The sequence below is a fragment of the Lepidochelys kempii genome, chromosome 5, assembly GCF_965140285.1.
Source record: "Lepidochelys kempii isolate rLepKem1 chromosome 5, rLepKem1.hap1, whole genome shotgun sequence".
Taxonomy (NCBI): Eukaryota; Metazoa; Chordata; order Testudines; family Cheloniidae; genus Lepidochelys; species Lepidochelys kempii.
The window spans coordinates 125530973-125602119 of NC_136384.1; the positions used below are offsets into that span (position 1 = coordinate 125530973).

Here is a 71147-nt window from a genome sequence, read left to right on the forward strand (position 1 = left end):
ATCAAATTCCCCCTCATTCTTCTCTTCCACAGCCTAAACATCCCCAGTTCCCTCAGCCTCTCCTCATAAGTCATGTGTTCCAGTCCCCTAATCATTTTTGTTGCCCTCCGCTGGACTCTTTCCAATTTTTCCACATCCTTCTTGTAGTGTGGGGCCCAAAACTGGACACAGTACTCCAGATGAGGCCTCACCAATGTCGAATAGAGGGGAACGATCACGTCCCTCGATCTGCTGGCAATGCCCCTACTTATACATCCCAAAATGCCATTGGCCTTCTTGGCAACAAGGGCACACTGTTGACTCATATCCAACTTCTCGTCCACTGTAACCCCTAGGTCCTTTTCTGAAGGACTACTGCCGAGCCATTCGGTCCCTAGTCTGTAGCGGTGCATTGGATTCTTCCATCCTAAGTGCAGGCCTCTGCACTTGTCCTTGTTGAACCTCATCAGATTTCTTTTGGCCCAATCCTCCAATTTGTCTAGGGCCCTCTGTATTCTATCCCTATCCTCCAGCGTATCTACCACTCCTCCTAGTTTAGTGTCATCTGCAAACTTGCTGAGGGTGCAATCCACACCATCCTCCAGGTCATTTATGAAGATATTGAACAAAACCAGCCCCAGGACCGACCCCTGGGGCACACCACTTGATACCGACTGACAACTAGACATGGAGCCATTGATCACTACTCGCTGAGCCTGACAATCTGGCCAGCTTTCTATCCACCTTATAGTCCATTCATCCAGCCCATACTTCTTTAACTTGCTGGCAAGAATACTGTGGGAGACCGTGTCAAAAGCTTTGCTAAAGTCAAGGAACAACACGTCCACTGCTTTCCCTTCATCCACAGAGCCAGTTATCTCATCATAGAAGGCAATTAGAATAGTCAGGCATGACTTGCCCTTGGTGAATCCATGCTGACTGTTCCTGATCACTTTCCTCTCCTCTAAGTGCTTCAGAATTGATTCCTTGAGGACCTGCTCCATGATTTTTCCAGGGACTGAGGTGAGGCTGACTGGCCTGTAGTTGCCAGGATCTTCCTCCTTCCCTTTTTTAAAGATGGGCACTACATTAGCTTTTTTCTATCTGGGACCTCCCCCGATCGCCATGAGTTTTCAAAGATAATGGCCAATGGCTCTGCAATCACATCTGTCAACTCCTTTAGCACTCTCGGATGCAATGCATCCGGCCCCATGGACTTGTGCTTGTCCAGCTTTTCTAAATAGTCCCGAACCACTTCTTTCTCCACAGAGGGCTGGTCACCTTCTCCCCATTCTGTGCTGCCCAGTGCAGTAGTCTGGGAGCTGACCTTGTTTGTGAAGACAGAGGCAAAAAAAGCATTGAGTACATTAGCTTTTTCCACATCCTCTGTCACTAGGTTGCCTCCCTCATTCAGTAAGGGGCCCACACTTTCCTTGAGTTTCTTCTTGTTGCTAACATACCTGAAGAAACCCTTCTCGTTACTCTTAACATCTCTTGCTTGCTGCATCTCCAGGTGTGATTTGGCCTTCCTGATTTCACTCCTGCAAGCCCGAGCAATATTTTTATACTCATCCCTGGTCATTTGTCCAATCTTCCACTTCTTGTAAGCTTCTTTTTTGTATTTAAGAGCAGCAAGGATTTCACTGTTAAGCCAAGCTGGTTGCCTGCCATATTTACTATTCTTTCTACTCATCGGGATGGTTTGTCCCTATAAGCTCAATAAGGATTCTTTAAAATACAGCCAGCTCTCCTGGACTCCTTTCCCCTCATGTTGTTCTCCCAGGGGATCTTGCCTATCAGTTCCCTGAGGGAGTCAAAGTCTGCTTTTCTGAAGTCCAGGATCTGTATTCCGCTGCTCTCCTTTCTTCCTTGTGTTAGGATCCTGAACTCGACCATTTCATGGTCACTACCTCCCAGGTTCCCATCCACTTTTGCTTCCCCTACTAATTCTTCCTGGTTTGTGAGCAGCAGGTCAAGAAGAGCTCTGCCCCTAGTTGGTTCCTCCAGCACTTGCACCAGGAAATTGTCCCCTACATTTTCCAAAAACTTCCTGGATTGCCTGTATGTGCAGATGCCATAGCACTGCTAGCCGTCCTCATCAATGGAGTTTTGCTTGCTCCACCGCTTCCGCTGCAACTCTGCTATCCTGATCTCCTGCGAGCTGGAGGCTTCTGCCTCAGGCTGCTCTCCCAGCTGGCAGCACCTACCCCTCGCTTCGATGGCTCATGAAGCCTGGACAGTAGTAAGGAGCAGTTCAGCTATAGGCTGAGCAAGTGCAGAATGGTGGTAGAATGTGCCTTTGGACATTTAAAAGCTCGCTGGCGCTGTTGGTCAGACCTCAGTGCAACCAACATTCCGATTGTTATTGCTGCTTGCTGTGTGCTACATAATATCTGTGAGAGTAAGGGGGAAGATGTTTATGGGAGGGTGGGAGGTTGAGGCAAATTGCCTGGCATCCAATTTTGAGCAGCCAGACAGCGATTTGAAGCGCACAGCGAGGCACGCTGCGCATCACAGACTTTAAAAACCAGTTTCATGACTGGCCAGGCTACAGCATGACAGTTGTGTGTGTTTCTTTCTCCTTGATGCAAACCCACCCCTTTGTTGATTTTAACTCCCTGTAAACCAATCACCCTCCCCTCTTCAAAATAAAGTAACTATTGTTTTGAAACTATGCATTCTTTCTTTCTTAATTAGAAAAAATTGAGGTAACGGACAAGGTAGCTGCTGGTGGTTTTGGGTACATGTCATCAGTGACCACTCCCTCCATCCATGAGAGCAACGGCAGACAATCATTCCTCGCCCTTTTTCCTAGATTGCCCACGCATATGCCATAGCACTGCAAGCGGGAGCCCATTCAGATCACCGCTGCGGTTGTGAGCATTGTAAACACCTCGCATTTGCCCTTGGAGATCTTGGCATATATACTGGCATTACGTCTTTTGGAACGGAGTTCTGATAGCACGGATTCATCTGCCCCTACAGCGATCAGATCCAGTTCCTCCTGTTTGGTCCATGCTGGAGCTCTTTTGTGATTCTGGGACTGCATGGTCACCTGCACTGATGAGCTCGCCCTGCTGGCCAAACAGGAAATGAAATTCAAAAGCTCTCAGGGCTTTTCCTGTGTACCTGACCAGTGCATCTGAGTTGAAAGTGGAGCACTCTGGGATAGCTTCCAGAGGCCAATACCATCAAATTGCATCCACACTACCCCAAATTCGACCCAGCAATGTCAATTTTAGCTCTAACACCCTTGTCGGGGGGAGTACAAAAATCGATTTTAAGAGCCCTTTAAGTCAACCAAAATGGCTTCATCATGTGGACAGGTGCAGGGTTAAATAGACCTAACGCTGCTAAATTCGACCTAAACTCGAAGTGTAGACCAGGGTTATGATCTAATTAAGCAGTGAGATTTGCCAACTGCTGAATATGTTTCAACCAGGAGCTGAGGCTAGCAGAGCATAAAAATATCAGATTCCCTTAGAGTTAATACTCTACTCCATGGCTCTACTTATCCCGCACCACTGATTCCTTGATATGTAGCAATTTTAAGTGTGCTTATAGATTACTGTTTGAGGTTCCAAACCCTTTCTGATGGACTCAATTTCTCAGACTTGCTCCTGTTTGCTAGGCAACAAGAGATGGAGGGACTATTCCACTTCCTTTTCCATTTTCAGGGGGAGAGAAAGCCCCACGCACAAAAGGCTGCAAAAAAAGAGCAGGAAGACAAAGATCAAGAAAGGACTCTGTAGCTTCTCATTCCTGGGAAGGACAATTTTCTAAATCTGAGCTAAAGCCCCCAGAGGAGGAACCTCAAAACAAGTTGTTTCAAGAGGAGTGTTTTGTTTCCATCCTGGCAAGTACTGTCAGGCACTGAACCACCACTGGAAGAACCTCAAAAGGAGGAGGCATCAAAAGATGAGATGAATACATAGAATAGATCTAGACAGAAAAGGGAGTGAAACCACTCAAATACTTTCTCTCAGTTCAACATCTCAAACCTATCTCCCTCTACATGCAACACTGGAAGATGTAATTAGGGCTGAATGCAAAACCCAGCAAGAGCTCAGAGGCTGGCCAAGATGCAGTATCACGTTCATAGATCCAATCCAGATCTAGTTACTCTACCAAATGTGGATACAGCCCTGTCATCCCTTGTCAAAGACAGGATGATCCCAGTTAAGGGTGATTTCTTCCTCAAGACCAGACAGAGAGGAAGACAGATTGCTTAAGGAGGAATTCTGAAGCTTCCTCTGACACCCTCTAGGTATCCACAGCCTCCATCTCTTCTACTTGAGCCATCCTGGCATGGACTGATTCTCTTTCAAGATCAGAAAATACTTCTGTGTGGGAGCCATTCTGAGAGAGCTTGCATAGCAGCAGCCTCTGTAGCAGGCACCTGTGTGACAGCCTCAGATTCACTGTGAGGACAACGGGCTGTGACCCTGCTTCATGTAATCACTTATGGCTAAGGTCACGGAAAAGGCTGATGCTCATGGCAGACAGATGCTGGCCAAGGCTATTCAGTGAGCCTCTTGACAAATCCACAGCAGGATCCTCTAAATAAATCAATGACGACTTTCCTGACATCCAGGTCCTCAAAAAGAGAATGTAGGCCTTATTTATTACAGATCACATTACTCCTTTTGTTCCTGCTCTGCTAAGCATCTGTGGAGGGACACCCAACCAGCCCTTGGCAGATGGAACAGGTCCAGGGGCACAAGGGGCAGTCATGATCATTCTGGAAAAACCCAATTTTTAATCAAGCATGACCTGGGGCTGACCCCATTACATGGTCACTCAGACAGGGAGCAGGCAACCAGAATCTGCAGCTGGTTGCATCCACACCATGTCAGACAAATGAGTCCTGGATGGAGTCTGCCTGGGTTATGCATTAGAGTCACAGGCGAGTCCCAAACCTAGGTTCTTGATCTCCTGAGCTTCCCCCAACTAGATGAAACACAGCTGCGTGAAGATGGCTATAGATTACCTTGGAACCACCCCCAGACTATTTACCCACATGCTAGTTATCCCAGCCTCTCAGAGAGGAGGGTGCATGCATATCGTTTCCTGTATGGTCTTCTGATCAGGTCCCACTCCTTGGAATGAGTGCAAGAGACAATTTTCTGCAGAGCCGAAGTTCTTGAGCAGCCTGGCTTCATTATCCACCATACAGACAGCCAATTGAGTCCAGTACAGCCCAAATTACACTTGGAAGTCATGAGAGATATTGAGCTACACTAAGTTTTTCTAACAACAGACAGGATATGCAGGATGATAGATACTATCTCCCAAGTCAGCAATCACTGAACTTTATTAGAAGGTTAATATCATCCCTCGATATGATGGTATCCTCCACAGATGTCCAGCAATAGTTCCTGATTTCTCTGGATGCAGAGGACCCATCAACTCTATCTACCTGAATCTCATTGCCCAAAGCAGTATTCAAATCTCTATCCTGGTGGCTGCAAATCAGCTACGCGGCAGACCACACGGTGGCAGAGCCGGAGAGAACTGTGGTGACAACCAATGCCAGTCTCAAAGCATGGGGAGCCCATTCAGGGAACAAATCCATCTAAGGATCATGAATAGACAAGGAGCTTCAACACAGTATCAAATGGCCTCAAACAATCAGGAATGCCTTTAAATAGTGCTAACCACAGAGCTGAACAACTGAGATGTTCTAGTGATGTCTGACACCACAGCGGCAGAAGCTTCTGTCAGCAAACGAGGATGCACCAGATCCACAGACATCCTACAGGAATCCAACTTCCTACATTAATGGGCAGAAAACAACCTTCTGTCCCTTTAAGCTCCCTATATTAATGTGGAGTTGAACATCCAGGCAGATTGGTTGGGCAGACAGAAGATAGAGACGGGGGAATGGAATCTTCACCCAGTCCTTTGACTCAATAGTCAGAGCCCTGGGTCACCCATCATGAGACCTAGTTCCAGTTTCTTCTCTAGAAGGGATCTCTGAGCCATAGCCAGGGATGCACTTTCCCCCGCAGTGATCAGGACCTGCCTTTCCACTTTTTGCAACACTCTCCAAGGTAAATCAGAGCATCAGAGTCTAAATACTCAGTTATATAAAGTTAATTATATTATACCCTCCCTGACTACACGCTTCTATTTGACATCCCACTCTAAGGGATATGCAGACCTTCTCTGGCCAGAAGAATAAAAAAACCCCCATATCTTACCAAAAACCTGCAGATCCCATCCCATGTGCTGAAAGTCATTCCTGGGAGACTAATTTTCCCTCTCACAACTATTCTGCCGACATGAGTTAAGGCAGAATTCATAGTTGCTGCATAGTAGGAAATGTTCGTAGAGTGAAATTCAGAATTTCCAATGTTCAGCCACCTGTTAGCTAATCCAGAGATCTGAGTATCTGAGTAGCCCCCCATGGAGGCATTTGACATACGCTGATGTGACACCTGCCCTCTGGGCTGACAACCTGGAGACTGAACTGGGGACCCTCACTGCTAAAATCGTGAGTTGCTACAATTTGAGCTACAGAGCTTTGCTCTCAAGTTAAGAGCGAAAACAGACCCATATCCTCTGCAGAACAGGCATGGAGGGGGTCACGTAACATGCCGGCCATTGGGTCACATCTGACATTAAGTATGTTTAAATCTTTTGCTTTATCAGAGCCATAAAGAATAAAGCCACCCATCTGATTAGGATTGTTGCCTTCTTGTGAAAATAGGACCAACTGATGCAAGAAAGGCAGTGATTTTCTTTGATCTCTGAGTTTCCATCCACATACAGTTATGTGCTCTCCAGAGTCCCACAAGCATTCAGTTTTTCCCTTGAAATAGCACAATATACATACTGCTTCCACAAAACCACCACACAGCTGTGTGTTACTCAAGCCTGGTTTAATCAGTTCTACCTGCAGAACGAGAGAGGCACATACACCAACTTTACAGCAGGAACAAGTCAGGATCTGTGCTGCTTCTCTGGGCTAAGAGACAACGGTCATTTCTAAGGTATGACCTGGCCTAGCCAGCGATGTTCTTGGGATTCTCTTCACAGCTGGAGTTCACTTGGCATACTTTCCTCTTTCAAGCCAGCCAGAAGGTTGTTAGCAGCCAGCACAGACATGGCGCTTCTGGTGGCATAGGTAGCACTTCCAATGTGAGGCAAAATCACTATACAGGGGAGAGAAGACGTATTTCAGAGACTGGTCTGCGCACCAAAGCAGTGTGCTTTACTCTAGCACGTACACTTTCCTTTTGTGGTGGCACTCTTGTGCCACGTCTCTGTAACAAGTACTTGTAACAAGTAACAAGCCAGGATTTCACCCCAGGTTTCCAGAATTACATCATCTCCCCAAACCATAGTCTATTAGCAGCGCTGGCTGTAGCTTCACCCGTGAACAGAAGAGCAAGGTGTTTCTGGTCAAGAGAGCGAGTGAAAAGCCAACTCCAGAATGTCCTTGCTTTTGTTGGGGTCACAGCTACATGCCAGATGGGTTTGGTATCTGAGCAGCTCTGTCAATTAAATTAGTAATACATTTTAAGCTTAATACTTTTATAGGGGAGAGGAAAAGCATTTGTGATCTTGTACCCTTTATGTAGTATAAAAGCTACCTCTTTAAAACTAAATATTAGAAAGCATAAAGTCATGACCTCTTGTTCCCAACACAGAATCACAGAACTGGAAGGGACCTCGACAGGTTATCTAGTCCAGTCCCCTACACTCAAGGCAGGACTAAGTATTATCTAGACCATCCCTGACAGGCGTTTGTCAAGCCTGCTCTTAAAAATCCCCAGTGATGGAGATTCCACCACCTCCCTAGGCAATTTATTCCAGTACTTAACCACCCTGACAGTTAGGAAGTTTTTCCTACCATCCAACCTAAACCACCCTTGCTGCAATTTAAGCCCATTGCTTCTTCTCCTTTCCTTAGAGGTTAAGGAGAACAGTTTTTGTCCCTCCTCCTTGTAACAACCTTTTATGTACTTGAAAACTTATGTTCCCTCTCAGTTTTCTCTTCTCCAGACTAAACAAACCCAATCTAACATCTCACAGTTTGACAAGAACATAGGACTGGAAGGGTCTTCCTGGCTCACTAACTCAAGTCCCCTGCTATCCCATTCCTGAATTTAGGAAGGGTTGTTTTTATATAACATAAAGGAACAAATTATAACCATAAATTGTTTTAATTAGGGTTGTCAAGCGATTAAAAAAATTAAAAAACTGTAACAATAATAGAATACAATTAAATATTTTTGGATGTTTTCTACATTTTCAAATATATTGATTTTGAATTACAACACAGAATACAAAGTGTACAGTGCTCGCTTTACATTTAGTTTTGATTACAAGAACTTGCACCGTAAAAAAACCAAAAGAAATAGTATTTTTCAATTCTTCTAATACAAGTACTGTAGGGCAATCTCTTTATCATGAAAGTTGAACTTACAAATGTAGAATTATGTACAAAAAAAATAACTGCATTCAAAAATAAAACAATGTGAAGCTTTAGAGCCTGCAAGTCCACTCAGACCTACTTCAGCCAATCGATCAGACAAAGAAGTTTGGTTACAATGTGCAGGAGATAATGCTGCCCGCTTCTTGTTTACAATGTCACCATCTGAAAGTGAGAGCAGGCGTTCTCATGGCACTGTTGTAGTTGGCGTCACAAGGTATTTACATGCCAGAGGCACTAAAGATTCTTATGTCCCTTCATGCTTCAACCACCATTCCATGCGTCCATGCTGATGATGGGTTCTGCTCGATAATGATCCAAAGCAGAGCGGACCGACCCATGTTCATTTTCATCATCTGAGTCAGATGCCACCAGCAGAAGATTGATTTTCTTTTTTGGTGGTTCGGGTTCTGTAGTTGCTCTTTTAAGACTTCTGAAAGCATGCTCCACACCTCGTCCCTCTCAGATTTTGGACAGAATTTTTTCAGATTCTTACACCTTGAGTCAAGAGCTGTAGCTATTTTTAGAAATCTCACATTGGTACCTTCTTTGTCAAATCTGCAGTGACAGGGTTTGTAAATCAAACAACGTGTGCTGAGTCAGCATCCGAGACTGCTATAACATGAAATATATGGCAGAATGCGGGTAAAACAGAACAGGAGACATACAATTCTCCCCAAAGGAGTTCAGTCACAAATTTAATTAACGCATTATTTTTTTTAACGAGCATCACCAGCACGGAAGCCTGTCCTCTGGAATGGTGGCCGAAGCATGAAGGGACATATGAACATTTAGCATAATTGGCACGTAAGTACCTTGCAATGCTGGTTACAAAAGTGGCATGTGAATGCCTGTTCTCACTTTCAGGTGACATTGTAAATAAGCAGGCAGCAGTATCTCCTGTCAATGTAAACAAACTTGTGTGTCTTAGCAATTGGCTGAACAAGAAGTAGGCCTGAGTGGACTTGTAGGCTCTAAAGTTATAAAGTTTTGTTTCAGTGCAGTTATGTAACAAAAACAAACAAAAAATGTATCTTTGTAAGTTACACTTTCATGATAAAGAGATTGCACTACAGTACTTGTATTAGGTGAATTGAAAAATACTATTTATTTTTTTTTACAGTGCAAATATTTGTAATAAATAAATATAAAGTGAGCACTTTACACTTTGTATTCTGTGTTGTAACTAGAAAAGGAATACTTTTGGCACCTTAGAGACTAACAAATTTATTTGAGCATAAGCTTTCGTGAGCTACAGCTCACCTCATCGGATGCATTCAATGGTTTTTCCACTGAATGCATCCGATGAAGTGAGCTGTAGCTCACGAAAGCTTATGCTCAAATAAATTTGTTAGTCTCTAAGGTGCCACAAGTCCTCCTTTTCTTTTAGCGAATACAGACTAACACGGCTGCTACTCTGAAACCTGTGTTGTAACTGAAATCAGTATATTTGAAAATGTAGAAAACATCCAAAAATATTTAAATAAATGGTATTCTATTATTGTTTAATAGCGCAATTAATTTTTTTAATCACGCGATTAATTTTTTTATTGGCTTGACAGCCCTACTTATAACACGCTCATCACCTCGGTATCTGAGCACTAAGGTCCCAATCCATTGATGTTAATGAGACTACTCATGCTCAAAGCTAGACAATGTGCTTAAGTCCCTTGCTGAAATGGGATCTAAGTTCTCTGATGGAATACTGAGATCAGTCAGTGAGATGTTTGCAAATGAGCAAATACATTTTAATTAACACACACACAGCTGACAAGGTTTTCCCTCCTCAATGCCCCTCATATCACACTGCCTTGCTACGGCTCAATGCTATGAGCAGCTTGCTTAAGGACACATGGTTTGACTTTCCCTTGCCTGTGACTAATTAGCCCCTCATATTAAACCCTTGCTAGACATGAACCATGCCAAGCTCACCAGGACTGAAATTCCTTGTCAGGTCAGTGTGGCAAACAGAATAGCAAGAACTACATGAGCCCCCACCTCTAGCCACTAGAAGCCACTGCCTCCCCATTAGAAGTGCAGGAAGTGGAATGTAAGAGAAGGTGCAAACAGCTGCTATTTGCAAAGACGGTGGCTTACCACAATTCTTCAGGGAAAGGAGAGGGTGGTCAGTAGGCAGCGGCTCCGGGGTTGTGACATCCAGACCAGCAGCTGCAATCTGGCCACTAACCAAAGCCTGGTACAGATCTTCCTGGTTCACCACCGCTCCCCTAAGAAACACAGTTTAAGCTATACAAGAGCTAGATATTGTTACTAGTAAGCCAGACAAGCATGGGATACAAACACTGCCACATGCTTAACTTTACACACTCGAGTCATCCCACCAGCTTCAGTGGAATGAGTCACCTGCCTGAGCGTTTGCCCCATCAGGGCCTTAGGCATGAATACTCAGCTCTGTATGTCACTCTGTGCCCGCTGTTCCATACCACTAACCATCAGGTTCTGCTTAACTGTTTTCTCCATGTTCTGTACCGGGTTATTGTAACAGTCACTGTACTCAGGTACAAACCTGGCTGTAGTCCAGGGGTTCTCAAACTGGGGCTCAGGACCCCTCGGGGGGGGTGTCACAAAGTTATTATATGGGGGGGGTCGTGAGCTGTCAGCCTCCACCCCAAACCCCGCTCCGCCTCCAGCATTTATAATGGTGTTAAATATATAAAAAAGTGTTAATATATAAGGGGGGTCGCACTCAGAGATTTGCTTTGTGAAAGGGGTCACCAGTACAAAAGTTTGAGAACCACTGCCGTAGTCGCCCATTGCATTCTAATCCCATTTGGACACACATAATTTGAAGTGTGTTTAAGCACCGTTTTAACCCTCAGCTGTAACATCCATGTAGATGGGACCGTAGCATCTGGCCAAACCCAGGCGGCTCCTATCTTCCCTGGTGACAGCCCGCACACCCATTCCTGGGAGAAAGGCGTTTGAGCGTCACCGCCAACACACACAAAGCTTTTCCACCCTGGAGAACAGCCGCAGCCACTTCCTCCCAGGAAGGAGAGACTCTAAAATGGCACCCACTTTGCAGCGTTTAGAGCGGCAATAATCCCATGATGTTCGCTGAACTCCACCCGAATGGGGAGAAAAGTTACTTTCTTGTGTACATTAATATAGAATATCCATTTAAAAGATAGTCGCAGCAGGCCAAGCTACAAGGCTAGCAAGCACAAGCTCAGAGCTGGTGCCACAAGCCAATACTGGCCCCCCATGGCTATGGCAATTTCAGCATAATCCCTTGACCTCCATAACACCGTGTATCAGGTACCTGAATATCACCCGCTTTTCCTTTTGCACCCACAATCTAGTCTTGTTTAAGATGACAGTGAAGACTTTCACCTGCTTGTGTTGATAAACACAGACGTTTTCTTCATTCGGCTGAAGAAATCCTTGTTGCACACTCCTTTAGTGTCAGGAGTTAAGGAACAGGTAACAACCACAAAGTCTGACTCCTCTGCTAGCTTGGCGAGTGGGACTGGGGGGAAAAAACCCAAAAAAACCCCACATGTAATGAGTTTCCTGGGGGGAGGGAGGGTCTTGTTTATTTTCACTAGTTTGGGAACTACCCAATGTCCATTAAATAGTCATTAGTGAGGGACTATTGCTTCAGGAAGACCTTGCTAACCTCACCCCATGACTGGGTTGCCAAACCCAAACAAAAACAACATATAAACAAGGTGCCATATTTTAAAGGACCTTTAAAAAGAATAGACCAGGTTTCATCAACCAAAAGAGGAAATTTACCTATGCTTAGCAAGTCCGTCTTCTACCCCAGAGGTGGCTGCATTGTGCATTTCAGGGGTGGTACAGATTAGTTAGCAAAATATTACCATAATATTTTAAACGAACATTTAGAAGTTTAGGGATCTGGGGCAAAAATTGGGGATTGGTCCTGCTTTGAGCAGGGGGTTGGACTAGATGACCTCCTGAGGTCCCTTCCAACCCTGATATTCTATGATTCTAAATTCTGTAAGGCCTGAAGACAGATTTGACAACTCTTTCAGCTTTCACCCAAGGAAGGGAGGAGAGAAATAGGTAGAGTTCCCTGGATTTACAAACCAAAAGATTGACCCCAACAGAAATTGATTTTTTTGGAACCGTTTATTTTTCAAACACAAGTCACAGCTGGGCAACAGCTTGGGACTTTGCAGGAAAAAGTCTATCAGTGAGTTTGAACATGCAGAAAGGCACAGTACAGAGAATGTGCATTATTATAGGTAGGAAAACAAATACTTGATATAAACGAGACTATATCTGAAGAGAGTCTCATTTGGGAATTGCCAGTTATTTCTAAGAGGTCTGGGATGAAATCTTGGCCCCACTGAAGTCAGTGGGGTCCAGATTTCACTCATGATATTGTCACCACTTTCAATCAACAACATATGAAATGTGGTCGTGCTCTACACTCAAACACCAGCCACTCTTTGGGGCCTTAATAATAATTCAGCACTGCTACACTGCGCTTGAGGAATCCTTCAAGTTTCCAATCACCACACCCAAGGACAAGATCTTCCCTGCATCAACTCATTTGTATGCTTTGTTATTCTGCACTTACGAAGAAAGTTTTGTTTCCAGAGCTGTGTTTCCAGCTTCATTTAGATCTCTTACCAAACTCGGCTTGAAACTCCACGGCGTTCTCCGGTTTTGGGCGACTTCCCGTATACAAAAATTTCTTGACCCCGAATGGCTTTAGACGGCGCGCCACTGCCTGTCCTAAAAACAAGACAAGATCACGTCTCTGCACACTGAGATCATGCACTGCAGGAGGTATATCACTAACCCTGCAATCTGACAGCCCAAAACCGAGTGTATTGCTTCTGCATCTTTCGGCAAGGCCGCAGAATGCATCCACTATTCACTCAACTGCAATGAAACCTGCCACTTTCATTAAGAGATTACTGTAACTTCCCCAGCTAGGATTGTCACTGAGGTTTCCCATTCATTATGGAGGGAACATGCTCTCATTCACTCCGTGGGAAGTGAAGGAATTTTTGATTGGTAGGGCGGCTGCAGCAAAGGGAATGATGGGACATTAAATCTGAAGTGACATTTTGGAGAGAAAATTTAAGGGAGATTAAAAACAAAAACAAACAAAAAAAACCGAACATTGACCAACTCAACAAGCTAATAGACAAGCCAGCACTCCCGTACATCATGGACTTTGTCTGGGATATTTGTTTAACTGAAATAAAGCAAGAGAAAGTCCAGTTTGCTTTAGGAGTCTGATAAGGTGGAAATATGTGCATGTTTTACAAATTAAGGTCTAAGCCTGATTGCAATCGCACGCTAACTGGTAGGATGGAGAGATGCATTCCTGCTTAGTCAGCCTCGGGCTCCTGGCGGGGGGGCAGGTGAATGGGGGAGTGTCCCATCAGCCACTGGTTTGAATGTCCTCAGAATCTTTTGTCCTTTACAGTTCTCTTTATTTATTTTGCAGTTTCTGTGAATGTGCTCAGCACCGCTACCACGGGGCAAAGTTAAACACAAAATTGTTACCATAACCAAAGAATGAAGTAACTTGTGAACTCCCCACCTAATGGGTGAGAGCATAAATGTCTGCTCAGCAAAAGCCTGTGTGAACACAGGGGCTGAAAGCTACACCCAGGATTCATCGAATTCTATGAATAACAAGAAAGAGAACACTTGAGTCATGGGTTGTTCCCTGCAGGAAAGGGGGCTGGACACAAGTTCACATGCACACAGAAAACAGAGGCAGAGAGAAGAAAGTTTCTGGCGGTGATAAAATTGAGTAAAATATTAAAGCTACAGACAGTACACACTGGAGATCTAAACATCAGCTTACTGATCACTGAGTTCGTTATTTTAATCAATCATTCTATTCTATACAGGTAGTTGTACTGTGCTCATCACCACAGTAACTGAGCGCCTTCCATGAGTGCATTAAGTAACGACAGCTGGTCTGTATCTGTTGTCTCATCCTCTCCCCAGAGGGAGAAGTGTGTGCAATGAAGTGTCTTCTTTTGGAAAATTATATCTTACACACACACGCGCGTTGCTATGTCAGTCAACAGTGCTCACATTATTGGGAGATAAATACTAGTATATATCTACACAAAAGAATACACTCACCTATTCTTCCCAGCCCTATGATTCCTACAGTGCTACCGGACAGCCCGTATCCACACATCCACAGAGGCTTCCATGTTGTCCAACCACCACTACAAAAGGAAGTGAAATACAAACAGATGTTAGACCGATTCCATTTTCCAGGTTGGCTTGGAGTCTGGATATGGACCCAACAAATTACAAATGGCACAAATACTTCACAACCCATGTGTCACATACTGGTAGAAATGATTTAGCACCCTAGAAACAGGTATGAATGGTGCGAACATGCAGCGACAGGGTCTATAATGTTCCTGCTTTAAGTCACCTTAGCATTAATTAGAGCAGCCTCAAGACTGATCTAACTTTTGTTTAACTCTCCACAACCCCTGGGTACAGCCTTTGTGCAGTGAACTCTGGCCATACCCACAACGTCCTTCCCACACTGGGAGCAGGTCCAGTGCAGGGCGCTTCTAGCTGCTCTCTTCTGGCCGGGGAGGCCCCATGCACAATCTAGGGGGCTCTTCAGGGGGCCATTTTCACCTCCTTTAAGGCCCCTTTATACTGCTACACACGCTCTAGCTGGATCACTGCTCAAGCACACAGAGTTATGCCTTAGATTTCGGACTTAAAACCGCCTCTTTGTTAAGGTGCAAGATAATTGCATTTAACTCACTGGGCTCATAGAACGATGTTGATCTCAGCTAGTCCAGTGCAAATCCAGAGTAACTGTAACTGCATCCATTTAAACTTCTCAAGGCAGGGACTGCCTTTACTTTGGTGTATTTGGGTCCAGGATTGATCAAGCACACAGTCTATGGAGTTACTCCAGACTCACACTGACATCACACAGCTCAGAAGCCAGTCCTAAATTGTAAATACTCACTTCTTCACTTCCTCCACTGACTCCGGCAGCCTGCGACACGTAGCTAAGAGCAAAGCTACCGAGAGCTCAGCCGTGGCATCGGTCAGGATGTCCGGGGTGTATCCCACACGGATTCCACTGCAATTTAAACACAGCATTTCAGTCCTCAAGTGTTAACACATGAAATGCTCGTTTGTTTACATTTGGATGAAATCCTGTTTGTTTTACACTGCATTCTGCTGGGCATTTTTTCTACACGTGTTCTTATATCACCATCTTTTCGGAGCATCAACCAAACCATAATTAATCAATCACTGACCCTCACAACCCCGCTGGGAGCTCAGGCAGTACAGATGGGGAACTGAGGCCCAGAGAGACTGAGGGTCACGTTTTAAAAGCTATCTAGGTGCGTAAAGATGTAGACAGGTGCCAAATGGGATCCTTTAAAAATCTGGTCCTTATGCTCAGATCCTCAAAGGTATTTAGGTTCCACTGAAATCAATGGGAGTTAGGAACAGACATACCTTCAAGGATTTGGCCCTAAGTGGCTTTCCCAAAGCTGGGAGCTGAACCAACATTTCCCGAGTCCCAGTGCAATGCCTTACCCCCAAGCCGACCCATCCTCTGTTCCAATTGGTTTCTCTCAATTAACAGTTCGCCATTTCTTTCACCCAAGAGAACGGCAGGGGACATAGAAAATAGCAGAAGAAAATGCATTCCATGGTTACGAGTGAGCACACAAAGGAGCAAACAATACCGCTTTTTAATTTCTTCTAGAGCCAGATGGTCAACACCCACAGACAGCGTGCTGATTGTTTTAAGGTTGGACCCTGCAAAACATGAAGACAGAACCCTCAAAACCTACAGAGCTTAAAAAGACCGAAACACAACAACAGAACAAGGGAAAAATTAAAGGATAAAAATGTCTTACAATTACTGGTTTGTAATTGTCTGAATCTTCGGAATCTACTCTAAGGACCAGAAACACCTAACAGGGCTGAAACTGAAGGAGGTCAATACTACTTTCTCAGGCAGCTGACTCTGGACATTTGACAGTGCTTTGTGTCTAGTCAGTTTCATGGTTTCCCCCTCACAGCTGGTCAGTTTCCTCCTTCACTGAGATTCACAGAGTTAGGCCAGAGTGACCTTTATGGCCATTTGATCTGATCTCCTGTTAACACAGGCCAGGGAACGTCACCCAGTTATTTCTGCATCAAGCTCATAACTTCTGTTGGATGAGAACAGATTTTTTTACAAGACACCTTGTAAACATTAACTGGGAAGGGAAGCAGAAAATCCCTTTAAAGAATTGAAACCAAAATCAGGAGGATTTGCCAGAAATAGGATTTTTTTTAAATGCCAAAAACATCAAAGAAAGTTGACAGTGTTCCGTTAGCTAAGGAAAAGTCTCTTTAAAGATGCTGTGTCTATATTCCTAGCTTCTTCTCCTTGGCTGGGATGGGAACAAGTCATTCTTTAGTGGTCATTTTCTGGGGAACTCTACCCTAAGCAGAGAAGTTTCTTTTTGCAGGGAAAAAACACACACCCAAAAGGGACTGACAGTGAATTCTGGCTAGTGAGGTTCACTGGACCCTGAATTTCTGGCCAGCGGACATCAGGGAGCTAGACACATCTCTTCATGTCTTACAACTCTGTGCCGCCGTGATGGAGGGACACAGTGTGAGGTGGAATTGAAGTGGAAGATTCATATTAATGCATGGCAGCAAAGGAAGGCTCAGCCAATCCGCTTCTCAGGGCTGTGAGGGCGAGACACCGGGACTGAGATCCAGGCAGCACGGACACAATTCTGTATGTCCTCTCTTTCTTCAATGACAAAGGATCAGCTAGAGCCATTCACAAGAGAGCCGCCGCCCATACCCACCTGCTGCATCCAGGACCTCTTTGTCTATCTGGTCAGACAAGACACAGAGCAGTCCATGCTTCCCAGCCACCCCCGCCAGCAATTCTGACCGCGGGATAGGTTCGTCCGAATCCCATTGCTGGATGCTGCAGCTACAAGGATACAGGAAAGTCACAATCACATTAAAGCAAGAGAAAGAGGCCCCCTTCAAGCCAGCACTCCGTACTGCCCCAGGTATCCGTACTGTTTTGCCAAGGGAAAGCAACAAAATGGAGTGAGGAACACACTCTTATTTTAGGCAGGGAGATTAGGATTCCCTCTTTTCCTCCCTTGTGGATTGCCCTTTCACATCCAGGATGGTGGCACACAGTTGCTAAAATACAGCCACATGGTGTCCTGTGTAGCGCACGCAAGCCACCTGTGAACCGGCACATGAAAGGTCCGGCACCTTCTTTCAATAACTGCAGCGGCGGAAGGAGGAAGAATAGTGGCGGGATCTCTTCAGACATAGAGCAAAAAACATTAGTCTTGCAATGACCTGACAACACATGCACGCTGCTCGCTTGGAACACCTTCTGAGCTCTGGCATCACTTTCAGCTTGGTCAAACCTTGCCTCAAGCCCGCATCAGCTGGGATCACTGCATACTGGTCTGGTGTTCTTTACACAGGCTGTCTAACGTGGAAACCTTGGTTTTTAAAGCTCCAAATGGTACAGACATTAGGGCAGGTCAAGAACTTCCCCTTGAGCCTCAGCCTGGACGGTATCTGTGCTCAGAAGTGACCCATCTTTCAGGGATCCCCCCAGCTGGACTGCATCAGCAGCCCTTACTGTGGAGAGTCCTGGGATGCAGAACTGGCTTTCCCTTAACCTTTGCCCCACTTCATCCTTCCAGTTTTAAATAGCAAATGAAACTTTCCCTGGATGGCACTTGCCTCTCTAGGTTCTTATATGGCTCTCCCATCACTGGAATATCCGAGCACCTCCTAATCAACAATGAATTTATCTCCACAGCACCCCCATGAGGCAGGGAAGTATTGTCATTGCCATTTTACAGATGGGAAAACTGAGGCACAGACAGACTAAATGATTTTTCCAAGGTCACATAGGGCAGTCTGCATCCCTAGCCAACCCCTTAATCACACAAACCTAACTGCCCACTCCTTTCTGAAGGCCTTGTTTTGGATGCTGGTCGATTTGCTCTTTTCATTTTACTGCCCTCGGTGCCCCAACAGTGCTCTGCGAACACACTTCTGCAAATCAGCGTGGGGGCCTACAATTTTACAGAAGGCCTAGAATGCTGCAGGCAATTTAAACGAAGACACCACACAACCACTTACTGCCCAGGCACTAGCGGGGGGGGGGGCGCCCCAGGGGTCACTGCATTTCCGTAGCCCCAGTAACTGATATTTTGTCATATGTGAAAGTTGCTTGTTTTCTTAAAGAACAAAAACAGGCACAAAACACAACGTAACTCATTTTAGCACATTCAATGCACGAAACGACGCTGAGCTGTCGGAACCTATGCGCCAGGAGAAGCGTAATCCAATGGCAGCCACAGCAGAGCTGGGGGCGGCGGAGGTTAATTCTTTTAAGGCACCGTTTGCTCTTTGGCTTTGCATAGACAAAATAATGAAGGGGGAGGGGGGTCAGCTGTAGTTAGGAAAACAACTTTCAATACAAGACGCAGGTTTTGTTTCTGAATGTTTTGTCTGGGAAGTACTGGAAAGTCAGAGATAGTTAAACTGGTGATCTGAGGATAACGTACAATGTCAAACTAAGGTTAAAACATTCAGGTAACCCATAGCCAGAGAGAGGGAGGGAGGACACATAACAGGCCTCCTTCTGCTCCCATTGAAGTCAGTGGCAAAACTCCCATTGATTTCCCTGCTGCAAAACATAGGCCCTGATCCTACCAACACCTAGGCATGGCCTTAATTTTATACACGAGTAATTCCACTGATGTCAACTGGATTAACCAGGTGCATAAAATTAAGGATATACACAAGTGTTTACACAATTGGAATTGGGACCTTAGCTAGCTATATTCTATGCACAGCATAGTTATTGTTATTTCAACTTTTTGCTTCCTGGAATCAAAGGCACCGACCAGCATCAGAAATCAATTGTTTACAAAATAGTTTGGCATTTTTAATTTTTTTTTTTTTTAAAGCAAAGTCTTTTCAAGTCACAGGAAGGGGGAAAAAAGGATTCTGGGCACATTTTTCAAAAGTGCCATATATCCCAAAATCAAGGGGAGTTAGACCCCCCAGATCCACAGAGATAGTTATACACCTAAGTGATTTAGGAGCCCAAATCTTATCGAAAGTCAGTGGGACTCAGAGGCTTCAAAGGACATTTTCAGAAGTGCCTAACACAAGAAGGGCACAGCAGTTTGTTTCTTTCCTTGTAAATAAACACTAGCTCTCTGTCCCCCAGGCCTCAGCCTCTGACGGGTCATTTACAAGAAAAAAGGAAATTACCACCCTTCTATAAACGCCTCTGATCATCCAAGTTGGCCATGGAAAGGGTCAGAAAGGGACGGAACTGCCACCACAACAATCCGCATTGTAAACACCTGCCCTCGCCCTCTGGGACACGGAACACACCGGCGCCCACCCTAGATAATCACACTGTGTATCTCGCTGTCTGAAACAGGCTGTGAACTCTTCAGGGCTGGGTCTCTTGTCTTTTTACTAGGGCTCCAGGTCCACTTACAGAGTGACAAGTGACGAACTCAGCGACTACATCTGGACCCAAAAACCTTAATTTCCCTTCTGGGTCCTTCTCTCTAGAGCAGCAGCTGAAGGTTCTTATTCTCAGGCTGGCAGCTCCTGGGGGCAGGGGCGTCTCTGTTCGGTGTTTGTACAGCGCCCAGCGCAAGGGGCCATGGCGGGCGCTGCGGGGCACCATGGCCACACGCAGAGCGGATAACACCGCAACAAGGACCATTTGACAAGGCCCCTGGCTGTCGGTGGCAGCAATCGGAAGAGGACCCCAGCGCATTTCAGGGGGGCTGTGCGCCCGTCACAGGCGCTGGTGACGGACTCCTCAGCCCCCGGGACGCGGACATGGGGCCTGCCTTTCCAGAAGCAGCGGCTAATCCTGGGTGCCCAGGCTGCCACCCCTCCGAGGCGCTGCCCGGGCCTCCCAGCAGGGCCGGGGCTGCTCAGCACCGCTCAGGATCGAGCCCCGAGTCGGGCAGCCCCCGCCCCCCGCCGAGCCCCACTGGCCACGGCACCCGCCTGCCGCGACGGGCCCAGCGGCCCCCGGGGCCGCCGCGCCCGCCGCCGCCGGCAGACCCCGCCCGGGGGGCCCCGGCCCCGGCCCCGCCGCCGCCGGCAGACCCCGCCCGGGGGGCCCCGGCCCCGGCCCCGCCGCCGCCGGCAGACCCCGCCCGGGGGGCCCCGGCCCCGCCGCCGCCGGCAGACCCCGCCCGGGGGGCCCCGGCCCCGCCGCCGCCGGCAGACCCCGCCCGGGGGGCCCCGGCCCCGCCGCCGCCGGCAGACCCCGCCCGGGGGGCCCCGGCCCCGCCGCCGCCGGCAGACCCCGCCCGGGGGGCCCCGGCCCCGCCGCCGCCGGCAGACCCCGCCCGGGGGGCCCCGGCCCCGGCCCCGCCGCCGCCGGCAGACCCCGGCCCCGGCCCCGCCGCCGCCGGCAGACCCCGGCCCCGGCCCCGCCGCCGCCGGCAGACCCCGCCCGGGGGGCCCCGGCCCCGGCCCCGCCGCCGCCGGCAGACCCCGCCCGGGGGGCCCCGGCCCCGGCCCCGCCGCCGCCGGCAGACCCCGCCCGGGGGGCCCCGGCCCCGGCCCCGCCGCCGCCGGCAGACCCCGCCCGGGGGGCCCCGGCCCCGGCCCCGCCGCCGCCGGCAGACCCCGCCCGGGGGGCCCCGGCCCCGGCCCCGCCGCCGGCAGACCCCGCGCCCCGTCTTACACGCCGGCCTGGCTCAGGGCCGCCAGCCCCTCGCGGGGGATCCGCCGGGTGACAAACGCCTGCATCAGCCCCGCAGCCGGCCGAGCGGAACGCGGGGGCCGCCCCGACTCCCCTGAACCCTCGCCTGGCTGCCCCAGCGGCCGCCCGCGTCCTCTCTCCGCCTGGGCTGCCGGCCTCCTTCCCCGCCTGCGCGCGGCTCGCTCCGGCCTGTCTGCCCGGCGGAGCCCGGGAGCAGCCGGCGGGTGCTTTGCGTGGCCGGGAGCGGCGGGGCCTTTGCCTCTGTCTGGATCGTTGGCTGCACGCTCCGATCACGGGCTCCTCCCCCGGGGCAGGGCAGGGGCGGGCGTGGCTAGACGGGAGCAGCCTCCCCCGGCAGGTAGTTAACCTGGAAGAGCCATTTTGGGGCGCTTCACGGAGTGGCAAAGCACACGTGGGACCTTCCATCCAACTTCTCTTTTCTCTTGTCAGAGGTTCCCTCCCGAGCAGCAGCGAGAGGGAAAGCTCCTGAAGGTGCATCCCTGGTTCATACTAAATTAAAGCGATTCGCCCGCCAAAGGGGTGGCTGGAAGGGCGTGACACCCGGCTCCAGAAGGATCAATGGAAGTGCTGTTGGACACTGCAGTTTCATCAACCTGAGAATTGCACCCTGGCCAGCACTCCATGGAGCGACTGGTCTAGCCTGTTTTAGGAAAGGATCAGCTGTTTATCTCCAAGAATAACATTGTCAGATGCAGAAACTAAGTCATAAAGTTACACGGGATCCCAGTTCGATCGCTTCAGAGTCCGGAGCATGCACTGATCAGCCGGGGGGTTCAAAAGGAATTTCCCACCACTACAAAGGATTGTACAGTCCAGTAGGTACATTATGGGTTAGTTGTTTGTTCCTTCCTCTGAAATATCAGGGATAGGCCTGTTGGGGACACTGGGGCATGGCCACTAGGTAACTCGAGGGGATGGAAGACCACGAGTGTCGATGAAGCCCCCTCGCACTAGGCCCAGGTGTCCTTGGCCCCCCCTCCCGCCCAGAGGCACTTGCAGCAGCTCTGTGTACTAGGCCCAAGTGTCCTTGGCCCCCCCGCCTGGAGGCACACACAGCAGTTATGCTGAGGATCTGCAACAATATGTTGCAGAGTCAGACTGCCTGAAACTAAGCAAGGCCAAACAGGGCGGATATGGAAGAAAAATACTGAATAAAGCAGCTTTATGTATAGTTTAACAAATGATACAAAAAACAAGGGAACTAGCTGGTAACTGGATTGGCTGGCTGTATGGATACTTAGGGCAGCTTGCTATTGGATAAGTATGCTGAAGAAAGGATGTATAAAAGCCTGTGTAACTTCCTGCTTTGTGTGCAGGATTTGAGATTCTATTCTCCCTGTACCTTTTTGAAGCTTCAAATAAACTTTTCAGCTTCTCCACCCCATTGTGATTACTGGGTGAAGCACACCGGGTAGCGAACCAACCCCCTGCTGTTGTTTTGCCTCTCGGCACTGGGTGCCGGCAACAGGCCTGAGACAGGTTATCAGACCACTTCAGTGTTTCACACATTAAAGCTGACTTCCCTTGGGCGCTGCAAATAAGTCAAGAGGGAATGGGGAAAAATGTATTTCTTTATGGCATCCTCATTTTCAGTAGCACGCTGTGAAAGCTGGCCCAGCTTTCCTAACGCAACAACGATGGGTCAGCAGTTGGTACCTTGGCAGAACGCAGCAGGGATTTCTGAACCCTGTTTCCGGGGCAGTCCCGGGCAATGGCTCTGCGTGTGCGTTAACTTGCATTTATGGCGTCTCTGCTGATATGTGAGCAGAATGTGCTTCTTCAGCCGGAGTTTGACCCAGAACAGTCCCCTGGAACTCCAAATGATAGGAACTAACTGACTAACTTCTGCCCTGAGCAACCCCACTGTTTACAGAGCAGGAGCCAGGGGTACAAGGCAGGGTAGAATTTGCTTCTCCACAACTAGGTAATGAATTAATTCTGCTCTTAGCAGCAGCAACCTAATTCCAGAGGTGTCTTCAATGGCTTCCATGGAGTTACTCTGGATTCACACGGTTGTCAGCGAGGTCAGACTCGGTCCCTAACAAACCTATCTAACTAACCAGCAAACAAACAAGCAACAGTATGTTTTGCAGGCAGCCATTCCCCCAGGATGTAGGCCCTTAGTGAGAGAGGTCTGATTGGATCGCTGAGCTGCCGACTTACATCCTACACAACATGGCCCAGTGCAGAGCTGGCTATTTCACAGAGCATGTTGGCGCTGTCCTATTGATCTGCTGGCACCTCCAGAATCGCAGTCGGGAGCAGCATTTCAGTTGCCCTTAGTGAAAGCAGAACTCTGCTTGCCATCAATAAAGGGCAAAACAGCTGAAAGAAAATACATCTGGTTTGGGGAAGGGAGGGGGTGAAACCCCCCCAGCCTGCTTTCAGCCCAGAGCGGTTTGAAGACACCAAAATAGCATGCCTTGAAAGTCAGTGAGAAGAGGATGCTGCTGAGAGAAGAAGGAGCTCCCTGGGGATTTCTCAGCTAACAGGGCCAGCCCTAGGTAGATACCCTAATTGCGCAGCCATACTGTTGCAGGCCTTTGTTTTGTCAGCATTCGTCCCAGCATGCAGTGTAGATCATCCCCCTCTCGATGGCCTGACTCCCCCTACTTTGAACTGTGCAGTCCCAACCCCCTCCCAGGGGTTGAAATCTTCCCTCTCCTGTCTGCTCCCTGCTTGTGACACTATCACAGACATGACAAGGGCCGAGCCCTGCCCCTAGGGTGACCAGATGGCAAGTGTGAAAAATCAGGATGGGGGCGGGGGGGGGTAATAGGAGCCTGTATAAGAAAAAGACACAAAAATCGGGACTGTCCCTATAAAATCGGGACATCTGGTCACCCTGCCTGCCCCCCACCCCTTCCTTCCCATCTCCCTAATGAGCATCCTCCTCTTGCCAAGCAGTCCCAATCTGCCCGAGGCTCATTCACGCTTTCCTTTGCACAGGGCTCTGCAAAGCCCAGGCCTGGCATGTGAATGTCATTGCTCCTCAGTGCCTGGGAGTTGCAATGTGCTCAGCTCTGATAGCTGATATGGCGGGGCATGGAGACGTGGTATTCAGGGATGGAGACCTTCACAAATTCCAAGGGTTTGGTTTGACATATAAGAATGGCCATACTGGGTCAGACCAAAGGTGCCCCAGAGGGAATGAACAGAACAGGTAATCATCAAGTGATCCATCCCCTGTCGCTCATTCCCAGCTTCTGGCAAACAGAGGCTAGGGACACCATTCCTGCCCATCCTGGCTAATAGCCATCGATGGACCTATCTTCCATGAACTTATCGAGTTCTTTTTTTGAACCCTGTTATAATCTTGGCCTTCACAACATCCTCTGGCAAGGAGTTCCACAGATTGACTATGTGTTGTGTGAAAAAATACTTCCTTTTGTTTGTTTTAAACCTGCTGCCTATTAATTTCATTTGGTGACCCCCTAGTTCTTGTATTATGAGAAGGAGTAAATGATACTTCCTTATTTACTTTCTCCACAGCAGTCATGATTTTATAGACCTCTGTCATATCCCTCCCTTAACCGTCTCTTTTCCAAGCTGAAAAGTCCCAGTCTTATTAATCTCTCCTCATATGGAAGCTGTTCCGTATCCCTAATAGTTTTTGTTGCCCTTTTCTGAACCTTTTCCAATTCCAATATATCTTTTTTGAGATGGGGTGACCACATCTGCACGCAGTATTCAAGATGTGGGAGTACTATGGATTTATATAGAAGCAATATGATATTTTCTGTCTTATTTATCTATCTATCCCTTTCTTAATGATACCCAACATTCTGTTCGTTTTTTTGACTGCCACTGCACATTGAGTGGATGTTTTCAGAGAACTGTCCACAATGACTCCAGGGTCTCTTTCTTGAGTGGTAACAGCTAATTTAGACCCCATCATTTCATATGTATAGCTGGGATTATGTTTTCCAATGTTTGTTACTTTGCATTTATCAACATTGAATTTCCTCTGCCATTTTGCTGCCCAGTCACCCAGTTTGAGAGATCCTTTTGTAGCTCTTCACAGTCTCCTTGCGACTTAACTATCTTAAATAGTTTTGTATCATCTGCAAATTTTGCCACCTCACCTTTTACCCGTTTTTCCAGATTGTTTATGAATATGTTGAATAGAACTGGTACCAGTACAGACCCCTGGGGAACACCACTGTTTATCTCTCTCCATTTTGAAAACTGACCATTTATTCCTACCCTTTGTTTCCTATCTTTTAACCAGTTGCCAGTCCATGAGAGGACTTTCCCTCTTATCCCATGACTGCTTACTTTGCTTAAGAGCCTTTGGTGAGGGACCTTGTCAAAGGCTTTCTGAAAATCTAAGTACAATATATCCACTGGATCCCCCTTGTCCACATGCTTGTTGACCCCCTCAAAGAATTCTAATAGATTGTCGAGGCATGATTTACCATTCCAAAAAAACATGTTAACTCTTCCCCAACAAATTATGTTCATCTATGTGTCTGACAATATTGTTCTTTACTATAGTTTCAACCAGTTTGCCCATTACTGAAGTCAGGCTTACCGGCCTGTAATTGTCGGGATCACCTCTGGAGCCCTTTTAAAAATTGGCGTCACATTAGCTATCCTCCAGTCACTTGGTAAAGAAACTGATTTAAATGATAGGTTACAAACTACAGTTAGTAGTTCTGCAATTTCACATTTGAGTTCCTTTAGAACTCTTGGGTGAATGTCATCTGGCCCTGGTGACTTATTACTGTTTAGTTTATCAGTTTGTTCTAAAACCTCCCCATATGACCCCTCAATCTGGGACAGTTCCTCAGATTTGTCACCTAAAAAGAATGGCTCAGGTTTGGGAATCTCCCTCACATCCTCAGCCGTGAAAACCGATGCAAAGAATTAATTTAGTTTCTCCGCAATGGCCTTATCATCCTTGAGTGCTCCTTTAGCCTCTCAATCGTCCAGTGGCCCAACTGATTGTTTAGCAGACTTCCTGCTTCTGAGGTACTTAAACATTTTTTTGCTATTACTTTGCGAGTCTTTGGCTAGCTGTTCTTCAAATTTTTTTCTGGCCTTCCTAATTATATTTTTATACTTCATCTTCCAGCATTTATGCTCCTTTCTGTTTTCCTCACTAGGATTTAACTTCTACTTTTTAAAGGATGCCTTTTTGCCTTTCACTGCTTCTTTTACTTTGTTGTTTAGCCACGGTGGCACTTCTTTGGTTCTCTTACTGTGTTTTTAAATTTGCTCATATATAAGTATCCCCAGAATGAGATGTGTCTCTGAAGCTTAGCCAGCCTTATCCCACCCCTGAGCCATGTCCCCGGCAAACTTTCTGGCTCCCTTTGCTCCATCCCCCAGCACAGTTCAGACTCCCTCCTGTGTTGACCTGTCTTTCTGCTGCTAGTTCCTCCCTCTCTCTAGCCTCAACAAGCTCCTGACAGACACCTGGCCTTCCCACCATGACACGTCCTCATTGGGGCCCAGACAGTGGAAGAACTCAGTGAAGGTGCACCAAGACTAAGCTGTTGAGCATTTAATAAATCCACTGGACTTCTAGCTTTAGGCCAAGTGCGGTAGAAAGATGCATGTTGCTCTTCATCTGATAATGTTCTGGCTACCACAAACGAACAATAGGCTACCAAAAATGCTGGGAGGTTGGGTGAAACTTCACTGAAGCTGGTGGAAGTAACCGAGGCCCTTCGTTGAGAGTAAATGTAAGAAACAATGAAGCTACTTTATGGAACCAGGTTTCTGAAACAATAGGAGCCACCACCTAAACTAAAGCACAGGCACGTGGCAAGGCTTAAATAGAAGCTGAGCCATGTGGCCCAAGGGGTTTCCCCTAGAGACTGACATAGTGAATGCAGGGGTTGGGGCATTGGTTGGTGCAGGGGTGTGTGTGTGTGTGAGAGAGAGAGAGAGAGAGAGAGAGAAACAACCAACAGAAACGTACAGAAGGATCAAAGAAGCTCCAGACACAACCAGAGAAGCCCTGGTAGCAAGACCAAGAGAAAAAGCTAAGGGAGAGCTTTTGGGCTGAGTGCTGACTGAAAGAGACTCGTAACTGTGTCCTGCTGTTTGATTCTTGCTGTGTTCAGGGAAATGGGACGTTGTACATAAACAGGATTGCATCAAAAAAGCACCTGACTCCATCAGCAGTTTCTCCTCCTAATGGAAATAACCAACTAGACCCTGAAAACTAGCTAACCGGGGCTACTCAAATAAGTTGAGTTGAAAAGAGGTAACACCATACATGCACCAATTTACTACTAGATGTCTCCATTGCACCCATCCCAGCCACTCTTTGTGATGTGTCTACTGGAACTTGATGGAACGTTTTTGACAAAATGTAGCTGTTTCCATAAAGCTTTTGTCAGAGGCAGTGGGTGAGACTTATGCTTTACAGCTGTGGTTTTCAAACTTTTTTCTTTTGTGGACTCCTACAAAATTTCATATGGAGGTTTCAACCAGAAAATGGACACTTTGGCACCATTCCAAGTGGAGACCAACTTTCAAACCTCGAAAGTTGCTGCAAAAGAGAATTGTCATCCTCCTGCTATCTCTCGTGTCTAAATTTTTGGAATTAACATTTGATGTACTGATGGTGCGCAGACTGTGATGGATGCAAACCAGGCAGGTGAATAATACATTACGTTGTCAGCAGGCATGAAAACACAGGCGAATCAAAATCAGCCTGCCTTTGCCCAGAAAGAACCTACGAAGAGGGAATGCACCAATGAGTAATGAGCCAAATTCTGTGCTGATTTATACGCAGCTGAAGTTAACAGGAAGTCAGCAACTGTAAATCTGCACAGAATTAGCATTAGGTCACCTCAGACATGGCTGGACGTTTTAAATAATGAGCCACAAACTGGGACGCGAAGATAAAAAAATCCATCTTCTTTAGAAACTTTTCACTGTTTCAGGCTGATCTGGGGTTAGGTTGCTGGCCTAGAAGCTGGAAGACCTAGGAGCAAGTCTCTGCTGTGGGGAGGCTTTGGATCAGGCACTTAGGATCTCCGGGTCTCAATTCTCTATTTGTTCAATGGGGATAACGGCACTGCCCTGCCCCGCAGGGGTGCTGTGTGGTTAAATCATTACAGATTGCGAGGTGCTCAGAGACTACAATGATAGGAGCTGGATAAGTCCCTTAAACAGATAGTATTTCTCGCTCCAAATATTCCAGGAGCTCCTTTTGGGTCAGGCTTTTCAATGACCGCTTTCCTTGAATGAGCAGTTCTGTTGACGTCCAGGGAGATTCCTCTGGGTTAGCAAAACAGGCAAGAGCTTGGGATTTCCAATAGAACCTAAGGAAGTGAGGCAGCCAATCGGGTTTGGGCACTTAACTGCTTTGAACGTTCCAAGCTATACCTCTTAAGGTAGGTCTCCATTTATGGTGGTGTGTAGAGGACACACACTGCATGCCCAGCTAGCACGGGTATAAACAGCAGTGTAGATGGTGAAGCACTGTGTAGGTGAGTACAGATACGCCAGAAGAACCCTAGGGTTTTGGCCAAAAGAGTTAGGGGACTTGTAAGGAACCTGAATCTCCCCACATGAGTGGTAGATTATTGAGATAACAGCCCATCAAAGGGTTTATCCTACTTGTGGACTGGTCAACAGTGGAACACATCCCGTTCCCTTACTCAGGTGAGTAGCCCCAGTGAAGACAGAGTGATCACTTGCACAAGGAAGGAGAAGCAGGAGTTGGCCACCGTGCTATGCTTGCAAGCACATGTCTTAGGAATCGAGTGCGTTGAAAAATTGATTTGCCTTGACTTAGTTGGTCGAGATGGGCTCTAGGTTCTCCTGTAGGGTTCAGTAAAACTACAACTTGTCCAGTCCACCCTCAGATTTCACAGTGCGTTTGTGATCTCGTTGGAGAACCTCACCTTAAAACTCCAGTGGAGGCATAGCCTGGATGTGCACGAGACATTCATTTTGCACACACACTGAATGCCAGACTGGCCCGTGGCTGCACTTTACATTTCCACCACTTTACTCCTTACACTTATTTTCCAGTACACTTAAATCATGCATGGTAAGTTACACCACTGTTTAAAGTCCTTGATTAATTTGCTCCTCCCTCTCCCCCGCCCGTATGTGTGCCTCTTCCTCAGACAACAGCTTCATTTTAGTCCTTTTTACACGCTGTGACTGGAAAAAAAAAAGACAATAATAATTTCCAGTCAGAATACGATGAATCACATCTACTGTCAGTAAAATAAATATGCAGCAACCGAGAAAATACACATGGTGACTGGGGACAAATGAAGCACCCAGTATGAAAAATAAAACCCTTGAGAATCTTACTCTTAATGCAGCAGATGTAAAGTACTGCACTGAAATAAGACACTAAGATATGAGGAACAGAATACAAGAGGTGGATATAAAGATTTCATTTTGGTTAATTAGGAACATCAAAACTTTTGTAGTTTGGCAACTATCTTTTTTACCGCAGTGGAAGCGGAAAGGTCTTTTCACGTCGTTAATGGACAGTAGCTTTCAGAGGTTCCAGCATAACGAGGAGAACATAATCTGAATTCACAAAGAAAATTAAACTAAAAAAAAAAAGTGCCAAGGTTGATAACAATGTTATACATTTTATTTCTGGGAATGTGCCCATTCTAAAAATGCAAATTTACTGGAGATCTTCCCCGCTGATTGGCTAATGCACAATAAGACTACAGACAGTTTTAATGAACCCTCTCCCCCTTAGAAAATGTCAAGTTAGCTTTGAGAAAAAAGGTCACATTTGAAAGCGATTGCTTATCTCTTGGTGACATTCATGTCCAGCAACGAGCAGAACACACTCGCTATAACGAGCTGCTAATGTCGGGGGGGGGGGTGGGTCCGTAGATGAGCGCTGTGGGGAGACATGGTGCAATATGTAATACATACGCTGAGCTGCAGCACATTGGTAATGGGAGGGGAGGGAGGTGGACACAGTACATCTGAAACAGCAGTAGAACTGGCCTATTCTTTCTCTTGGTGAAGAAAACAGTGGTGCTCCCACCCTCCGACAGCTTGTCATGGGACCTCCGCCGCTCAAACAGCACCCAGCGATGGCAGGCTGCATTCATCCAGGCCAGAGTGGTTTGCAGGAGGGCTTGAGCACAAGGAGAGTGTGTGCTTTGCGTCCCCCTCAGAGTGGCACCTCCTTGCCCATGGCTTTTCCCTGCAGACCTGCCAGTAAATTGCTGGCAGCTAAGGCGGCCATGGCGTTCCGGGTAGCGACCGTAGCGCTGGCGATGTGGGGGAGAATAACTGCAAAGAGAAAGGGAACAAAGTCCTGAGAGATCATTTCTTGGTTCTGGAACCTGCAATAGCAATCAAAGGGCCCCGGCCCACTGTGAATTTCACCCTTTCATCAGCGTTCATCACCCACTGTGCAGATATCCCCTGACAACGTTTGCCCTGGCCATGGGAGACAATCGGTTCCTGGGACAGACCGCACTCAGCTCTGAGCCATAGTCCAATGAAGACACTAGGATTGTATTGACTCTGGATCTTGTTAGGGCCCTCACCTGCACCTCTGCACTTTGGGTGGGAATACAACAGGCAGGGATGCTGCCTAACTAAAATGATCCCAGGAGGACATTTAAGGACAGGAGGGGGGGAAGTACAGATTGTTTGACAGAGGTGGGGAATGGGACTCTTCACAGAGGTCTTTTCACCCCTTGTAATTTAGCCAGATTTGCTAGGGGGACTGCAAGCCCGGAGGATTGAAAGGGCACTGCCAGGAATGGCCGGCTTAAGACTAAACCTATGAGCTGCATTTTGTCTGCATGCGAGTCACATCGACTCTCCGCTCTGCCTGCCTGCTCCATCCGTGTGAGCTGGCAGGGGATTGAAATTTACACGAATTCTGCAGAGGTTTAAAGGGATTTTTAAAGTTAAGATGATGTTTTAGTCAAATCCTGCCGGATTCTTATAAATGTCACTCCTCTGGTGGCTCATAAGACCAGAACAGGCAAAGCGACCAGACGGATAAGAACATAAGAATGGCCCTACTGGATCAGACCAAAGGTCCATCTAGCCCAGTATCCTGTCTTCCAATGGTGGCCAGTGCCAGGTGCCCCAGAGGGAATGAACAGAACAGGTAATCATCAAGTGATCTATCCCCTGTCGCCCATTCCCAGCTTCTGGCAAACAGAGGCTAGGGACACCATCCCTGCCCATCCTGGGTAATAGCCATCAATGGATGTATCCTTCATGAACTTATCTAGTTCTTTTATTGAATCCTGTTATGGTCTTGGCCTTCACAACATCCTCTGGCAAGGAGTTCCACAGGTTGACCTTGTGTTGTGTGAAGAAATACTTCCTTTTATTTGTTTTAAACCTGCTGCCTATTAATTTCATTTGGTGACCCCCTAGTTCTTGTGTTATGAGAAGTAGTAAACAACACTTCCTTATCTACTTTCTCTACACCAGTCATGATTTTATAGACCTCAATCATAACTCCCCTTAGCCGTCTCTCTTCCAAGCTGAAAAGTCCCAGTCTTATTAATCTCTCCTCATACAGAAGCCGTTCCATACCGCTAATCATTTTTGTTGCCCTTTTCTGAATCTTTTCCAATTCCAGTATATCTTTTTTGAGATGGAGTGACCACATCTGCACACAGTATTCAATATGTGGGTGTACCATGGATTTATACAGAGGCAACATGATATTTTCTGTCTTATTATCTCTCCCTTTCTCAATTATTCCCAGCATTCTGTTCACTTTTTTGACTGATGCTGCACATTGAGTGGATGTTTTCAGAGAACTGTCCACAATGACTCCAAGGTCTCTTTCTTGTGTGGTAACAGCTAATTTAGACCCCATTGTTTTATATGTATAGTTGGGATTATGCTTTCCAATGTGCATTACTTTGCATTTATCAACATTAAATTTCCTCTGCCATTTTGTTGCCCAGTCACCCAATTTTTCGAGATCCTTTTGTAGCTCTTCACAGTCTGCGTGGGTCTTAACTTTAGTAATTTAGTAATCTTTAGTAATTTTGTATCATCTGCAAATTTTGCCATCTCACGGTATACCCCTTTTTCCAGATCATTTATGAATACGTTGAATAGGACTGGTCCCAGACCAGGCCCCTGAGGGACACCACTATTTACTTCTCTGCATTCTGAAAACTGATCATTTATACATACCCTTTGTTTCCTATCTTTTAACCAGTTACCAATCCATGAGAGCACCTTCCCTCTTATCCCATGGCAGCTTACTTTGCATAAGAGCCTTTGGTGAGGGACCTTGTCAAAAGCTTTCTGAAAATCTAAGTACACTATATCCACTGGATCCCCTTGGTCCACCTGCTTGTTGACCCCCTCAAAGAATTCTAGTAGATTGGTGGGGCATGATTTCCCTTTACTAAAACCATGTTGATTCTTCCTCAACAAATTATGTTCATCTATATGTCTGACAATATTGTTCTTTATTATAGTTTCAGCCAGTTTGTCCGATTCTGAAGTCAGGCTTACCGGCCTGTAATTGCCAGGATCACCTCTGGGGCCCCTTTTTAAAAATTGGCATCACATTAGCTATCCTCCAGTCATCTGGTACAGAAGCTGATTTGAATGATAGGTTACAGACTACAGTTAGTAGTTCTGCAATTTCACATTTGAGTTCCTTCAGAACTCTTGGGTGAGTGCCATCTGGCCCTGGTGACTTATACTGTTTAGTTTATCAATTTGTTCCAAAACCTCCCCTAATGATATCTCAATCTGAGACAGTTCCTCAGATCTGTCACCTAAAAAGAATGGCTCAGTTTCGGGAATCTCCCTCACATCCTCAGCCGTGAAGACTGATGCAAAGAAGTCATTTAGTTTCTCCACAATGGCCTTATCGTCCTTGAGTGCTCCTTTGGCACCTTGATCATCCAGTGGCCCCTCTGGTTGTTTAGCAGGCTTCCTGCTTCTGAGGTACTTAACATTTTTTTTGCTATGGGTGGCATAACATGCACAGGGATGTCCCTGGGCCGCAGGCAGGTACATGCGCCGGTCGGTCTGCACATGAGCCTGGCTCCTGGGGGTGCGCAGGGGAAGTTGACGGCGTGTGTGTTTATTTGTAATGCTCTTGGAAAGTTGCAGCCTAGGAAAGTTGCAGCATGTCTCTCTTTAGCTACTGTCATGCCAGCAAAGGGCCCCTTTTAAGCTGGGGAGAGCTTTGAGTGAGTTCCGTGGCCCAGCCACTCCTTGGGCTCACTTCTGGAACGATCAGTGAAGGTGCAAACTACTGCTAATTGTTGTTATTAGTTGTATTACTGTAGAGCCTAGGAGCCTAGCCGCAGACCAGGGCCCCATGGTGCTAGGCGCTGTACAAAGACAGGACAAAAAGACAGCCTCTGCCCCAAGGAGTTGACACCTGGCGGTTTGGTATGACGTGAAGCTCCATCCCCTGGACAGGGCAAAACTATTGCGCTTCTTCTGCACAGGCCATCTGACTGTCACCATGTGGTAGTGACTACAGAGCTGGGCTGGTTGAAAATTGGCAGCCAAGGCCCTGCCCTTTTAGACATGAATTTACGCCTCCTGTAGACACAGTTCAACACCTTTAAAGGTGGGTTGACGACGGCCAGTTAATGCTATTTGTCACCCGGGATCTACAGACCTGCCTGGCACAGGTCCTGGGGCTCTGTATCCCACTGCCAGTCCAGCCCTCAGTCCCCTGAATGTTAGCAGACGGGGCGGTAGCTGCCATCGCTGTAGGTAAGTTCATATTCCCTGCTAACACGGCATTTCCAGTCTCGTGTATCTCACTCAGAACTTACTGAAGCTTCTGGCTTTGGGGCTACAATGTTTTAGGGTTAGTCTCTTCTTGCATGGGATTTTTTTGTTTTGGTCGTTTGAGCAAACACAGTTCAGCCATTTAAGAGGGGAGTAAAGCGCACTCAGGGGAGGAGGCAGGGCCAGGGCGAGGATTTAGGGAAGGGGGTCCAATGGGGCAGGGAGGGGGCGGAGTTGGAGCAGGGACTTTGGGGAAGGTGTTGGAATGGGGGTGGAGTTGGGGTGGGGTTGGGGGGGGCGCGAGCAAATACTGCCCCCTCCCCGTGGAGTGTCCTCTTTTTTGAATGTTCAAATATGGTAACCCTAAATAAATTCACTGACGCTACTGTGGGGATGGCATGGGAGAGCTATATCACAGATAGTTAAGTCAGCCTCCTTGTGTGGATGCATTAACAATGTGCTATGCGAGTTGTCAAATAAATTGTAACAGCCTAGAGCTTTAGATATACATTTTGTAGTGTTATGTATTACTCTGAGTATGCCAGACAAGTGAGGCCCATGGAAATACACAGCAAGCCATATTTACACATCCAGTATCTGTCTTAGAGTAAGGGTGAAAATGTATTGGCACATCTAAGCCACCAAATTTGTAGTTAACTGCTTCCTTCCCTGATTTGCCCCTAAAGGACTTTCACTTCTGCTGATTGAAAAGAAAATACACAGTACACTGGTACTGACCAAATTACTAAATTAGAGGGAAGGTACCACATCAAGTCAAAGGATCAAATCCTCATGTGATGTAATTACCTGAGGATCTGACCCTAAGTCAGTACTGATTTACTGGCCCTTTATGACAATGAAATTAGTGGTCATAGAAAAATAATGGGGGAAATGATAAGATTTTCAAGGGTGTATATAGCACAGAAATTTTGTATGCCGTTGTACTACTTAAGAAATAAGGTGATCATGTAAGTCAAGGCTGGTTTAATGCATACACTCCGAGGTGGAGTTAAGGTTGTGTCTTTATCCAGGCACCTTAGTGTAAACTGGTGTAACCTTTACCCAGGCACCTTGGTGTAAACTTTATCCAGACACCTTGGTGTAAACTGGTGTAACCTTTACCCAGGCACCTTGTGACAACAGTGGAGTTATACTAATTTACACCAGCAGAGGGTCTGACCAATTATTTTTTATTCCAGGACACACGTCTTTCAAAGGAGGTTCATTGATATGCAGAATCCCCAGGATTGTAAAGACCATTGGAAAAACAAACACACAGAAATGAACCCCTGAGCTGGCTGGAAACTGGAATTTCTATTTCGTGGGAACTTTTGACATGTTGACATTTGATTTCATTCTGAATTCGTCAAAATTTAGAAATTCTGCCACAGAACAGAAATTTTAAAAAAAAACATGTTAATTTGGAAACATCCAAACATTTTGTTTTGATAGGTTTCAGAGTAGGAGCCGTGTTAGTTTGTATCCACAAAAAGAAAAGGAGGACTTGTGGTGCCTTAGAGACAAATTTATTTGAGCATAAGCTTTTGTGAGCTACAGCTCACTTCATCGGATGCTGTAGCTCCCGAAAGCTTATGCTCAAATAAATTGGTTAGTCTCTAAGGTGCCACAAGTCCTCCTTTTCTTTTTGTTTTGATAGTGTCAAACCATTATACTATAACACAAAATATTAATTAGTGTGTATAGTAGTAATTATGAGCTACGAATCCAATATAATATTATAATTGTTATTTTAATATAATATAAAAGTTTCACTGAAATGGATCAAAATGATAAGGTCAAAATGAAACATTTTGACCGTGTTGGAATGAAACATTTCGACCATACTGAAATGAAATGAAAAAAGTCTGAGTGATTACTGTCAACTTCCTCCTGTCAAACATGTTGTCAAAATTCACACGCTCCCCCGAAACATTTTCATATCCATGCAGCTGCCTTTTCCGAAGGAATACTGCTCCATCGGAACAGCTACACACCAGCGCAAGTAGAGGCTGCCTGGTCTAGAAATCAGGCCACAGGTTTAAATTCCCAAATCACCATTTTCCGCCCTGCTCTTCAGGTGACAGGGGCAGCTTCCAACACAGACTCACCACACGTTTTAAGTTTAAAAAGAGGATGATCCGTGGGCAGAGGCTCAGGCTCCGTGACATCCAGACCAGCAGCTGCAATCTGACCATTGACCAATGCCTGGTACAGGTCTTCCTGGTTCACTACACCGCCCCTTTTGGGAAAAGAAAAACAAAGTATCCATCAACTTCTGGACATCTCTGTGTAGCTGTTCTCGCAGCTAAGAGCCTTAGTTATCTGGTGAAAGCTTTAACACCGGGGTTGGATAAAGTTGGAGTGCACAGCAGTCTGATCTTAAAGGCTGCTTTATAATAAACTCTGAGGCCAGGGGCTTACAGTTCTGTCCTCCGGCACGATTCATACGGTATTGTGTGTGGGATCAGCTTATCTAATGAGACCGAATCCGCTGGATGGGATTTGCCTGTGTCATGATACATCTCCCACAATCAGCGTGTTGTCGGATTACACCAACGGAAGCCTTTTATTTTTAATAATTGCTTGAAAGTTGATTTTATTTTATTGAGCTGGGATGCTGTTAGAGTTGGGAATATAAATCTTGTCTCCCTCTGTGCCCACAGAAGGATTTGTGTCAGAAGTTTATGTTCTCCAGTGTGACATCTGTGTGTTTATCTTGCTGAGCCTTGGCTCTAAGACGTTTCTTTCCCTCCTGTCCTACCTCACCTGCTGGTGTTGATAAAGATGGCAGTATCCTTCATTCGGGAGAAAAGACTGTTGCCACAGATGCCCTTTGTTTCAGGAGTCAAGGCACAGCACACAACGATGAAGTCCGAATGCCGAGCCAATTCATCCAGTGGTACTATTCAGAACAAAGCAGAAAGGCTGCAGAGATTTTTTAAAAAGGCACATACTATTGGAAATAGCTTGGATTTATCTTTGCACTGAGTTGACCAGAGTCCACAGATAACAGACTGACCTAGGAAGAGGTTTCTGACCAGAGGAGCGAGGCTCTGGAACAGCCTTCCAATGGGAGCAGTGGGGGCAGACAACCAAACTAGTTTTAAGCTGGAGCTTGATACGTTTGTAAACGGGATGATATACGGGGTTGCCAGTGATAGCAGGGACTGGACTTGATGTCCCAGTAGGTCCCTTCTAGTCCTATGACCCTAGTCTGAATATTCTTGGGGGCCCAAAATATTTTATGTTTACTGTAAATTCATGTAAACAATTTCCGCCAAGTGGAACTGGTTAGTCCAGTTTAAGATAGCTATTGACATCCTCTGAGTTCCATAGGCCTGCAGCTGTCTGACGAGCCCTCCCCATCTGCATTCAGCGCACGTAGAGGCAGATTAGGGGTTTGTTGGGCCCTGGGCCAGAGCACGTGGGGGCTCCTCCCCACCCCTTCGGCCTGCAGTCTCCCCCGCTCCTCCCCCGGTGGAGGCAGCTGATCAGAGTTCAAAATGCCCAGCTGAGAATGGGCATGATGGCTACTCTGGGAGACGTACCTCGAGGCACAGAGCAAGGTACACCAATGAAACGCATTAAAAGTACATTTGTAGAAAGAGCCATTTTAGATTCTGCAGTCACGGCTGTTGGGGGCAAACTCTTTCTGTGTGTATTGTCTGGATAATACGGCATGGGGGTGATTGATCACATTTAATTACATCTGTGCTCAGTGACTTCCCTGGGCTTTGAATCAACCATGTCATTTGCAATATGCTGATGTGACGGGCTACCCCTTGGAAATGATACAAAAAGGCTTGTGGCTAAACAAGTAGAAAGGAAAAGCTTTTTAACAAAACTGCTTAACCAATCTGTTTCTCTGGACTTAAGGGATGTCACCAGCTCTCCTGGTTTGATTTTGAGTCTCACAAAATTGAGTATTTTCTTAAAGCCCCAGCTCCTGGAGTCATGTGTTTCCATGAAAATCTCAGCTTTCACTTAAAAATTTTACAAAAAGCATATTTCTGGGTCTCACGATTGTGGAAAAACATGAAAAGGTGAGACCCTTACAGGCTCAGAAACCACAACGCAAATAAAAAGAATCCATTACTTATGATTTTTAAAATCTCACCATTTCTATGCCAATCTCATATTTTCTGGGGGGGAGGCCTGGCCTTTAAATGGGGGTGTTCTGCAAGGATGGCTGGGGGAACCTCAGTCTGCCTCTATTTTTAATCTAAACTAAAGCCTCCACAGCCCATACACAGGCAAGGCAGGAAGCTCCCTAGCTGGGTAGTTAGGAAAACAGGCTTTCCGGCAGTTCAGCCTTTGCTGAGGTGGGATTCCAGATGGATTTCTCCACAGTCTGAAAAACGCTCTGTTCCATCTTACCAAACTTGGCCGGGATTTTGGTGGCCATGTCAGGTCTCGGGCCAGTGTCGGCATATAGGAATCTCTTGACTCCAAATGGCTTTAACCGGGCCATGACAGCTGCTCCTATAAAATGGGAATTACACCCATGAGTTCCACCTTATTGCTGCTCATCTGCTGTGCAAATCCTCCCCCTCTGCAGGAGAAACAGTGTGTAGGGGGCTAAGGTGAGTTTCCTTTACATCTTCACATTGTGGAGAGGGACTTTCCAGCCACATGGGATAAGGTGTCCACCTCCCTACACCTGTGAGGGGTCCCCAAAATCTGCATGGATCTCAGGACATCCATGACAGGTTTCAGAGTAGCGGCCATATTTGTATTCGCAAAAAGAAAAGGAGGACTTGTGGCACCTTGGAGACTAACCAATTTATTTGAGCATAAGCTTTCGTGAGCTACAGCTCACTTCATCGGATGCATTCAGTGGAAAATAGAGTGGGGAGATTTATATACACAGAGAACATGAAACAATGGGTGTTACCATACACACTGTAAGGAGAGTGATCACTTAAGATGAGCTAATACCAGCAGGAGAGCGGGGGGATGGGGGGAAGAAAACCTTTTGTAGTGATAATCAAGGTGGGCCATTCCATGGAGGCCCATGGCAGCAGTCCCCATGAAACACCACCCCTCAGCCCACTCTCTAGGGAAGAGGGACTTGCTGAGTGGAGAGGCCACTGTAGAACGACCGGGTCAGAGTTACGGAGTACAGGGGAATAATCTGTTCAGTGTTGAGATGGGATGATGCCCTTAAGAACAGGCATCCACATCCCAGTCTGGGACCTCTTCTTGCCCAAGTGTTTCAGCCATGGGGTTTCTGTGGGACTGGTGGGAGATGAGAGCCTGCTGCTGAGCCCCTACCATAACTTCCAGCCCAAGCGCACCTGGTCTAGGTTGCTTCTGTTTGCCAAGAACACCTCCTGTGTCTTGTTTAGTAACCAAATGGATTTGGTTACTGCAGTTATTAAATAGTCTAGCAAGTAACCATGCCCCAGAAAGTGCATCCATTGTCCTTCTTTGTTGTGGTGACGGTAAAGAAACCTAATATCAATAGGCTTTCTTCCTCCAAGCACTTTACAAACACCAACTCATTCTCATGCTAACCTAATGGGGTGCATAAACAAACAGGATTAGGTCTGCTCTCCACAGTCCAGATGGGGAAACTGAGGCAAAAGGCTACATTTTTAAACCTAGGGACAGAACTCCATATTTAGGTACCTAAAAAGTGGCCCAATTTCAGAGGTGCTGATCCCCTGCTAATCCAGTTGATGGCAATGTGCAAATACAGCAAATATTTTTATTGTAATCCTAACCTGCTCTACACTGTGCCGTGAGGGCAAAATTCTCCCCTGTGGATTTAATAGGGCTTAAGTGGAAAGTAGTGGTTTTTGAAAGGATTGTAGCAGACCAAGAGATGAAATAGCCACAGAAGGCTAAAAGGCTTTCCACGGCCCAACACTTTATGTTGTCACTTAGATGCAGAGCTGAGTGAATAATTGACGTTTTGCTTGGGGGACAGGAGAGCTGAAAAAAAAATTGGCTTGTTTCAAACCACAACTGAATTTTTTCAGTTTTTCTCATTGTGGGAGAAAAAAAAACCCTGAAAAAATTAGTTTGGGGGGTCACCAAAACATTTTATTTGACCTGAAACAATTTTTTACCAGTTTTTCATTTCATTTTGGGTCATTTTCAGGTGCTTTGAATCTTCCTTTTTCGTTGTTTTTAATTAGCTAAGTTTCCAAATGAAACATTGCTTCAAACGAAAAGTCTAAATGTTTAGTTTCAAAATGGCCAAAATGGACCATTTCAATTTTTTCAGGGAAAAAAAATAATCAATTTTTGGTTAAAACTATTTGCCAAATTTGACCAGAATTCTCAAGTAGTTTCAGGGCCTCGCAAAAATGCATTTTCTGTGGCAAATTTATTATTTGCCAAGCAAATGTTGCCCAGCTGTAATGACAAATGTGCAAAGTGTAGAATGCTACGGAAGAATTCTTTGTTTGTTTACACCAGCGGTAGGGACATTGCACAGGTATAAACGAGGTCTTACGGTGCAAGGTAGTAGACTATCAGACCTATGCAAAATCAGTGCTTGAAATCTAGATCTGTCCACCATTGTAGCATTAGAACAAGCAACAAAATGGAAGCACTTAATGGTGTTTTTATTAGAACTGAGCCAAAAAGGAAAATTATTCATGAAACGTTTTTTCAACGTGTTTCCTCCTTTCTCAAACTCCAAAAAATTTTGCCCAGCTCTGTAGACAGCCAAAACATTGGAGGAGAGGAATTTTGCAAAATTGGTCAACTTTTTAAAAACTGGCAAATTCTAAAATGGTGGCCAGATCTACTCTTTTAAATCTTAACTGATATAAAAACAGAAATGTAAAAAAAAGCAACCTCATGATTTTTTAAATTGCTGACACTTTTCAAAATTACTCAGGGTTTGAGTCTAACTCTGGTTGATTTTTGTGTGTGTCTTTTCATCAATTTGATTTTTTAGCAAAAGAAATCAAAATACAGAACATTTTGGCCAGCTCTGTATGAAAACGGATTTTGCAACTTACCTATTCTTCCAAGTCCTAGAATCCCCACAGTGCTGTCTGTCAGACCATAGCCACACATCCACAGAGGCTTCCAGGTTCCCCAGCCACCGCTGTAAAATAACACTGGAAGCTATTTCAGGCATACACAGGACAGCATCAACCCTTCCCCTGCACTTTGGAATGTGGAGACTGTTTCTGTTTAGCTCTGGTCGATCATTTAACAGGAATTGCCAGCCTGGATCAGACCAAGGCTTGAACTAGGCCAGTAGTCTTGTCTCCAACACTGGCCAGGAGGAAGTTGCAAGAATCCTCATTAATTAGTGGTTGATTTTTGCTTTGAGCGATAATGGTTTATATCCCCCACAAATCTTAGACTAGCCACTGTTGAGAGACAAGGTGGGGGAGCTGACCTCTTTTATTGGACCAACCTCTATTGGCGAGAGAGACAAGCATTCTAGCTTACACAGAGCTCTTCAGCTGCTTGAAAGCTTGTCTCTCTGACTAACAGAAGCTGGTCCGCTCAAGATATTCCCTCCCCCACCTTGTCTCGCTAAGATCCTGGGACTGACACAGCTACAACAACGCAGCATACATGATTAACTCTGAACCTTCCTGTTCTCCGTGTACATTGTGTGAATCCCGTGCAGCTGCATCTTGCGCTGCTGGTGTTATTCAAAGGAGCTGGCTCAAAGCTAGCTTGGGTATGTGCACACACACATCTGACTGCAGTGCAGTCATACCCATAGGCTATATTTTCTCTTCTCAGGACATGCGAAGTATCATCTATAAAAATCCTAACCACAGAGAGGAGACTATGCTCCTAAAATACTTGTCCAACACCCCATCTTTTGGTTGTTTACTCACCAACACATTGGTCTTTCACTTCCTGCCGACAAACTCGACATAAACAGTTTTCACTAGGTAGTTTGAATAAAGACAAAAAAAATTTACTTCTTAGCTTCATCCACAGCTTCTAACAGTCGACGGGAAGTTGCCAGAAGAAGAGCAACTGTGAGTTCAGCAACTGCTTCAGTCAATACGTCTGGTGTGTATCCTAGCCTGATTCCTCTGCATCCAAAGATACAAATAACAAATACTCCGTTACATTACTGGAATCTTCTCAATGTAGGAATGGTCACACCTGAACTGTTTCTAGACCATTAGGATATGAAGATTATGCCACATGTCCTCAGAAATAAATTTTTCTCTAGACTTACAGGAAGGGCTTGGATTGAAGCTATGATTAGAGCTGTGCGAAAGTTCAGTATGAAAACCCAGCACATCTGGTTGGGGGTTCGTGGTGGACGGGAAATTCGCTGAAAGTAGCTGAGCCTCTACAAAAATATTTTGGTGAACTTTGAGACCACCACTGAGCCAAATTTTGCTATTCCCCACTCCTAGGACATACTTGAGACATCTCCAGGGGTCCGATTATCAGAGAGTGAGCATGCAACACCTTCTGAAAACTGGTCCCGGCCCCCGCAACGTGTCAAGACAGATACCCAAAATCATTAGCCGCTTCTGAAAATGGAGATCTTTCTAGTCATTCCACCTGAGAAGGAGATTTCGGGGTTTAAATATAACAACATCTATTGTTATTATTGTGAGGCATCTATTGACTCCTATTGACTCTGTTTCAGGAATTGGGTTTTTCCAGGGAATGTTGCAACTGCATTAAAAAAAAAAACCCCAGAAGAACCACTTGAGGAGATTGGGGATTGGCATCATGGCAGGGGAAGAGGTGAGGCTAGGGTTTGCAGGCAGGGAAGGGGAGGGTGAGGTGGCTGACTGTGAAAGAGGAAGGATGAGTATGGTGCACAACAGATGCCATGTGGTTCTGTTTAAGATAATATGACTGTGGCTTGTTATTCATTTTTGTGCATTAGATAATCACACACTGAATGGTACTTTCTCTTGTAAAATGCGTTTATTGCTCCTGCAACGTGCTAGTCTATTTAACCTTCAAGAAGGGGGTGGAGCTCCTGGGGAACTAGCAATGACTTCCCCTTCAGGAGATGGGAGGGGCCACAAAGACACGGAGGTCACCTAAGTATGGGAGACAAGCAAATGTGAGGGGGCCAGATGTGGGACTGAGGTCCTTCATTCTACAAAGACCAGGGATTGCACGGCTGCTCTCCTTGCTACCTTCCTGTTGCTGACCTTGCTGAGCCATCAGCCTCCAAGCTCAGGACCTCCTTGGCTGTCTTGCTGACACGACCAGGAAGGGTGGGGATGGTGACAGGAGTTAGTGCTAAATGAGGTGGTTTCCATGATGTCTGCTTTGGCATCATTTATAATCTTGGCACCATGCTCCTAACAAAGTAGGGAGTGACTGGGATTCCGATATAACAAGGGGCTACTGAGCCAGCCCAAGGGCAGTCAGACCTTTAAACTACCGCCATTTCCCTCCTTGTGGAGACGGGACTGCAGTGACTCTTACATTTGTACAGCTTGTGACTAAACCACACCAGCACATTTTACCTCTTCTTCAGCTCCTCCAGAGAAATGTGATCATAGCCCACTGACATCGTGCTGACCACCTGCAGGCTGGGCCCTGTGGTGGGAGGAGAGAACAAACGGACTGACGTTCACATCCAGCCAGAGCTCAGCTCCATGCTCGGTGAGAGCTAGGCCGGATCTACTACTGCACACATTCAATAGCTTGAGTCTTGAGAAGACTGAGGGGGGAATCTGATAACAGCAGAGGTGAAAGTAAGCCGGTACGCCCCGGTACAGCGTACCGGCAATAGCCGGTGTGCTGTACCGGGGTGGATTGGCTTCTCCAGGTGCAATTTAAAGGGCCTGCGGCACCCAGCAGCAGCTGGAGCCCTTGGCCCTTTAAATTGCTGCCAGAGCCCCGCTGCCGGAGCCCTGGGGTAGCGGCGGCTGAATCCTGGGCCCTTTAAATCGTCCCTGGAGCTCCGCTGCTGCTTCCCAGTACTCCGGCAGGCTCCGGGGACGATTTAAAGGGCCCGGAGTGGTAGTGGTGGCCGGAGCCCCGTCCCCGGAGCCCTGCTGCCGGAGCCCTGGGGAAGCGGCGGCGGGGCTCCGGGGACGATTTAAAGGGCCCAGGGCTCTGGCCACTGCTACTGCCCCGGGCCCTTTCAACCGCTGCCAGAGCCCCCTGCTGCCTTTACCCCGGGGCGGGGGAAGGAGGCACTTGCCGGTACAGGGTGGGCCGGGGCTGGCTCTGACCTCCCCCAGCCCCGCCCCTTCTGCCCGAGGCCCCACCCCTTCTGGGGGCCAGAGTCGGCCCCAGCCCAGCCCCATACCGGTAAGTCCCTAGACTTACTTTCACCCCTGAATAACAGTCTTCAGCTAGGATAAGGGCGGTTGCAAAGAGGACGGGGATCCATTGTTCTCCATGTCCACTGAAGGTAGGACAAGAAGCAATGGGCTTAATCTGCAACAAGGAAGATTTAGGTTAGATACCAGGAAAAACTTTCTAACTCTAAGGGTAGTTCAGCTCAAGAATAGTCCTACAAGGGAGGCTATAGCAACCCCATCACTGGCGGTTTTTAGGAACAGGTGGGACAAACACCCGTCAGGACTGGTCTAGGTTTACTTGGTCCAGACTCAGCGCAGGGGGCTGGACTTGATGACCTCTTGAGGTCCTTTCCAGCCCTATAGTTCTATTCTATAATTCTAGTAACCTTCTATTACTCCTCCTGGAAACCACTACAGCGACCACTGGGCAGGGCATGGGTGGCTTATCTTAGCTCCATCGCACCCTCCCAGTCCCCTCGCCACACCATGTTCTGCAGACTGCTGTCTCACATTCCCACTGCGTTACACCTGCATAGCGCTCCTCAGAGAGTGAGTTGCATCAGATTCTTGCAACTGAGGATAAAAGCCTACTACTGCTACTTGCTGATGAATTTACTCCTTTAGCTCATAGCATTGGATTACAACAGGATCCTCATTCTTTAAGTGATTTTAAAAATCATTCCTCAGCTACCCAAACAGACCCCCGGCTACCCCCCAGCCAAATAGCAGGATGCATGCAGAAACCTAATTCAAATCAGGGAAATGGCCACTCAGAAAGAAATCTGCCTCATGGACTGATTCCAGTGTAGATGCCTCTTTATATGTACACACTGGGAAGCAGAAGGGCCCCTTCAATGCGCATTTCAGCTGCTGAGCCTCCACACCAGACCATCAATAATGTAAAATGGGGACATGTTAGCATGAGTGGACATGAATGCATGATAGTTTGGGGGCATCTTGTTCGTCACTGCTCCCGCCATACAGACAATTTCAAAGTACTTCTGCAGTATTCAATGTCCTACCTGCCGCGTCCAGCACTTCGGCATCTATCTTCTCCGTCAGGAGGCAATACAAGCCTCGAATCCCAGCAACCTTCTCCAGGAGTTCTGAGCGTGGCACTGGCTCATCTGAATCCCACTGCTCAATGTTGCAGCTGCAAGAGGCGAGACGGGGAAAGGTACCAGGGTTGTGGCTGTGGCTTGTAAAGCACACAGAGCTAGTTTGCTACAGCCCTTACCAGGCAGCAAAGCCCCCTTGCCCTCCTGCTCAGATTGCAATGCCAGACAATGTCTGGCTAGTCTCCCAACTACCCCTGTGAGCAAGAGGCCAGAGGGAGACTGAGCAGAGACCTGGGTACTCACCTTGTTTGACAATCAGAGCAGCTTGCTGGGCCCGTGGGCTGGGCGAGGGTAACCTGCAGTGATATTTTACTCTAGAACATCCCAGATCCAGGGGATAGCAGAATGGCTCTTGGAGGCACAGTGTGTTCTCTGGCCTGCTCTTGGAACAGCGAGCTCTGTGCCAAGTTACGATGGAGCCCTTTAGAAAGAAGAACGTGTCCCAGAAGTGCTAAGTATCTGCTCAGTGTGTGCTATTTGTGAATTATTTTTTCAGGGCAAGCAATATCTAGTTCGCCAGACAGGTCAGAAAATGAAGAGAACCACTAAAATTAAAAGTCTGGGTTTATCGTATACCTAAAGTCTGGGTTTATCGTATACCTAAAGTCTGCACATGAGGAAATTTCAGAAGAGCTACCATTACCACTGCAGTGTTTGGTGTCAAATCTTGAATCGTCTCTAGCGAAAGGCTTCCTGTCATTGTACTGCAACCAGTTGTATGGTCCTCCTGGGACAATTGTCATCTCAGTTACCTGGATGTAAATACAGCGTAACTCCACTCATGTCCTTGGGGTCAGTCCAGCATTCCAGCATAATTGGAAGCAGAATGTGTCCCTACGTGTTGAAATAGGGACTTCATTCAGTAACACAAGTGGGAAAGGTGTAAAAAGACAAGGCTATGGAGGGTGATATCAGTTACACTGGTGTGAAATGGAAACACTGGGACACTTCATATGGACAAACAGGATGGGCTCAGTAAAACTGAGATGTGTGGTCACTTTATGCATGTAAATCCATTAGCTTTGCTGGAGTTACTCCAGGATTACACTGGGGATAAGTGAGCACAGTAGATACAGTATGGTTCAACTACCGTGGCAGTCAACTACTGTGTATCAGCACACTACAAGTACGCTGCATGGCATGCGATGTGAGCAATGCAACCATGTCGGGAATGTAGTGGGGTAAAGGAGGTTGATAGACACGTGGGGCTTGCTTCTGCTCCTCTTGACTTCAGTGATGGCAGGATTGTGCCCACAAATTCCACCTCCATTCCTATGTTTATTGCAGATCAGGTATTGCCAAGACTTATCTACCTACCTCCCCTTCCATCCCACCATCCTCTGGGTGCTGTAGAACACCCTGATGGTGTGCGCATGCCTACACCTGATCTGACACTTCTTTGTGCTCGGTAGCATCTTTGAATGGAGGCTCTCAGAACGCTCTGCAAAGGTGCATTCATCATTTTACAGATGATGAAACTAAGGCACAGAGCGGGTAAAGGCCAAATTCTGCAGTCTTAATCAAGCAGAGGTCCCGGTGCACCTTAGCAGGAGTGAGTGAAAGGTGCTTTTTGCTCGATTGCTCCACACCCCCTGCAATGGGCCAGCTGCTCTGAAGTCAGGGAAAGTTTTTCTCCGTAAGACGCAAAGAATTTGGTCTGGTGGGCCCTTCCACCAGTTACACAGCGAGCCACGGCTGAGCCTGGACCGGCACCCACATCGCTGGACACCCTGTCTGCTGTTCTACTTACCAGCCCATGCTGCCTTGCACCCTCAGCAGGTCTGCGGATGACACTAAGCTGGGGGGAGAGGTAGATATGCTGGAGGGTTGGGATAGGGTCCAGAGTAACCTAGACAAATTGGAGGATTGGGCCAAAAGAAATCTGATGAAGTTCAACAAGGACAAGTGCAGCGTCCTGCACTTAGGACGGAAGAATCCAATGCACTGCTACAGACTAGGGACTGACTGGCTAAGCAGCAGTTCTGCAGAAAAGGACCTGGGGATTACAGTGGATGAGAAGCTGGATATGAGTCAGCAGTGTGCCCTTGTTGCCAAGAAGGCTAATGGCATATTGGGCTGCATTAGTAGGATCATTGCCAGCAGATCGAGGGAAGTGATTATTCCCCTCTATTTGGCACTGGTGAGGCCACATCTGGAGTACTGCGTCCAGTTTTTGGCCCCCCACGACAGAAGGGATGTGGACAAATTGGAGAGAGTCCAGCGGAGGGCAACAAAAATTATTAGGGGGCTGGGGCACACGACTTATGAGAAGAGGCAGAGGGAACTGGGCTTATTTAGTCTGCAGAAGAGAAGAGTGAGGGGGGATTTGATAGCAGCCTTCAACTACCTGAAGGGGGCTTCCAAAGGGGATGGAGCTCGGCTGTTCTCAGTGGTGGCAGATGACAGAACAAGGAGTAATGGTCTCAAGTTGCAGTGCGGGAGGTCTTGGTTGGATATTAGGAAACACTATTGTACTAGGAGGGTGGGGAAGCACTGGAATGGGTTATCTAGGGAAGTGATAGAATCTCCATCCTTAGAGGTTTTTAAGGCCTGGCTTGACAAAGCCCTGGTGGGGATGATTTAGCTGGGGTTGGTCCTGCTTTGAGCCAGGGATTGTACTAGGTGACCTCCTGAGGTCTCTTCCAACCCTAATCTATGATTCTGTGAATCACCTGTCGTCATTGTATTGTGTTTAACTGCTATAGGAATTGAGACCTAACCCCACTCTCCACCTGAGAGGCCACATTCCTTCCTAGTATGACTCCACAGGAGCCAGTGCACTTACTCCAGGGATGAATTTGGCCCTTAATCCCTGCAATGCTCTAAGACCCCATCAGCAGTAAGAGCAAGAATGCATAACCCAGTTATCCTAGACAGAAGCATATTCCCCTCCTGGCTAGGTCACCGGCCCAGCCAGAGGCCAGGCTTTGAATTTAATTTTGTGTTGAGGGTTTGGTGCCTGTCATCACTCTCAGTTTTGCATTGCTCAGGCATCTACAGGTTCATACCCCACTCACAGCCGTGATTCGTTTCCTTTTGCGCCAGAGATTTTACACGTGGATCAAAAATTGGCACCATTGTTTCAGGTTTTGTGACATTTGGAGTCTGTTAACCAGATGCAAGTCTGTGCTCACTGGAGTGCGAACACATGTGTTTTGGCAGTTATAAAAATAATCTTGCAGGAACAGTCTAAGAATTCGAAAATTTCCTGTAGGGGAGAAAACAACATATTTTCTCCATTAGGGATTTTAACCAGCCCAGTTTATTTAATCCTTCTTAAGGCAGGGGATTTTGTAATTAGTTAGCTGCAACCAAAATCTTTGGGCAATTGTGTTTTAAGGAGCAGCATTTTAATTTTTCTTTATTAAAAGAGCTAATATCACTTAGCATGCGTCTATTGCAGGGGTGCTAAGGAGCTCTAGCCGAGGCCCATGACTCCATTGTGCAGGTGCTGTACGGACACAGAAGCACAAGATGGTCCCTACCCCAAATACCACGTGCTTTAGATTCTAGTGGCGTGATCTCAGGGTGGATACTCACGGTTTGAGTCTTTCCTTACTCTTGCTTCCAGACTGCATATTAAACAGCAGCAATGAACCGATTAACTCCCTATTTGTCAAAGTGAGCGACTGGACTAAAAGTGGGAGGAAACACCTCTTTCTTTACGCAGGAGGGGGATGTGGTAACGTATGTTTGTGTGAGGCAGTGCAAATTCAAAACACCATTGAAGACACACAGCCCAATTCTTCACTTTGCTCCATCATTCTTAGACCAGGGTAATTCCACCGAAACCAGTAGCTGCGCCATCTTAAAACCAGGGTCACACCATAGGCGTGGGAATTGGGGTGCGGGGCGTGCTGCAGTGCCCCCAGGTTTTGCATGGGGTTCCGACCGCCAGCCCCGCACCTGGAGCTCCGCTCCTGGCCCCGCACCCGGGCTTTGCTCCCGCCCCCAGCTGTGGTCCCAGCCTCAGCCCCCTTACCCCTGTCCGCGTCCCCCCCCTCCCGGAGCCACAGCCCGGTCCTGGCCCCAGCTCTGGGGAGAGGCAGCACCCCACTGTAAAAAGTGTTCCAGCACCACTGGGTCACACAGTGGTGACTTGGGCAAAAACTTTAGTTTGACCTTGATGACCACCTGCTGCCTCTCTAGTTAGATCACTATGGGCTCCTTAGCAACCAACACAGCGTATGGGAGGGACAAGCTGTACAACGCCACGCGGCCTCGTGGCCCTGCCCCATTCCGTATTAGCCTGGCACTCAAGGAGGCCAGTGCTTCTGCCGAGCCCTGTGCCTCTAGCAAACTGCCGTGACGCTGTGGGGAGGGCCAAGCTGCTCTCTACTCTGTTAGGAGAAGCCCTGGGGTGAAGCCTGCCACCTCCAAGGGAAGGATTAGGAGGAATCTCTGCCAGGGAATTGTGCCAATCTTTCCTTTCCCCCTGGTCCCCTGTTATGGTAAATCATACGTCATAGCAGGGCGTGCCTGCCTTGGAGCAGTCCCTGCTGGCCACCCATGGCTCTCCCTGCCTCAGTTCTCCTCAGCCAGATTTCAGGCTCTCCCAGGGTTCATGTGGCTCTCAGATTTCAGTCCCCTGCCAGAGTCACAAATATCCAAACAACTGAAGAGTTCTTTCCCCACTGGGGCTCCTCCTAGCGCTCCCTGAGGGCTCCATTTAAATGTCTCTTACTCGGGGGGGGCAGAACACTGAAACTCAGGCACGTTCCCTGGAGTCCTTCCAGGCCCCCCACAGCCCATCCCCTGCAATTCCTCTACCCATCTGTCTGTTCTCAGCCCTTTCCTGAGGTCCTGATGTCTCAGGCTGTCACCTCACCCCAATTAGTCCAACCCTCTTAGGCTGGGAGGTAGCTGATCTGGCATGGGCTGGGCTGATTGAACAGGACTGCCTGGCTTGCCTCAGGCCTCCTGGTCCTTGGAAGGGTAGGCCACTCCGTTACAGGGCAATTCCCCCTTATCACCATTTCCATATACAGGCTAGCACTCATTGGAGTCACTGGGAGCCTCTCTAGTGGCTTCAATGCGATTTGGATGGGTAATTTGCAGGGGGAAAACCTCCATATCCATTTGTTTTAACTAAAAAATTCTAATTTCCTATGGGAAACTTTAAAACTGAATGAAAACGTATTTGACCTCAAAATGGTTTGGTTTATTAAACCCTCAAATTCTGTTTTAAAAAAACTGTTTGGGTTTTTCCCCAGCAGTTTTTCCCCTTCCCCCCCCATTTCCAAGGGGAAAAAGGGGGGAAGTGGGGAGAAAACCCGCTTTTTACTCTTATTGTTTTTTAATTATAACAATAAAATGGCATGAAGAAGCAGGGTTTCTTTCCAACTTTTGGCAGTTGGAAAACAGTATTGGAAAGTGTGTGTGAGTGTGTGGCAGGGAGCTCCTTAATTTTGAAATGAACAATTGGGTTTTGTTCCCCAAAATATTTCATTATGAAACACTTACGTCTAACAACATTTTTTCTGCAGAAAAATACATTTTGACAAAACCCTATTTTCCTATGAGAAAATGGTTTCACTGGAAAATCTTTGACTGGCTCTCCCAGCAGTGGACAGGGTCTTTCCCAGCAGTCCCTTCCTCAGCTTGACATGGGTTAGAAATGGCTGGCATCTCTCTCCTTCATAGGACAAACCATCAGGCAAGCTGGCACCTGCTTGGGAGTGGGGTGACCCTGGCTGGGCAGCACCGCAGCCCGGTCAGGACTGCAGGGCATTAGCAGAGCCTGTGTGTTTGAGATGGCACCGTGCCTGCCTTTGTTAGGCCTGTCTTGCCAGCACGGTGAGGCTCTGGCTTTCAGGAATGACACAAAATTGCTTCATTTTCCCAAACATTACCGAATAATGATGCTCAACCCCAGAGCTCCTCTGGGGCAGGATGAGAAGCAGCGCGTTGTGTGTGATGGCAGTGATCAGCGGGGCCAGTGACTGTTGAAGTTTACTCACATATCACGGATATTGCTCGTTCCAAAGTCAATATCACTTACAATCTGGAGCTGCTGCACAGATAGCTGTCTCGTGCCACCTAGGGCTGGACAATTCGACAGGTTCCCACTTAGGGTGACCAGATGGCCTGATTTTTTCTTATATAGGTGCCAATTACCCCCTGCCCTCCTGTCCCAATTTTTCACACTTGCTATCTGGTCATCCTATTCCCACGTGTGTGGGGTACCCAAATTAGACCCTGCAGTTCAAAGGGGGTGACAACAGGCCAAATTTGCACATTTACTTAGAGGTTCAAGTTTTCACATGCTCTTTCCCCAGGACTCCTTCCCACTGACCTTAGCTCTCCTCTGGTGTGTGTGGAGGGAAGGGAGTGACCTGATTTCAGCCTGACTCTCTTCTGAGGCACCTCATCCGCTTTCTCCAGAGCCACTGACTGCTGCTATGCAGTCATGGCCTTGGGATGGGTCAGGCAATGGTTTGAACTCCCCAGTCGCCAGCAAGAGACACAGAAATACGCCCCCTCCCACAGCCACTGATGCGCTAATAGCAAGTGGAGTAGCAGCCTCTGAAGTTTAATGTGCAGTTGTTAGTGACACCACTGAACACTCCTGGGTCTGGGGTGACATTCATGGGTTTTGCTAGAATTACAAACAGTGCTCCTAACTCACTTAGGCAGCCTTGGAAATACCCCCCTTTGCTGCTACCCTGTTCACTGCTGAATTGCGTGGCGAGGTCTCTCTTTCTCCTTGCCATTCGAACTCCATGTAGATTGTACCCATAGACGTGAACACGTCCGTTGCCAGAAGCATCTCACTATGCGTCAGCTACAGATGCAGTTGTTCATACTCATTAAATAGCTCCTTTAGCTCACTGTGCCTAGTTCCAACAGAGCTGGTCAAACAATGGTGACTTTTTTCAAGTTTTAAAAAATAGAATTTTAAAAACTGTTTAAAACTTCAAATTTTCAAAACACTTTGACCAGCTCAGAAAAAAAAATGGATTTCCCACTCCTCACCCGATTTCGTAACTCAAGAATTCCAACCAGCTTGGATTTCCATATTCCACTCACTTTTTGCATAGACAGTGCTTTCTGTTGCCACACAGGGCTGCAATTTCTAGCCTCAGGGCGGGTTGGTTGACTCCTTTGTGCCCCATGACGACCTGGCCCAGAGACAGGTGGACACAGTCCAGTCACCATTCATGGCCTTCTGGGTTTTGACACCACTGAAGGTTGAGTAACTGTACATAGTTCTGAACTAACTCTTTGAAAGTTAAATAATAAAAGAGTCACCTATTAGGCACTCAGCCTATTCATCCATTCAGCATCTAATTCCCACTTGGATCAAACGTTCTTTAATTAAGACTCGCTATTTTTTCTGCCCTCATTTAACTTGGCTTCTCAAAGCTCAATATTTTGTTTTAGAAAATCCAACAATATCTAATTTTTTCAGAGAGATTTGTCATGTAAAGTCAGGTTACTGTTGGTTCGAGGCATAAAATGTATATTTGGTTAGAATATTAAAATTATAGTTGCAATCATTTGGAACACTGTCTGATTTTTACATTGTAAAGTGACATTGTTGCGGAAGAGAGCTTTATAAATGCCTTAGCCTTTCACTGACTTAAATGTAAGGAATTTTATTGAAATCTTACATTTTTGTACTGTTTTCCCGAGCACATCTAATAAAAACAACAGTAGTCACACATTTTGGGATGCCTGTGAATTCCAGCAGGCATTCTGGTTAAAGGCTACTGCTAAAGACTATGGTAAAATTTCCCTGGATTTCAATGGCAAAATGGCACTTAGAACAGTAGTTTTACAATGCAGGCGAATCGTTGCTAAGTCAAAATGAGTTCCCAATAGCCACATTGCTACGAACTTTGTGATTCCATCTGTATCAAACTCAAACAGCAGCTTTGCAGTGAGATGTCCAAGCCCATGCATACAGTCTCGGAAACAACTCTGCATAATGAATTCATGGATGCCGAACAAATTCTCACCTCACCTGGGGTGAAATCCTGGTCACACTGAAGTCAATGGCGAAGCTTCCATTGACTTCAGTGGGGCCAGGATTTCAGCCTCAGAGACTGCTTCCAAGCTAGTTGGGGGAGTCAGACAAACCTCAAGCATTCAAGAAATGCACCATGGACCTGTTGGAAATCTAGCACCTTCTCCTTCCTTGGAAGTTAATGATTCATTCAGTGCTACAGTCCACATTCAATCCAAGTGGACTAACTTCAGAGACATTGACATACTGGGGGCAGGGAGTTCCTTTCAGTTACTCCAGTTTTATGTTACTATTACTCCACAGATTGCAACGTTTGAGAATGGTGTGCGAGGCGTGGGCTTTGCTCTGCCTTTCTTTTCCCAGGGGAGGTTTTGGAATTCAAAGGAATACTCACAGCCCTGACTGGCGCAGGATCTTCATCCCATCCGGTGGAATCCGCCTGGTCACATAGATTCTAGGTAACAGCTTCCCACCTGCATTTGGGGCCTGTAATGTACACCAGCTGTGGAAATCTGACACCAGCCTCGTCTTCAGACGTCTCAAATGACAGAGTGTCCCCATTGCAGAGCAAAGGCACCAACAGTGTCCGAAAGCAGGATTTTGGATGGGATGTTTTCGTGACAGCCAGTTCAGCAAGCTTGTGTGACCAGGGAGTGGGAGGTTGTGTGATAAGATCCCTTGGACCAATGAGTGGTGGGGCCGGCTTCTCTTTACTGAGCTGACCTGTCACCGCTTATGTTTGCACACTCTTCTTTAATCTCGCAGTTTAAATAAGACCAGGACTGTGAGGAGGGAAAACTTAGTTAATAAGAAAACACGCTCACACCAACCTTTGTGACTTGGGGAAAAAACTGAACTTCTGCAGAACAACTGCTGGTTTATGTTTCCTGTTGCATTAAAAAGAGCTTTGGGGGTTCTCCTCAGTTCTATTTGAAATTGAGATCCCATAGCTGTTTAAAAACAATTAGCTTTTGAATTGTGAAGTAACAAAGACTGAGACTGGGGGTCCCAAATATTTACATGGGACTATGTCAAAAAATATACTGGGTGAGGCATTTTCTCAGCAGTTCCCGAATTGTGGGTTGCAATCCCAAATGGGCTCACACCATCAGCAGATCCAGTGGGTCAGATTCGGCCCATGCGACGATGCTGTTTGCCCCTAAACGTGTCCAGACCTGCTCCACGGATGCCGTGCCAAGAGCATATGGTGCATGCAAAGTCACATTGTGACATTTTGTAAAATGGCAGCCTCCTGGTGCAGTGTTTGTGGAGCAGGCCCAGACACACCGGCCGTGCAGAGGTGGTTGTGAGGACACCAATTTGCCATGCCATTCACTGAGAGACCTGAATGCAAAAGATCCTCCTCGGTGGGCAGCAGCCTTATCAATAGAGCATCCTCTCTGCTTGAGCTGGTAGCAGCCTGTGTTGGCCTTTTCTGAGATGGGAATCTGCTGTGGCTTGTGAGCTCCTTAAGGCAGGGCCCATGTCTACTTTTATGCCCCACTGAGTACCTTGTTGGCACTGAAGGACAAAGAATCATTGCAAGGCACTGTCTCCGTGCTGTCCTGCTGCCTTCCTCCATCCTGGCCTCATTTCTTACCAGTGAATTCCTCCTTCTGATGTGTGATCAGAGGAGCAAGGGAGTCGTTTTTACACAGAGACTCTGCTTCAGCCCCCAGCAGCGAGTCTCACCATGCAGTTATGAACGAAAAACAGGAGCATAAGAAACGTGCTCACAGATATGACGAGGCTTCCTTTGCGCATGGCTTCACCAGTGGGATTTTGTCAAGAATGAAGAAAGGCTGGAGTGCCTGCTGAATTGCAATTAGTTAGCGGAAGCACGAAGCCTCAGACTCTTAAATCACGCTAGGAAACCCTTCACAAAGAACACCAAGGTCATTTTTCCAGCTCTGGAAAGAACTTCCACGTCAACAAGTGCACTTCAAGAGATCCATGTCCATCTCTGACCACTCTTAAAAGGTGACACCTCATCGCACAGGCCAAAAAGCTTCACACCATTGGAGAGATGTTGATTTTTCCAGCTGCAATCGATATGGTGAAGACAATGTGTGGGGAAACTGAGGCAAGCCAACTCAAAGCCACACCACTCTCCAACACCACAGTGAAGCTAAGGATTGAGGCAATGGCAGCAGGCCAGGACAACGCACTGGTGGAGCACCAGAAACACACGGATGCTTTTGCTCTTCAAGTTGACGTGAGCACGGAGGGCCGAGATGCACATTTCTTGGCTTTTATGAAATACACATGAGAGGGTGCAGTTCTTGAAGAAGATATTCTGTTCTCCTGCCTCTTCCCAAACATGAGATGGCACAAGGAATGTTCCACGTGCCACGTGCAAGACAAAAATATCCTGTGTGATCGCAGAGTGAGCTTTTGTGTAGATGGAGTGCTGTCTATGACAGGCCACAAACCAGGTCTGTTACTCCATCTGGTGTGTGGACTCACTGCATGTTTCACAGAGAACACCCGGCAGCTAAAGCTCTGAGTCCAGGTCTCGTCTATTGTGTACCACATGAAGACTCATCCTCTTTGCGTACAGCTGTTTGCAACAGTGTGTGAAAACCCAGGGTCTGTTCACGACCTGGTTTTGTTCCACACTGAAGCTCATTGGCCCTTGAAAGGGAAAATACTGGGATGATTTTCTGAACTGCGAGACGAGCTGGGTGGCGAGGCAAAGGATTGCACAAAGAGCGGATTCATTGATTTCCTGGGTGACCAAAGGAAGATGTGCCGTCTTGCCTATGTCACAGGCATATTTGGGAAAGTGAATGAATGGAGTGCAGATCTCCAAGGAAAGAACACCCACATCTGTCAGCTGAGTGATCGAACCACAGGATTCATGAAGAAAATTGATTTCTGGAAGAATAATCGATTGAAGACAACAAATGACTCCTTCCTCCAGCTCTGCAAGTTCCTGGCTGACAGTGAAATTATTCAGCCTCCCACGCAGGTGATGGCTGAGCATCTCCACCACACAAAGGAAGAGTTTGCAACCTTTTACTCTGACTAGGACATGACAGAGTCTGATTGGGTGCGAAACTCCTTTCAGTGCGAGCCTGACGCCAAGGATTTGCCAGTAGCTGAAATTGAATAGCTCATCGAAATGTCCTGCAATCGATTCTTGTGAGAAACCTCTGTCCAGCCTTTCCTGTTAGAGTTTTGGTTCACTGTTGAGAATGAATGGCCTGCACTCTCAACCGGCGCCTTGAAACTGACGGGGCCATTTGTGAGCGTGTATTTGTGCAAAGCTGGATTTGGTGCACTTGGGTCCATCAGTATCAATCTACCGCTGCTCGCATATCAGACATTAGATTTTTACCCTGCCGCCGGACTTCAAGAGGCTGTGTCGCAACACGCGAGTCCATGTGCCACGTCAAGGAGCATTAAATACTGTTTTGAATGTGTAAATTCTTTAGATTTCTTGAGCAGTATGTTGCTTTGTTGCTGTCTGGGGTCACAGGAAACAGTTAGTTTCAAAATGGGGTCACGCAGGCAAAAAGTTTGGGAACTCCTGTAATATCTTTAATTGGACCAACTTCTACTGGTGCAAGAGACAAGTGTTTGAGCTACACGTGAATGCTTGTCCCTTCCACCAAAAGAATTTGGTCCATTAAAAGACATTACCTCACCCACCTTGTTGCGCTCATAGCCTGGGACCAACATGGCTACAACAACTCTGCAGACAAAAAATACCCTAGCAGGGCCTGATTCACTACTGTGTTGCTCTAATTGTAGGTAAGATCGAAGTAAAACTGGAAACATGCAGTGGTGGAATCAGACCCCTCCCCGCCAGCTCTGGCATTTGGCTTCAGTCCCTCCAGTCCTGACCCTCGGCTTGTTTCCTGGACTCTACCCTCCCTGGACTCAGCTCTAACCACTAGACCAAACTCTCGCTTCCGTGACCAGGCCCCCACGGCCAGCAGGCTACAGTGACACACCAACTAGTGGTGATGGGGCAGCTGCATTGGCTATTCCTCCTTTCTTTTCAAATGTCTCTGTAATTCTCTCTTCCTACACATGGTGCATGCATATGACTATAGCCTGTTTGGCTTCGATGGTTCCATCCTAGAAACTCTGTTTATTTTTGTCTTTGATTTAAATCTTTCCTTATTGGTTTTTCTTATGGGCCCTGTTACTTACAGCTTAGAAAGCTGTACCTTTCCTCTCTCCTACAAATGATTCATTTGATCTTGCAACGTAAGATTAACATGAACCTTTCTCTCATCTGGATTCAACATTTTAGAAATGATCAAATGTTTCTCTCTCTCCTCCCCTTTTGATGATTTTCTGATTGTAGTTTGGTTGCTTGGCCTTTCGCTTCTTCTTTAATGTGGGTCACGTTATCATATTGTAGGGCCAACAGTTTATAACGTAGGCAGCTTCTAAACCAGACCTTAGCGCTCCAAGTTCTTGCTCAGCAGCTGCCTGGCTAGCCCAGTTCTGTGTTTCACAAGGAAGTTACAACCTGGTGGACTTACTTCATTAGTGTGTGTGATTCAACTGGTCTGTGATCTCTGCCAGGACAATTGTCCGACTGGATTTGTGTTCTTAGTGTGATTTAGCCTACTGCGAGTTTGTATCTTGGTTTTAGTTAATTGAATCTGCTTTGACCTCACCCTACTGTAAATCGGGAACAACTCCACTGAAGTCAACATAACTACACTGATGTAGCTGAGATGATCATTGGACCCCACTGTACGTGGCTGATCACATGTGGGCATCTTCCCTTGCGCACGTTCCCTAACCCACCTTGCTTCACACTGATGCAGGAATTGGAATGACATTATTGAAAGTAGGTTTCTATCTGCCCAGAGCAGGAATGAACCTGACTTGTGCAGCAGCAGGGTGTGTGGAGCAGTGCAGACAATCACCGCCGAGGGCAGGGAACATGCTCCGGGCTCAGCAGAGCTGGAGCTGGCCTCAGTGCTCATCTGCCCTTCTGCATGGATGCACGGTGCCCCGAAAGGGTGCAGCCTGGCCTCACGGCATTGCAGCAAGATGAGCAGGTTTCTCGACTTCTGCTCCCTTGACAATTTCCCATCCAAACGGCTTTTCAGCAGAAAACTGGCGTTTTGACCACATTACATGTTCCGTGGGAAGTGTCTGCTCGCTGCGGAAAAATGACTTTTCATCAAAAAACGGAGAGACCCTAAAACTTTTGAGATGAAAATGGACCTTTAGGGTTTCATGGGAAAAATCAAAACTTTCTATGGTGTTAAAACCCATTTTCTGACCACTCTAGCGCAAAGCAACGGCAGTAGGCCATGCGATTAAACGTAAAGGGCCCCTGCAGCAGAGACTCATTGAGCTGCCCACTGATGTTCAGGTTTATTTTCTGAGATCTTTCTTGTGTAACCCACCTGTGAAATCTGTGGCCATCTTTCTTGCATGTGGCTGAGGGCCAGATGCTCTGCTGCTGTAAATCAGCATCACTTCAATGGAGTAACACCAATTTACACCAGGAGAGGATCTGGCTCTAATTGTTTACCAGGGCCAGGCAAAGAATGTGAATCCCAAACAATCTTAATAGGGCAGCTCTTATGTCTTTAGAGCTCCCTCTTCTGGCTTTTTGTCAGCAAGCTTCTCTGTTGTTCTGCTGAAAGGAACTCAGACGCTTTTTAAGATTTAGGGCATGTCTGCACTGGAGCTGGAGGGGTCAATTCCAGCTCGGGGAACCAGACCTGTGTTTGCTTTGATTTCGCTAGTCGCTAAAAATAGCATAGCACAGGGGCCGGATGGGTGAACAATTCTGTCTGACGCATTAGGTCTGGCTAGCCCCTTCTGCTGCCTGCACTGCTGCGGCTACCCTGCTATTTATAATGCACCAGCTCCATCAAAGATAGCATGAGTATGTCGATCCAAGTTGGAAATGCCACCTCCAGTGTAGACGTACCTGGAGACTAACTAGGCTCAGTTGCACCTGTTGCTCCTAGATGTGGAAGCTGGGATACAACTCCACAATTTTCATGCTATTAAAAGCGAGTTCCCTTTAGAGGCCCTGTAACGGCATGAGACTCACCCCTGCAGCGCCTCCTGCTGGTCGTCCAGGGAATTAGCGTTTCCAGCCTCAGAGCGCCCTCTGCAGGCTGGTGTCTCGCTGCTTCTTCAGGCCCCTGTGTCCCTCCCAGACCCCGGTGCCCCTTTCACTTGGTGCTGCCCCCTGGCAGTACCCCCACTGTCTGGGTCTTCCCTCCTAGGGGAACCCTCACTCACTATCCCCACCTCGCCTCAGTCTTTGACTACTGCCAGTCACCATTTAGCCCCTGCACACTGGGGCAGACTGCAGTGTACAAGCCACTCATCACAGGCAAGGGGGGTTTGGACCTGCTGCCTCTGCCTAGCCTTGGGCTGTCCCCTGCAACCCCAGTACCTATTCGGCCTTACACTAGGTTGTGGCCTGGGGGGTTTCCAGGCCAGAGCTCCCCAGCTCCCTTGGCCTTCCCCCAGCCCTGCTCCACTCCAGGTACCTTCTCAAGCTCCCCAGCAGCCAGGCCCATCTCCCTGCACAGCTAGAGGAGACGCTGTCTGCTCCTGGCCCACTGCCCTCTTATTTTACAGATAGGGAAACCGAGGCACGGGGGAGGAAGTAACATGGCACATCAGTGTTGGGGCCAGGAACAGAACCCGGGGATCCTGACTCCCAGACCCACGCTGTGGCTACTGGACTGTGCAAGGCTGTCTTTAAAAATAGCCTTTGTTTAAAAAACAATCCATGAGTTAACTCAACTACAGGATATGGGCTTGATGAAGAATTCAAAATGAGGTTGCCTAGCCTGTGCTATAGAGAAGGTCAGACACCAGTAGGTGATCATAATGGTCCCTTTTGGCCTTGGGATCTATGAACTAGCCCTGACTGTTGTAATTTATAGCTCAAACTCTGACAGTGGGTAAAGATCAAACAAACGTATGCTTTCCAAAAGGAATATATATCCATGTCACTTGGCTAAGTGCTGTTTGCTGTGTAAAGTGCCCGATACAAAAAACCAAGCATTCCTAGTTTTAATGCATTTTCAATATAAATGTAACTGTGTGGGCTGCGCTACCGCCCGCAGTAGCATGACCGAAGTAGATGGAACAAATGCAGCAGAAGAAAATAAGCCATGGTTAACAATGGAGCATTTAAAGAAAGGAGAGAAAGGAAGGCAGATGGCATGAATATTAGTGCATGAAAATGACTAACACTCTGAGAATTTCCCAGTGTACTTCTCACTTGTTTTGCCTTGCTTCTATAATTAATTTATGGAAAGCGCCTAAATTGGGAATAAACACAATCTCACAAATCCCTTCTAATCTCAGCCCGTATTTTGGAAATGATACCCTCAAGGTATAGTTTCTTACCATGATTAAACTGTTTTCTTTTTAAAGCATTAACACGGCCTGATTTATTTATTTTACACAATAGCACAAAGCGTCGGTGGTCAGGGCTGAGCTCAGCACTGGTTCAGAAGCAAGCTATTGTTATCAGTTGCTGTGTACTGCTGTATCGGGCAATATTTTTGTCTCGGATTCACATACCTGTTCACAAAATGTGACGCCGTGAGCTAAGCCGCACAACCTGAGGGCACAGACAGTTAGACGTTGGCGTGTATTTGGACACTGCTTCATTTTTAAAAAACATATTTTTTCATCAGGTCATTTCCTCCAATCGAAAATAGAAGCAGAGGTGCTCCCGAGCGTTAGGGTATCGGAACCCTCTCCTTTCGACAGGAAAAGGATGGGGGCAGCTGTACTGCAGGAACAAAGGGAGCTCTGCATTTGCTCCCATCCCATGTTAGCAATATGGAGATACATGTACAGCAAGCTGCTCCATGGTGTTTGGAACACTAGAACCAGCCTGGAAAAACCTGGGCTTAGCCCTGTATTTGTCTGTGGCATGTGCATTGGAGAGAGTTTATCTGATTGCTTCAGCTGATGCCTGCTGGGACACTTGCTGCTGACACAGACCATATATTCCCCCCACGGAGGGGAAATGCATGGAGGGGGCAGATAACCACAACAGGGCCTGATCCATAGCCCACTGGGCGTCTTTCCATTGGCCTCAATGGGCTTTGGATCAGGCCTCAAAATGGCGCAGTATGTTGCCACGCAGCTTGCCTCCCATTCCCCAGGGAAATGAAGCTGGAGCAATCCACTAGGAAGAGCTATATGGATCCTTCTTTGGGAAGATGCACAGCACAAGGGACCTTCACATGTACTACCTGGCTTGGCAGCAGCCCTGCTGAGAAGGATCTGGGAGTTGTGGTGGATCACAACCTCAACATGAGTCAGCAATGGGATGCTGTTGCAAACAAAGTAAATGCAATGTTAGGTTGTATTAACAGAGGCATAGCATGCAAGTCACAGAGGTGAGAGTACCACTCTACTCGACACTGGGTAGACCTCAGCCACGGGAGCATCTGACCCAGACCCACCGGGAGGTCTGTGAAGGAAGAGCAAACAGCAAGAAGCAGCACTGGGCAAGGATGGATTTTTCTATAAAACTGCTCAGATCGTCTCTAGCTCAAACAGGAATTAATGTAGGGAAGTTCTATGGCCTTGGTTACGGAGGAGGTCAGACTCACTAGGTGATCACAATGGTCCCGTCTAGCTTTATTATCCGTGAAGCTATTCCTTGTGACTGAAAGGCAGGGCTTGGGGCTGGATCCTACAATAGGAGCAAGAGAGCAGCTGTAAAGAAACTGGGTTTTTATTATACCTCGTGTCACAGTGCAAAGTGGAAATCAAGTTGGGAGTTTGTGGATGACACATGCCATCCCTATGTTTTATCCTTTGTAGATCATGCATGCATAACAGAAAGCGTTGCTTGTTTCCTTCCCTGGCATCTTTTTGTAATGTCTGTGGGAGAAATATCACAGCAGCGAATGCACGCTCGCTCTCTCCCCTCGTCTAGGCAGGGACAGAGCTACTTGTTCCATCTGCAGGGTATACCGGCTAGATAGCTGGGCTGCTGGTCAGGTGAATGCTTTCCATTTTGTTGGCAGATGGCTTGTATTTTATGAAGTTCAAGAGTGAGTCGGGGGCTCACAGTGTTTTGCAGGGAGAGGATGTTCCTTTCCTCATGTCTAGCCAGCCCTCTGTTTGCAATGTCATCGTGGGGAAATGACCAGAAGAAACCCTCTCGCTCATATTTTAGGAATGAACTGAAATCATGGCTGTCCTGATACAAATAGCCACATCAGCCAGAAACACCAAGAGGTCAATAAAACAGATGACAAGCTTGTGCTGGCAACTTTTGGGGGCCTATGATTTGCCCCAGCAGAATCCAGGGTTCATCATTCGTATTTACAGTAGGAATTGCTTTTAAAATGGTAATTTTCACTTATGGGTGATCTCATGAGTGAGAGGGAACCTTGTGTTCCCTGGTGTCACAGACAAACGTTTAGGCTGATTTCGATCTCAGCGGGAATGGAGTAGAAGCTCCTTCCGGAGCCACAGTGCCGCCAATGACCTGCCAAGACACTGAATCTCTAGCCCAGTCAGCTCCATTCATGTTAGTGGAGCGCTGGGAATCTCAGTCTTGGGAATCTGGGCACCCCAGTCCCATTTGAGTTGAATAGTAACTGGGGCCCAGAGCCTCAAAAGTATGTAGGTGCCAAACTCCCATTGCAATCGAAGTGTCCAAAGGCCTTACGTAGCTTTGAAAATCTCAGCCTAAACTTCTGTTTCCTTCAGGTTTTTATATCACTCTCCAGATTGGGGGGAGGGATAGCTTGGTGGTTTGAGCATTGGCCTGCTAAACCCAGGGTTGTGAGCTCAATGCTTGAGGGGGCCATTTAGGGATCTCGGGCAAAAACTGGGGTTTGGTCCTGCTCGCAGGGGGTTGGACTAGATGAGGTCCCTTCCAATCCTATGATTTCTATGAACATTGACTAAGCTTTAGGTAACTGACTGCTGGGCCCTAGGCCTGCAAGGGTTGAAACCACACCTCTTTTTTGCTAGCAGTCTTCACGAAGGTGTCTTGACTGCTCTATGCAGGACGGCTTATTTCTGAGAGCTTTGTGATAACATGCTATGGACTATGTCAGGCGGTTCAGCTATAGTGCAGGCAAGTGCTAGGGTTCAGACTCAGTCAGCTGATTCTGAGGACAGCCAAGCCCAAGGTGAGGGGATCCCAGGGCAGCACACACTTAGCTTGGCTACAGGCCTCTTGTGTTTAAAGGGAACGTAAAGAAGCCGCTTCAAATTCTGCAGTTGATCTTCATTTCTCTTAGTCCCGCCGTTCAAGTTCTATGGAGTTCCACCGTAACCCTAGTAAAAAGGACAATCAGGTTCCTGGGCTGGCAATATTTTAATTCTCTCCCACGTGAGACTAGATTGCAGGAGGCAAACATATTGACTTCACCTGGGGGACACATTCTGGTCCTGCAAAGGCGGAGACAGACACAGCCAGCACCATGAAAGAACATTCTGATACAGCTGAGCCCTGAATTCCATGACCCAGCATAGCTGAAGAGAGTCATATTTATTTTGTATATTCAGACTAATTATTTTGATGGCTGTGTTGTGAGCAATTACTGATTACTTCACGTTCCACCAGATGATATATTTTGTTCATTGCATTATATTGTAGATAAATAAAAAGTTCCAGACCACATACTAGCTTTTAATAAGCCTGACCTAGAGTACTTCTGAGGCACCTAGCTACAGAATCATAGACAGGCAGGGCTGGAAGGGACCTCAGGAGGTCACCCCCTCACATGCTGTGGCAGGATTAAGAATACCTAGGCCATCCCTGACAAGTCTTTGTCGAACCTGTGTTTAAAAATCACCAGCGATGGGGATTCCACAACTGCCCTGGGTAACCTCTTCCAGTTCTTCACTGTCCTCGTAGCTAGAAAGTTTTACGTGATGTCTGACCCAAATCTCCCTTGCTGCAAACTTAGTGGATTACTTCTTGTCCTCCCATCGGTGGACAAGGGGATCAATTGATCACCATCTTCTTTATAACAACCAGTACAGTCTGTTAGCTGTGTGGCTGCTCAGAAGTCTATCAATTCTGTTTTATTGACTTTTTCTCCCTTTTCAGATTGACTCACCAGGTGTTAGATTCGTTTTTATGACAGGTTTCAGAGTAACAGCCGTGTAGTCTGTATTCGCTAAAAGAAAAGGAGGACTTGTGGCACCTTAGAGACTAACCAATTTATTTGAGCATAAGCTTTCGTGAGCTACAGTTCACTTCATCGGATGCATACTGTGGAAAGTATAGAAGATCTTTTTATACACACAAAGCATGAAAAAATGGGTGTTTACCACTACAAAAGGTTTTCTCTCCCCCCACCCCACTCTCCTGCTGGTAATAGCTTATCTAAAGTGATCACTCTCCTTACAATGTGTATGATAATCAAGGTGGGCCATTTCCAGCACAAATCCAGGGTTTAACAAGAACGTCTGGGGGGGGGGGGGGTAGGAAAAAACAAGGGGAAATAGGTTTCAGAGTAACAGCCGTGTTAGTCTGTATTCGCAAAAAGAAAAGGAGTACTTGTGGCCCCTTAGAGACTAACCAATTTAACCGATGAAGTGAGCTGTAGCTCATGAAAGCTTATGCTCAGATAAATTGGTTAGTCTCTAAGGGGCCACAAGTACTCCTTTTCTTTTTGCTTAAGGGGAAATAGGTTACCTTGCACAATGACTTAGCCACTCCCAGTCTCTATTCAAGCCTAAGTTAATTGTTGTTAATTGTTGAATTGGAATTCATTTGCAAATTGGATACAATTAACTTGGGCTTGAATAGAGACTGGGAGTGGCTAAGTCATTATGCAAGGTAAACTATTTCCCCTTGTTTTTTCCTACCCCCCCGCCCCCCAGACGTTCTTGTTAAACCCTGGATTTGTGCTGGAAATGGCCCACCTTGATTATCATACACATTGTAAGGAGAGTGATCACTTTAGATAAGCTATTACCAGCAGGAGAGTGGGGTGGGGGGAGAGAAAACCTTTTGTAGTGGTAAACACCCATTTTTTCATGCTTTGTGTGTATAAAAAGATCTTCTATACTTTCCACAGTATGCATTCGATGAAGTGAGCTGTAGCTCATGAAAGCTTATGCTCAAATAAATTGGTTAGTCTCTACGGTGCCACAAGTACTCCTATTCGTTTTTATGTTGCTTGAAACAGACAACTTCCATCGTTGTTTTTTTAGAATATAACAACCAAAGTAATTAAAACACTTTTGCAGATATTCTGTTCCCTTAAGTAATAAGTGGTTTTGAATGTTTTCTCTAATTAATTACACTATTAGTTAAATATGTATTTTGTATAACATGCATATTCACCCAACTACTTACTCAAACAGTTAAATGCGTATTTAAATATGTATTATACACTTTAATGCATATTAATTATTTGGTAGCGAGAGAAAGCTCATTCTGAGATATTCCTGTCTGGGGACTAGATATTTACGCATAAAGTATATTACTGACTTGTTAGACGATAGCTGCTTCAGATTTCTTATGGTCGATCGTGCCGTAAATCCATATTTAGTATTGTGTTGATCTGTGCACCTCCACAACAATAGTGTGACAATGTGCAGCATATTGTGTGGTATAAAAAAGAACGCACTGCCCATGTTCCACATTCATTCCTTTCAAAGGCCTTTTAATTGACAAATATACAGTCAGGGCTTAATAGCTCTATGGCCTGATCCAATGGCCACTGAAGTCAATGGGAGTAACATGTTAACACTTTTGATATTTAAACTCTTTAGGTTTCAGAGGAGAGATGTGGCAGGATGGCCTACTGGTTAATGCACTAGACCGGGACTCCAGAGATCAGTCTTCAGCTGTGTCAGACTTCCTATGTGACCCTTGGCAAGTGACATCTCTCTGGCTTTGATTCAGTTAAGTAGGTGCTTAAGTGCTCTGCTGGGTCAAAAGTGCTTAATGGAGCAATTAAGGAGGATAAGGACATTACATAGAAACTAAATGATTTATTGGTACCAGACACTGCTACAGAGGAGATTGGGGCGATACTTATTGTTTCCAAGTAAAAAAAGAGGTGCTGGAATATCAACCCATTAAAACCCATTAAAACCCATTAAAACCTCCTGGGCTAGAAGCTCCTGCATCCACGTGTTCTGAAGGAAACCTGAGTTACTAGCTACAACATGCCACCTCTCATTAAATCAGCGACAGTACTAATATAAGGGAACAGGAGGGGAACAAATGTTGCTCTATCTTTAAAACGCTGCGAGGAGTGGCCCTGTAAATTACAGACCAGGGAGCCTTTCTGCTGGGGCTAGCTAAGCTGACTGAAACAATTAAAAATAGAATTCTGCAACACCTCGATGAATGTGAGGTACGAATGAACCAGCCACCTTCTGCCCAGGAAAGCCCCAGCTCCCTAACTTATTCCAGGTCTTTGAGCATGCCCACAAAGTAGTTAATAAGGGTTGATATTGTTTATTTGGCCTTTCAAAAAGCCGGGGACAAAGGCTCACCTGAGGCAGTTAAAGCACGAAGCGGTCTCGGGCTGAGAGGAAGTACTGTCATGGCTCAGAGCCTGTTAAGAGACAGAGAGCAAAGGGTAGAAATGAAGGGTCAGCTTTTCTGCATGGTGGTGCAGTAACGATGGGGTGTCCCAGGGCTCCAGGCTTAGTAAACAGTCGTGACCTGGAGAAAGGGGTGAGCTGGCGGTGGCAACATTTGGAGATGACAGATGATTTGGGGCAGTCAAGATAAGGCAGGGGTGGGCAAACTACAGCCTGGGGGCTGCATCCTGCCCTCCAGATGTTTTAGTCCTGCTGTTGAGCTCCCGCTGGGGAGTGGGGTCTGGGACTTGCCCTGCTCCGGTGCTCCAGCTGGGGAGTGGGGTAGGGGGCTTGCTCCGCTCCACACGGCCCCCAGAAGAAGCGGCATGTCCCCCTCTGGCTCCTACACGTAGGGGCAGCCAATGGGCCCCCGCAGCGCCCATTGGCCGGGAACCGTGGCCCATGAGAGCTGCAGGGGCGGTGCCTACAGACAGGGTGGCACACAGAGCCACCTGGCCATGCCTCCGCATAGAAGCCGGAGCGGGGACATGCCGCTCCTTCTTGGAGCTGCTTGAGGTAAGTGCCACCCAGAGCCTGCATCCCTGAACCCCTCCTGAACCCCAACTCCCTGCCCCAGCCCTGATCCCCCTCCCTCCCTCTGAACTCCTTGGTCCCAGCCTGGAGCACCCTCCTGCACCCCCACCCCTCATCTCCAGCCGGAGCCCTCACCTACCCCTGCACCCACCCCCAATTTCATGAGCAGTCATGGCCCACCATACAATTTCCATACCCAGTTGTGGCCCTCGGGCCAAAAAGTTTGCCCACCCCTGAGATAAGGACTGTGATCCTCTGAAGAACCAGACAAAACCAGGTGAATCCCCACCCCCCACCCCAGATTCTTCTCCCCATGTATTTAAACACATGGCCTGCATGCCACCATGGCCCTTTTTCTTACCTGCATCTCCTTCTGCAGTTCACAAGGGATCCTGCTCCCAGCTGGCTGCAGCTCAGAGGAGTGGGGAGGGAGTGGGCACATGTCTGATTTGATCTAGGCACCTGAGTCCTTCCTGCCAGCTTTGGTGCTTTGCATGTCAACTGCACAATGCCTTGGCTTAATGGAGGCTCCATCCCAGCCTGCCCCATCCTTGCTCTCTGCTGCTAAGCCTGAGAGATTAGGCCTCTTCACTAGCCTTTCTCCCGTGCCCCGGTCCCAGCTGCTGCCACCCGCCCCCCAGCAATGGAGTTAGAGGAAAATTTTTTCTAGCCCTTCCTCCTGCTTCTCTGCAGCTGCCAAGCCCCACAGGAGCAGGTGCAAGGAAGGAACTGTCCCTCCCTCCAGGGAACAGGTGGGGAGAGAGGGAAACGTCTGAGTGGTGTGTGCGAGATTCCCACAGAGGTGAACCTCTCCCATCAACCAGTTTGTTTCTGTGCTTCAAGTTTCCCACTGGAGCTTGGGTTGCTAGTTTGGTTGTCATGTTAGCTGCCGGCTTGCCCTGCTCCAGAACAGTCACCATGCCACCAAGTCCTATCAGCGTGACCACTGTGGAGACCCACTCCTTGCAGGAGATGCATGACCACGTGCTTACCATGTGATGCTAGAGGCCACTGGAGCTGCCTCTGTAACAAAGAACACAAAGCGAAAAGTCACCCAAGAAACCAGCTGAAACCCCTTGCTCTGCCTCCTTTCAAACGCCACAGGATTCATGGCCAAGAGCTTCAGAAATGAGGGCCTAAAACTAGGCTCCTAAACCCAGATTTAGATTCCTAAATAAGTGGCCTTATTGTCAAAAAAACTGCTCCCCCAGACATTCCCTTGGAAGGTGTTGGCTGTTTAACACTCCTGTGTAAGGCTTTCTAGGAGAAGGCTGTGGTCTAGTCCTCCTTCAAGCACTCTTCTGGCCCGTGTGCTTAACACTGCTTTGAAGGCGACTGGTCCCATTCAGCTCAAGTTGCTCATGGAACATGCTGCAATCGGGAGCAGCTTAGCGCTAGCCGTATTGATTTCCTATTGAAACTTAAACTTGCAAGCAGACTGGCTAGCTGTGCGAAGTGGTTTAGCAGGGCAGCTGTCGGGGGGAGGCAGTTCATTCATGCAGCCCTTTCTCCCTTGGAGGTTTACCTGGCTGGCTGGTGTGCTTAGCTGTGCTTTGTGGGGCCATAGGAGCTGCTAAAGTGGATCAGACCAGTGGTCCGAAGTCCAATGTCCTGACAATGATCAGCACCACTAGGAGTTTATGGAATAACCTGTCCATCAGTAAAGTTTCTTCCAATTCCCAGGTATTTAAGAGTTGATTTATGCCTTGAAGCATGAGGGTTTATATCACTTACAAATATATTTTAATTTAATACAACTGTGGGTGGTTCTTATTCATATAAGGGTCTAATTCTCTTTTTCATTGGGGGGCAAATTGTGATTACTGACTGGCTACGAAATGTATACTCAGCTAGTCTATGCTATGAAATCCTAGTTTTGTTACCCTGTCCTGTCTCACTCCCCTCTCCATCATCCACTCGCTTTTTTCCTCTACCACTTATGTCTTGTCTTATAGACTTTACTGGGGTAGGAACTGCCATTTGCTAAATTTTTATATAGTGTCCATCGCAATGATACCTGATAGAGGCCTTTAGGTGCTCCTGAAATAGAAGTGATTAATAAGGTCCTGCTCAATTCATGCCTTCAATAACATCTTGTGGCAATGAGTTACACAAGCTTGGGGCTTTAAAAATCCACTTGCCCAGGTTCTGGAAAGCAAGGGGACCTACCCATGAGATTCCTGCATCTATGGAAGTTGAGTGTCTTGCTCTGGGCTAGGAACAGTTCTGATGGGCTTGGCTGAATGGGGTGAAGTCTAGCTATGCCTGCTCTACATTTGAAACCAACCTAGAATTCAGTGCCAAGTATGCTTAGTAGTCATAGCTCATGCTGATGGTGAGTAATTCCTGTCATAAAAATTATTACCATAGTAATTTGTCATAGCTGAGCCTATTTAACAAGCAGGAGTCAAAGACTTAACTTGAGACCAGATTGTTACTTATTCCCCATTGAGCTTCTGTTAAGATGAGGTCTTGACTTGCCATCCTCTCTCTGGGAGCCCTGAGTCGCACTGCCAAGTCATGGCTGCATATTTGCATGCAGGCACGGCTGGTGTTTAGCTTTGTTTTTAACAATGGATCTGGCTGCAGTCTTTTTTGAAACAATGCATTTTTACTGTATAGTACCAGATTGTACATCAAAACTATTATTCCACCATCGCAGGCTTAATTATAAAAGTATAATTCAAATGACATTGGGGGTTTGCTGGAGTTAAATTTTAATGGCAAGCCAGTGCCCTTTTAATGGCATTTTAGACATTTAAATTGGGCATGATCCCTTTGGGAACAGTCATTTTATTCATGGAGATTATGTCTAATTTGAATATAAAAATACCACTCAAAAGATACGGTATAGGCTATTTCTCACTTGCAGGAGCACCACAGGCCAATCTTCCCAACTGATTGGGCATCAGTGGATTAAAATAAAAACCTTACTCAAGCAAAGCACACTATAGAAATCTATGTGCTCATAAATATGCCCCCAAACCTTTCAGTTTGTTCCCTCAGCATTCTGGGTATGGCATGCAAATGAGAACACCAAGCAACTTACTTCACGGTGAAGATGTCTACTCTCCAGTGTATACATCACATGTAGCTTTGAACATTGGTAAAAGAACTAGCGAGCTGTGGGAAGTAAACAACAACTAGGAGTTGTCAGCCTTATTCTAAAAATCCCAGGCCAGTCCCTCAGCTGGTGTAGATCAAGGTTGCTACTCTGAATGCAATGCAGCTACACCAGTTCACACCAGCTGAGAATCTAGCCCCAAGTTTTTCTATTGCAATCCCAAACCTTACCGTTGATCACTGACAATGGACAATGTGTATAACACAAGTATATCTCCCTGTGCATCCCCTTGCTTATAGATATATGGTGCATCTATAAAATTTGTAGCAAATATCTAGGGCCTGATCTTGCAAAGACTTGTGGAGTGATTAACTTTACTCAGTGGACTACCTCCATGAAACTCATTGGGCCAACATGTGAGTAAAGTGTTTGAAGGCCAATGGCATTTTGGGATGTATAAGTAGGGGCACAGCGAGCAGATCAAGGGACGTGATCGTTCCCCTCTATTCGACGTTGGTGAGGCCTCATCTGGAGTACTGTGTCCAGTTTTGGGCCTCGCACTACAAGAAGGATGTGGATAAATTGGAGACAGTCCAGCGAAGGGCAACAAAAATGATTAGGGGTCTGGAACACATGACTTATGAGGAGAGGCTGAGGGAACTGGGATTGTTTAGTCTGCAGAAGAGAAGAATGAGAGGGGATTTGATAGCTGCTTTCAACTACCTGAGAGGTGGTTCCAGAGAGGATGGTTCTAGACTATTCTCAGTGGTAGAAGAGGACAGGACAAGGAGTAAT

At 47.0% G+C, this 71147-nt stretch overlaps 2 protein-coding genes across 4 annotated transcripts; both read right to left on the reverse strand.

Annotated features, from left to right (window-relative positions):
• Positions 1–6846: 6846 nt before the first annotated feature.
• Positions 6847–21617, reverse strand: GRHPR (glyoxylate and hydroxypyruvate reductase). 2 transcript variants are annotated; one of them, XM_073345734.2, is made up of 9 exons: positions 21283–21617; positions 17248–17378; positions 16123–16195; positions 15387–15503; positions 14525–14613; positions 13043–13147; positions 11774–11909; positions 10517–10647; positions 6847–7136 (listed from the first exon to the last, which is right to left on the reverse strand). In XM_073345734.2, exons 1-9 carry the CDS (start codon positions 21600–21602, stop codon positions 7015–7017), a joined length of 1224 nt encoding a protein of 407 aa, XP_073201835.1. In that variant the 5' UTR covers positions 21603–21617; the 3' UTR covers positions 6847–7014. The 2 variants fall into 2 exon arrangements, with proteins under 2 accessions (XP_073201835.1, XP_073201836.1); XM_073345735.2 differs by having other exon boundaries at positions 21159–21459.
• Positions 21618–29763: 8146 nt separating this feature from the next.
• Positions 29764–53893, reverse strand: LOC140911828 (glyoxylate reductase/hydroxypyruvate reductase). 2 transcript variants are annotated; one of them, XM_073345736.2, is made up of 9 exons: positions 53604–53892; positions 45145–45275; positions 43337–43409; positions 41807–41923; positions 40877–40965; positions 38277–38381; positions 36666–36801; positions 36008–36138; positions 29764–30440 (listed from the first exon to the last, which is right to left on the reverse strand). In XM_073345736.2, the coding sequence occupies exons 1-9, from the start codon at positions 53768–53770 to the stop codon at positions 30319–30321; spliced, it is 1071 nt and encodes a 356-aa protein (XP_073201837.1). In that variant the 5' UTR covers positions 53771–53892; the 3' UTR covers positions 29764–30318. The 2 variants fall into 2 exon arrangements, with proteins under 2 accessions (XP_073201837.1, XP_073201838.1); XM_073345737.2 differs by lacking the exon at positions 38277–38381 and having other exon boundaries at positions 53604–53893.
• Positions 53894–71147: the final 17254 nt, after the last annotated feature.

Coding starts and splice junctions, on each gene's coding strand:
- GRHPR (XM_073345734.2), bottom strand. CDS start 21,602: ATGGAAGGTCCCACGTGTGCTTTGCCACTCCGTGAAGCGCCCCAAAAT. Junction 17,379..21,282: donor GCGGCCGCTGGGGCAGCCAG/GCGAGGGTTCAG, acceptor GTATCCTTGTAG/CTGCAGCATCCAGCAATGGG. Junction 14,614..15,386: donor TCAGTGGAGGAAGTGAAGAA/GTGAGTATTTAC, acceptor TTCCTTTTGTAG/TGGTGGTTGGACAACATGGA.
- LOC140911828 (XM_073345736.2), bottom strand. CDS start 53,770: ATGGGGACACTCTGTCATTTGAGACGTCTGAAGACGAGGCTGGTGTCA. Junction 43,410..45,144: donor CGAAGTGCTGGACGCGGCAG/GTAGGACATTGA, acceptor CTCCCACCACAG/GGCCCAGCCTGCAGGTGGTC. Junction 40,966..41,806: donor GCTGTGGATGAAGCTAAGAA/GTAAATTTTTTT, acceptor GTTATTTTACAG/CGGTGGCTGGGGAACCTGGA.